Here is a 72,089-nt window from a genome sequence, read left to right on the forward strand (position 1 = left end):
CAATGGTCCACCCGAGAAAACCAGACAGCTACCATATTGGATTATCCAGACAGATATTGTAAAAGCAGACTCTCACTCCTTCAGAGTCCACCAACTGCCAGCAACTGCCTATGTGTTCAGTTCCTCACCTCCTGAAAGCTCTGGAATTTTGGCCCTGTCATTGCCCTGTGTTATCTCTTTGCTTATTGCTTTTTGCAAAGTTAATCCTTTACAACAATACTTATAATGAAAACAGCACTTGAACAGTTATGATTCTGCCTTATAACTTCATTAGTGATTCTGTTGAAGATATTTTGAAGTTCCTTTTTTCTTTGTCTTTTCTAAATACCTAGTAATTGTTTCTATGTTTATTTGGATTTTTAAGAAACTTTAATTTGACAGAGTTGCTTCCCCACAGAAGTGAGGCAGAGAATAATAAGTTAACAGCACTTACTATCTCACTGAACAATTCTACTTGAAGCTTTGAATTATCTGAGGAGATTGGAAAGAGTAAAAGAAAAACTACTGAGCCAGTCATTAATTTTTTTAAATAAAGTTTTATTTTATTTTCATCTAAAAATCTGCCTTCTTTCCTTCTCACTTTCAGTCTTCACTCTCCTAGTCATATTGAAAACAAGAAAAATAAAATTCTTGTTAGAAACCTATATAGTAAAGCAAATTTCTTCATTGGTCATGTCTCAAGAAATATGCCTCAGCTGGATTCTGAATCCTTTGTTTCTCTATCAGCAAGTGAGAAGCATGAGTCTTCTGATAAATTAGTTGGCCATTGTGTTGAACAAAGGACCCAAGCCATATTTGTCTTTGCAAAATTATTGTTATTATACAAATTTTTCTTCTTATTCTGTTTACCTTACTTTGCATATGTTTATATGATTCTTCCAAGATTTCTCTGAAACTCTTCCCTTCATCATTTCTTATATAATCATATTCATATACCATAAATTGTTCATTCATGCTACAAATAATGGGCATCTCATTAGTTTCAAATTTCTCTTGCCACCAGGTAGGACTCCTATAAACATTTTTTTTTGTAAATATGGGTCATTTTCTTATTTCTTTGATCACTTTGATTACCTCAGTAGTGGTGTTGATAGGTCAAAAGGTGTGCACCATTTAATAACTCTAGGAAAAGAGTTCCCAGAAATTCCTCTAAAAACTGACTTCAGATGGAAGAAAAATGATTATTATCATTAAGAACACAGAGATACATTTTGAAACTGTTATTTTAAGCTGCTCCTCTAACATCATTAGAATCCTTGAAACCAAGAAGCTCAACCAAAAAGAAAAGAAAAAAGAATGAATCACCGCAAGGTTCCCATGACAAGATGTCATTATTTATAATGTGACCTGGCTCTTCTAAATCATCCACTAAGACCTTTCCCATAATCTATAAGCAAAATTATTGGTGAATTCTTCATCAATGCTTATTAAAGCCACATATTTGTTTTAGCCCTAATTTATGATATGACTGAATTGGATTTTTTGAGATTATATGTATATTTTATAGTCAGTCCTATTCTCCTATGAGTTGAAGGAAATTGATTTGTCATGCCAAGTGGACATTGGGGTCAAGAGAGCATGAAAATATGAATATAGCAGAGATAAGCCCTGCCTTCAAGGAATTTACAGTTTTATGGAGGAGATCGAACAGGCTCGTAGGGGGAAAATAAACAATTGGTTCAAGGAAAAAATATAATCATAACCTTGTTCCCTCTCCCAGGAATTATCCTGGGCCCATCTCATTTATATTTTAGAAAATCAGTTTTTACCAAATATATATGTCCTCAGGTGATAGAGGCTTAAACTATTCAGGACTGTCTATAGCAACTTGAAGAGAAACTCAGGCTATTATAACAACCAGGACAGGCTGTCAAAAGACTTCCATGCATCACAGCATCGAGAATTCCTCTTGGTGTTGGTGAGGATAATTTGTACCTTTTAGGCTTGTCTAAGGAACAATTGCTAATTGGTAAACTTAGAGAAAGGCAAATGTTCTGGAGATTTTGTTTCACCAGGAATCTCCATTCTTTCTTTTGATTTCTTAATCAATTCTTTTCCCTTTGCACCATTCTCATTACGATGACTGATAACTTTCAGATATAATTCTTCCTTAGGTGAAAGAACTAAATAGAAAACTTCAAGACATGAGGATGGCTGAGAACAGGTGAAATGCATACCCCTACAATGCCAAGAACTGAAAGGAAGCTCCACAACCATCTAGTCTAACTCAGAGCCGAAAAAAAAAAAAAGCTGGATGCTATAAAAGCTAAGGGACTAGACTTGTAATAAGGAAGACCTGTTTAAATCTTATTATAATAAATACTTATTATAAGTACTTAGCTATGCATCTCTGATCAATTCACTTAACTTCTGTCTTCCTCAATTTCTTCATCTGTTAAAGGGGGATAATAACACTTACCTCCAAGGGTTATTATAAAGCTCAAAGGATGTGATATGTGTAAACCCCTTAGAAAACTTCAAAGAGATATATAAATATTGACAGTGATCCCTAATGGACAGTCAGGTAATACAATGAATAGATTACCTGACTTGTAGTCAAATAGACTCAGCTTCCAGAGTTAGAATCTGACAGATACTTTTAATAGCTGTAAGACAATGCATCAGTTTCCTCATCTATAAAACGGACTAGAGAAGGAAATGACAAATCATTCCTCTATGTTTGCCGAGAAAACCCAAATAGGGTCACACTGGTCTGGATATATATTATATAGACACAACAAGCAAATCAAAAGAGTTTAAAACTTTTCACATAAAATGGATAACGATTTCTAGCACCTTTGGAATTGGAAGTATCCCATATGGTTTGAGTGTTACAAATACTTTGGCATGAATGGAAGATTTCCAAAGAGATATTTACAATTATTTTTTTAATTTATGGATCTCAATTAAATTTACAGTATTATATAAAATTATTATTGAAATGACTATCTACTTTTATACACTAATTAGTGATCAAAATGTTGATTTGTTTTGCAGATTTCTCAAAGCCTGATGAATATACTTCTTGATTCAGTGGAAAAGAAAATTAATAAGTCAGGGAAATTCTTTCTAATAATTTCAACTATTTAACGAGCCCTGGAAGATCACCTAAGAAATAGGCACATGTTCAAGTCTAGCTCTTCTTATTTTAATGTGACACTATTTTAGGATATTTTTTAAGCAGGCTATTTAATTCAGGAAAATAACAAATGGACAGTATTTCTTTAGAATTTCTTACTGCTAGAAAAGGAGTGAAAAACTAATTTTCTATGTACACTTCAACAAATGGAGAGAATATTTTTTTGTCATTTTGAAATTTTAAAAATATAGTAAATGTAGAACATTTAGAATATTCTTTCCCTCCCCTTTTTCACCCCATCCCATAGCCTATGCACAATTCCATGAGGTTTTACATTTGTCCTTGAACAAAACTGATTTCTATGTTGTTACTGTTTGCACTAGGATGATCATTTAGAGTCTACATCTCCAATCATATCCCCATCGACCCATGTAATCAAGCAGTTGTTTTTCTTCCATGTTTCTACTCCCACAGTTTTTCTTCTGAACGTGTAGTGTTTTTTTCTCATAAATCCCTTCAAATTGTTCTGGATCACTGCATTGTCACTAATGGAGAAGTCCATTACAGTGGATTGTACCACAGTGTATCAGTCTCTGTGTATAATGTTCTCCTGGTTCTGATCCTCTCACTCTGCATCAATTCCTGGAGTTCATTCCAGTTCACATGGAATTCCTCCAGTTCATTATTCCTTTGAGCACAATAGTATTCCATCACCAACAGATACCAAAATTTGTTCTTCCATTCCCCAATTGTAGGGCATCCCCTCATTTTCCAATTTTTTGCCACCACAAAAAGTGCAGCTATGAATATTCTTGTACAAGTCTTTTTTTTTCCTTTTTCCTTATTATCTCCTTGGGGTAAAAAACCAGCAGTTCTATGGCTGGATCAAAGAGCAGACAATCTTTTAGTGCCCATTGGATATAGTTTCCCTCCAGAATGGTTGGATCAATTCACAACTACACCAGTAAATGCATTAATGTCCCAAGTTTGCCACATCCCCTCCAACATTCAATACTTTCCTTTGCTGTCATATTAACCAATCTGCTAGCCATGAGGTGATACCTCAGAATTGTTTTGATTTGCATTTCTCTTATTATAAGAAATTTAGAACATTTTTTCATGTGCTTATTAATAGTTTTGATTTCTTTACCTGAAAATTGCCCATTCATGTCCCTTGCTCATTTCTCAATTGGGGAATGGCTTGATTTTTTGTACAATTGATTTAGCTCTTTGTAAATTTGAGTAATTAGACTTTTCTCAGAGGTTTTTGTTATGAAGATTTTTTCCCAATTTGTTGCTTCCCTTCTAATTTTAGTTGCATTGGTTTTGTTTTTACAAAAACTTCTTAATTGATGTAATCAAAATTATTCATTTTTCATTTTGTATTTTTTTAACTCTTGCTTGGTCTTAAAATCTTTCCTTTTCCAAAGATCTGGCAACTATACTATTCTGTGTTCACCTAATTTACTTACCGTTTCCTTCTTTATATGCAAGTCATTCCCCATTCTGAGTTTATCTTGGTGTAGGGTGTTATATTTTTATGTAAACCTAATCTCTCCCATACTGTTTTCTAATTTTCCCAGCAGTTTTTGTCAAATAGTGGATTTTTGTCCCCAAAGCTGGGATCTTTGTGTTTATCATAGAAGGTCTTGCTGAGGTTACTTATACCAAGTCTATTCCACTGATCCACATTTCTGTCTCAGTCAGTACCATATTGTTTTGATGACCATTGCTTTATAGAATAGTTTGAGATCTGGTACTACTAGGCCACCTTCCTTCACATTGATTTTCAATATTTCCCTTGATATTCTTGATATTTTGTTCTTCCAAATGAACTTCGTTATAGTTTTTTTCTAGTTCAGTAAAAAAAAAGTTTCTTGGTAGTTTAATGAGTATGGCACTAAAAGAAATAAATTAGTTTGCGTAGGATTGTCATTTTTATTAGTTTACTCATCCCATCCATGATCAATTAAATTTTTTCCAATTATTTAGATCTAGTTTTAATTGTGTGGAGAGTGTTTTGTAGTTGTGTTCAAATAGTTCCTGTGTTGGTCTCAGCAGAAAGATTCCAAAGTATTTCATTTGTCTTGGGTGATTTTAAATGGAATTTCTCTTTCTAATTCTTGCTGCTGAGATGTGTTGGAAATATATAGAAATGCTGATGATTTATGTGAGTTTATTTTGTAACCTGCTACTAAAGTTTTTTATTATTTTCGCTAGCTTTTTGTTGGATTCTCTAGAATTCTTTAAGTAGACCATCATATCATCTGCAAAGAGTGACAGCTTTGTCTCCTCATTACCTATTTTAATACCTTCAATTTCTTTTTCTTCTCTAATTGCTACTGCTGGTGTTTCTAGTACCATGTTAAATAATAGAGGTCTTAATGTACATCTTTGTTTCACTCCTGATCTTATTGGAAATACTTCTAATTTATCCCCATTGCAGATGATAATTGCTGATGGGTTTAGATATATACTGTTTATTACTTTCTAGTGTTTTCAAAAGGAATGAGTGTTGTATTTTGTCAAAGGTTTTTTTCTGCATCTATTGAGATAATCATGTGATTTTAATTGGTTTGCTTATTGATATGGTCAATTATGTCGATGGTTTCCCTAATATTAAACCATCCTAGCATTCCTGGTATAAGTCCCTCCTGATCATAAAGAATGACTTGCATGATCACTTGCTGGAATCTTTTTGTTAGTATTCTATTTAAATTTTTTGCATCTATGTTCATTAAGGAAATTGGTCTGTACTTTTCTTTCTCTGTTTTTGATGTGCCTGGATTTGGAATCAGTACCATAATTGTGTCACAAAAGGAATTTGGTAGAACTCTTTCTTTGCTTATTCTGTCAAATAGTTTGTATTATATTGGGATTAGTTGTTCTTTCAAAGCTTGACAGAATTCACTTGTGAATCCATCAGGCACTAGGGATTTTTTCTTGGGGAGTTCTTTGATGGCTGGTTCAGTTTCTTTTTCTGATATGGGGTTATTAGGTATTCTACTTCTTCATCTGTTAATCTAGTCAATTTATATTTTTGTAAATATTTATCCATATCACCAAGATCGCCCTATTTATTGCTATATAATTGGGCAAAATAGTTTTTAATGATTGTCTTAATTTCTTCTTTATTAGAGGTGAGGTCTCCATTTTCATCTTGCATACTGTTAATTTTGTTTTCTCCTTTCCTTTCTTCATTAGATTCAATGTACCATGTGCTACTGAAAAGAAGGTGTATTCCTTTTTGTCCCTGTTTATTTTTCTACATATATCTATTAATTCTAATTTTTCTAAGATTTCATTCACATGTCTTTCCTCTTTCTTATTTATTTTTTGGTTTGATTTATCTAGATCTGATAGAGGAAGGTTAAGGTCTCCCACTTGTATAGTTTTACTATTTATTTCCTCCTTCAACTCCACTAGTTTCTCCTTTTGAAATCTGGATGCTCTACCATTTCATTCATAAATGTTGATTACTGACATTTCCTCATTGTCTACACAGCCTTTTATCAGGATGTAATTACCTTCCCTATCTCTTTTGATCATATCTGTTTTTTACTTTGGCTTTGTCAGATATCATGATTGCAACTCCGGCCTTCTTTTTCTCAATTGAGGCCCAATAGAACTTGCTCCAGCCTTTGTTCCTTATTCTGTGAGTGTCTACCTGACTCATGTGTGTTTCTTGTAGTCAACATATGGTAGGATTTTGGTTTCTAATACACTCTGTTATTTGCTTTTGTTTTATGGTTGTGTTCATTCCATTCACATTCAAAGTTAGGATAAATAACTCTGTATTCCCCAACATTTTGACATCCTCTCCTAGTTCTGCCCTTTCTTCTTTTGATATATCTTTTTAGACCAGTGGTTTGCTTTTAGTCAGTCCACCTAGTCCCCACCCTTTTTATAGTTCCCTTTCTGTACCCTCCTTTTTAGATCCCTTCTTATTTTTTGTGTATATTAAGTTCCCTCCCATCTTTCCCTCCTTTTTTGTACTTGCTGCCCAACCCCCTCCACCTTAGTTTTTCCCTTCTCATTTTCCCAGTAGGGTGTGATAGAATTCTATACAGCAATGGATCTAGATGCTCTTCCCTCTCAGAACTGATTTCACTGAGAGTAAGTTTTAAGTATTTCCTATTAATAGCCTCTTCCTCTCCTTCTTATAATAGTATTCTTCTCCTCCCCTTCCCATGTGCCTCTTTGGGTGATATTGATTATCCTATTTATCTTATTCCTTCAAGTTTCTCTTGGTGCCATCTTCTATTCCCCTCTCACTTTTTCTTTTTTTTTTTGCATATCATTTTATTCTACTTATTACCTCAATCTTTACTTATGAATGATTCTTCTAATTGCTATAATAGTGAATATAATTTTTGGGTTACAAATAACATTTCTATATATTAATATAAGCAATTTGATCTTATTGAAGCCCTTCAAGAAAAATTTTAAATAAAAAAATCATTTTTCCTCTTTTCCTATTTTTTTATTATTCACCTTTTCATGTTTTTCTTGATCTTTGTGTTTTGATCTCAAACTTTCCACTTAGTTCTGGTCTTTTATTTACAAATACTTGGAAATCTTCTATTTTGTTGAATGCCCATACTTTCCCCAGGAAGCATATAGTCAGTTTTGATGGGTAGGTGATCCTTGGTTGAAGTCCCAATTCTCTTGCCTTTCTAAATATCATATTCCAAGCCTTGTGGTCCTTTAGTGTGGAAGTTGCCAGATCTTGTGTGATCCTGATTGGTGTTCCTTGATATATCTGAATTGTCTCTTTTTGGCTTCTTGTAAATTTTTTTTCCTTAGCTTTCATGCTCTTAAATTTGGCAATTACGTTCCTGGGGATTGTCTTTTGAGGATTTAGTATAGAGCATGTTCTATGACCTCTTTCAATGTGTATTTTGCCTTCTTGTTCAAGAACATCAGAATAGTATTCTTGGATCATTTCTTGTAGTATAATATCAAGGTTTCTGTTTATTTGGGGGTTTTCAGGTAGACCAATGATTCTTAAATTGTCTCTTCTAGACCTGTTTTCTTGGTCAAGCATCTTCTCAGTGAGATATTTCATGTTTCCTACTATTTTGTCAATCTTTTGATTTTGCTTTATTAATTCTTACTGTTTTGTGAGATAATTGGCTTCTGATTGCTCAATTCTGGTCTTTAAAGACTGGTTTTCCACTATAATCATCTGATTTTCCATTACAAGCTGTTGATTTTCCTTTTTGGTTTGTTCTATCCTGCTTTTCATGCCTTCCAGGTATTTAATTTTGGTCTCTAATTTATTTATCATTTCATTTGATTTCTGAGGTTCTTTCTCCCTTTGGGAGGTCCTTTCTTTTAAACTGTTGTTTTCCTTTTGAACTATTTCCCACTTTTCTTGCCAATATTCTTCCATCTTTTTGATAAGCTCTGATTTAAATTATTCATGAGATTGTGACCAATTTCATTTTTTTATGGAAGGTTTGGATGCATTTATTTGTATGTCCTCTTCTGCTATTTCCTCTGTAGTCTGGATTTTTCCTCCATAAAAATTATCCAGGATCAATGCCTTCTTCTTGTTTTTCTTCATATTGGGAAGTTTTTTTTTTTCCCCTGGGCATTTTTTTGACATCATTATGGTGGTTTTTCCTTCCCTTGCCAGTTAGAAGTCTGAGTGAGGAGGGCAGGCTCTCTGTATATAGAGCTCAGGAGTAAGATTTTTGCCTGAGGCCACCTCTTGAGTTTCTGGAGCATTTACTGTTTGCTGCCCTTCTCTGAGCTATATCCTTGTCCAAGGTCTGTGTTCTTCTGCCTATTATGGTCTCCAGTCTAGCTGCTCTCAGGGGTAGGTCTTTGGTGGTCTTAGTCAGCTGCCAAGGACCTAGAGGTGCCTCTCCCTCACTCTGATTCTAGCATGTGCTGGCTCTGATTGTAGTGTACTGTCTCCGTAGGTGGGATGGGGGAAGGTATATCCGCTCACATTTTGGTGGAATCTATTTCACCCCCTTATAGTGTGAAAATACCTAAATCCTATGTGCTATCAGTGTTGTGCCTACTGTGGGGTCCCTTTGTTCATATGAATTCATTTCTTTTTGGCCTTTTGAGGTAGTCTATATCAGTAACACTGAGGATTGTTATGTCCCTGTGTCTAAACTGCAGCCATGTTTACCCGGAAGTCTCTAATAGAAGTTTTAAAAGTGCTTATTGATCAACTGAAATATGTAGACTTAAAAAATGATGCCAAATAGAGTAATTTTAATTGCTTTTCCACAGGAAGTTTTTAAAAATATTTGAAGAATCTAAATTGCTTTTTCTCTTCAATGCTCACTTTCTTAAATTGTATTATATGTAGCTTAATTACTAGTACCTTCCTGAAACTGATTTTTTGACCTAATTATTAGACTTGGGCATTTGTTAATATTTCTTCATATTAGGTCTGACCCAACATTTTAACTTGTTGAGATATTTTTTTAAGCCATTACCTTCCATCTTGGAATCAATATTGTGTATTGATTGGTTCTAAGGCAGAAGAGTGGTAAGGGCTAGGCAATGGGGGTTAATTGACTTGCCCAGGGTCACACAGCTGGGAGGTGTCTAAGGGCAGATTTGAATCTAGGACCTCCAGTCACTAGGACTGGTTCTCAATCCACTGAGCTGCCCCCTTGTTGAGATATTTTTGAGTCTTAACTGACATCTAAAATATTAGTTTCTATATCATCAAAAGAAAACTCTTCCTTCCCCATTGTAGTACATTGTCTTGATGTTGAGAATGCTCCACTAATAATTCATAATATATCAGAGCTGGAAGTGACAGAAGAGATCATTCAGTATAAAACTCATTTTACAGGTAAGGAAACTGAGGCTTCCAGAATTAACTTTTTTGCTCATAATCCTGCAGCTAGTAAATAGCAAAACTGAGACTAGGGCTTTGCCCTTTGGATTTCAATTTTGGTGTTCTTTCACTACACCATACCAGAGCCACAAGTTTTGTATTGGAAACTTTCTGGAGTGCAGATGATTTCTAACCTTAGAGGTACATGCATTCTGGGTCAAGTCCTCAAATGATGAGGACTTTTTTATCTTGTTAAGAGCTGGACATTCTTCCCTATTACTTGTTAGTAAGCTGGAAACAGAACAGTTTACTAGAGAAGGAAACTGAAGCTGGCTACAGCCGTTAGAAAAGTAGGTGGCCAGCCTTTCCTTCAGCCCTCCCCAATATCCCATGAGCAGAAATAATTCTTACCTTCCTTCTACTCCAGCTCATAGGGTACAAAACAAAAAGGTAAGACAACTAACTAGCCCTGGCATCTGGAAACCTGAACTCCAATAACTTTTAGCATTTATTCTAACACTGTGATATTAGGCAAGTCATTTTACTTCTGGTATTTTGCCCATTTATAAAACAGGATTAACCATACATTTTACAACTTGCCTCATAGGAATATTATGAGAAAGAGGATGGTAGAGGGTGACTTTGTAAATAAAGAACTCTAGCAATGTGAGAGATCATCATAGAACCCCTGAGTTTTCCTTAATTCAATTTTTCATTTTTGTTTGGCCTCCAATAGCTGCCATTCTAACTTGTATTTTAGTTATTTATATGCATGTCCTATTCTCCAAACAGAAATTAGAGAATTTGGGGGGATCAGTAGTAGGTCATTTTTTTCTTTGTATCCCTAGTGCCTGAATACTGTACTGTACTACACACAGTAGGAATTAATAAATTTTTGTTGAATTGAGTGAGCAGCTGGGAAGATTGCAGTTGGACCAGATTTTCTAAAAAATGCTCAAGGGGATTTACAATTATTCATCTGAAAGTCACTCGGTTTCTAGAATATAACTTCATTTGACAAGTCGTCATTTTTCTTTAGGGGAAAAAAATCAGGCTTTTATTGAAGTATGCTGAGATTGAGGACAAGACTGTCATATCAGGAAGAGAAAAAAGCAAGATGGGTATTATTTCCTAACTTTTTTTTAAATTTCAGGAGATAGACCTATGGTTATTAATAAAATACAGTATTGTCATTAACTCTTGTGTCACTACCAACAATTTTCCCCATGAATGAGGGAGGCCAAGTTATATAGTAAGAAATGATCTGGAGTAAGAATCAGAATATTGGAGGTCTAGCTCTGACTCTGTCTCTAGGTACCTATATAGCCTTGGATGTGTGTTTCTATCACTCTTAGTTTCAATTTTCTTCATGAAAGTGGGAGAACATGAGTTAAATGATTTCTATATTCCCTTTAGAAAGTTATGGGGGACATAATTTTTACTATATAAATATAATCTAAATTAATCAATATCTTTTAAGGACCTACTATGTGCCAGGAAGTATACAATGCATTGGGGATACAAAAAGAAGCAAAAATTAATCCCTACTCTCAAGGAACTTATAATCTAATGGAGGAGAATACATATAAACAATTATATAAAAATCGAACTATATACAGAATAATATATAATATACTATAGTATATATTAGATATTTATACACACATATTATATATATATATATATATATATATATATATGCACATATACATACATACACACACAGGAAAAGACCTCAGAGGATATCTAATGCAATGCCTTCTGGTGCCCAAAACTACTAAATACCATATCTCTGTTGTGGTTTGATTGGGGTATATTTAAGAACTACTGTGACCTTTTTTAGGCATGGATACCATACTTATCTCACTGTATCCTATGATTTTATATCCTTTCTTGGCAGCCATGGCACATTGTTGATTTATTTTGCACCTTCAGGGCCCTAAAACCCTCAAACAAACTGATTTCTCCCTCCCTCCTTTCCTCTCTCTTTCTCTCTCTCTCTCTCCCCCCCCTTCCTCCCTCTCTCTCCTACTTTTGAAATTGTATTTCCAGACTTTATATTTGGTCCTATCAAATTTGCTTCACTTCTATTATTTAGTCAACTAATGAATTTTGTTCATTTTTGTCTCCATGTTTCTTCACAGCTTTCCTCTTCACTCACATAAGCACCATTGTAGTTTTCAATTCCCTCTTGCCTAGATTCTTTCAGGTATCCCCTAATTGAGCTCACTGCTTTTATTTTCTTCTTTCTCTAATCCATGCTTCCCACAAATTCCAAAAGCACAAGTCTGAAGAATTTCCCTACTCCACAGTCTTAGTAATTCTCTTTTCCCACTAGAACAAAATATAAACTTCTCAGACTTCACATTTAAAGTTCCACAAAAATCAGACTACAGTTCACATTTCCTGGTTTATTTTGGTCTTATTTCTTTAAATGAATTATTTTTCAATTACCTAGAATTTATTTTCTCTTCATCTCATTAGAAAAATAACAAAGAAAGACAAAACTCTTATAACAAATATGTACAGACAAGTAAAACAAATTCCTCCATTGGTCCAGAATAATTCTACACTATTCTCCTTACTATTCTTTTGCAGTCAAACTAGCTAATTCCTGAATTTGATCTTCCCTCTCCTGCCACTGTCATTTTCCACAGATTATTTCAGTCAGTGAGTCAACAAGCAAATATGCACTTACTATATGCCAGCAACTAAGTGCTTGTGATACAAAGAAAGGCAAAAGAGATATCTGAGTCACATGAACAAAAAAAAATGGAAGACTAGATATTTTCTCTAATTCTCTTGTCTTCTCAGACTTCTCAGATCTTCTTTCATCCTCTTTACCTCATCTCCTTTGCCTCATTTTCCAGCTGGTTGATTTTGGCTTTCAAGACACTATTTTCTTGTTTTAGTTCAAGTGCCTCTGTTTCCAGATGACTTATCTTAATTTTTAAGTTCTTTTCCCAATTGTCTTCAGCCTCTCTTAGTTGTGTTTTGAGTTCTTCCACAGCCTGTATCCAATTCACTGGGATTTCTGGTTTATCGTTTGCTGATCTCGCCCCCTCTGTTCCATTTGCTGAGTAGCAGCTGTCTATTGTAATTTCTTTCTTCTTTTTCTATTGTTTGCTCAAATTCACCCCTTCTTTACTCCCCGTATTTGTGCTCTTGTTCTTCTCATTTTTGGAGGGGGGACTTCTATCAGTCTTCCCTCTTGGAGCTTTAACAGAAGATCTCTTGGTGTAGTCTCTGGGGGAGGATTGTTGGGGGTTTGAGCTTCACTCTCCTCTGGAGACTTTTGATTGGCTTAAAGTCCAGCAGTCAATGAGGATGGGTGGGGAGCCTGGGCTTCCCTGCATTCTGGAGACTTTTGATGGGATTAAGTTCAGCTTGGTTGGGCTGGGTTTACTCTGAGTTTTAAACTTCCTGGGTGGCTTGAGTAAATATGGAGGATCTCCAAAGCTCTGGCCAGGCTGCCAGGTCTATGCTCCTTCTAGGCTGCCATCTTAACTCCACCTCTAGGTTTCTGTTTTTTCAGAAGACACTGCTCTCTAAGGGGGGAGGGGTTGTGGCCTCCCTGGGCTCTGAGGGCTCCTGATGGGATTAGGTTCACCTGGTTTGGACTGAATGAGCCCTGAAGCAAAAAACCTCCTCCTCCACACTCTGTGTTGAATGTCTGGAGACTGGCCCAGGTTGTTTTCAAGGTAAGCCCTTTGCTGGCCCTGAGGTTTTTGTTCTTTCAGAAGCTCTGAGGGCTCCTGATGGGATTAGGTTCAGCTGGTGTGGGCCAAATGAGCCCTGAACCCCCAAAAAAAGAACAACCTTCTCCTCCACAATCTGTGTTGAATGCCCAGGGACTGGCCCAGGTTACTTTCAAGGTAAGGTCTTCAGAGCAACCCCTTTGCTGGCCCTAAGATTTCACTCCTTTCAGTAGCTCTTAGGGCTCCTGATGGAATTGGGTTCAGCTGATGCCCTAAAGCTGGGACCTCCCTTGAGACTCAGATGGAAGGACCCAGCCAGGGGGCTACAGACTTCCCCCTTCTCTCTATGTTTTCCCGCCATCTGTGTTGGGCACCTAGGAGACTGGCTCAGGTTGTTTTCAAGGTGAGTCCTCAGAGCCCTGAGGTTCCCGCTGCTGCCTTGGGCTCAGCACTCTGGGATGGGGAGAATGGGTCCTGGGACCTTCCTTCTGCCTACCCCTTAGATCCGAGTGATCTAGGGTTCTGGCTTTTGGGGGGCTGTACCTATTGATCCAGGTCCAGGAGGAGGGTTCCCCAGGTCTATCCTGTTGTTCAGCTTGAATTTCGGTGTCCTAGGAGCACTCGGTTTGAGATCAATAAGGAAGGGTTTCCAGGGTCTGAACTTTTGCTGCCTCTAAGCCTCCATCTTGACTGAAAGTCTGATTGATGAACCTCTAAGCCAATATGAAAGGACTTGAACCTAGTGTGAGACTCGAGGTTGTGATGCTTAACATATGTTAAGATGTAGGACATCTTGTATCACACTCTTTGTGAAATATTCACAGACAAGTACTGGAATTTGGCTATTATCCTGGCTCCCCCTAACCCTGAGAGAGAAGGTAAAATCAGACCAAGGAATGACACTTTCCTATCACAAAAAAATAAAAAATAAAAATTAAATACATATATATATATATACACACACACACACATATATATATATATATATATATATATATATATATATATATATATATAGTCCTTTTATTTCTATTATAGTATGGCAACTTCTTGTAGTCTTGGCTACAAATGGGTAAGTGAAATATTATTGCATTTGTCCTACAGACTTGTGGGATGGAAATTACTTTAGTTGGGTCCTGATTCAAAGACCTGTTATAGGTATATTTTCTTTTACTTAGAATTTTTACACATAAGACTTTGATAGTCTATATTTCACCAACAAATTATTTTCTCTTTTATTTGGATTTTTTTATGTTTATATTTCTCTTGCCAATTGATTCATATACCTCATAACTCAGCTATTCATTCTGTATAATTGAAAATCTATTACCCTAAAAACAACTGTATTTCCCAGGAGCCCACTGACTCCTGTCATTATGTACTTCCTATAGATAGGGGATATTAGGCAGGGACATGGAAGGTCTCAGGTCTTTAATTCCCCTCCTGAGTTTGGTGGTGGTAAGGCAGGTGTTTGAACTGACTGATCAGCCATGGGCACGTGTTCTTTATTGTGTATCTTCTTTATTCCTTTATTTCTAATGATCATTAATAAACCTCTTAAAATATATTTTTATTAGAGATTAAATTTTTACAGTTGGCAACTACAAAAGCATGAGAAACTCTCTCAATTTTTTTAAATATATTTTATTTGATCATTTCCAAGCATTATTCGTTAAAGACATAGATCATTTTCTTTTCCTCCCCCCCCCCACCCCCCATAGCCGACGCGTAAGTCCACTGGGCATTAGATGTTTTCTTGATTTGAACCCATTGCTTTGTTGATAGTATTTGCATTAGAGTGTTCATTTAGAGTCTATCCTCTGTCATGTCCCCTCAACCTCTGTATTCAGGCAGTTGCTTTTTTCTCGGTGTTTCCACTCCCATAGTTTATCCTTTGCTTATGAATGGTGTTTTTTTCTCCTCGGTCCCTGCAAGTTGTTCAGGGACATTACACCACCACCAATGGAGAAGTCCATTACGTTCGATGATACCACAGTGTGTTTGTCTCTGTGTACAATGTTCTCCTGGTTCTGCTCCTCTAGCTCTGCATCACTTCCTAGAGGTTGTTCCAGTCTCCATGGAACTTCTCCACTTTATTATTCCTTTTAGCACAATAGTACTCCATCACCAACATATACCACAGTTTGTTCAGCCATTCCCCAATTGCTGGGCATCCCCTCATTTTCCAGTTTTGGGCCACCACAAAGAGCGCAGCTATGAATATTTTTGTACAAGTCTTTGTGTCCATTATCTCTTTGGGGTACAGACCCAGCAGTGCTATGGCTGGGTCAAAGGGTAGATATTCTTTTAGCACCCTTTGGGCATAGTTCCAAATTGCCCTCCAGAATGGTTGGATCAGTTCACAGCTCCACCAGCAATGAATTAATGTCCCTATTTTGCCACATCCCCTCCAGCATTCATTACTTTCCTTTGCTGTTATGTTAGCCAATCTGCTAGGTGTGAGGTGATACCTCAGAGTTGTTTTGATTTGCATCTCTCTGATTATAAGAGATGTAGAACACTTCTTCATGTGCTTGTTAATAGTTTTGATTTCTTTATCTGAGAACTGCCTATCCATTTCCCTTGCCCATTTATCAATTGGAGAATGGCTTGATTTTTTGTACAATTGATTTAGTTCTTTATAAATATGAGTAATTAAACCTTTGTCAGAGGTTTCTATGAAGATTTTTTCCCAATTTGTTGTTTCCCTTCTGATTTTAATTATATTGGTTTTGTTTGTACAAAAGCTTTTTAGTTTGATGTAGTCAAAATTATTTATTTTACATTTTGTGATTCTTTCTATATCTTTCTTGGTTTTAAAGCCTTTCCCCTCCCAAAGGTCTGACATGTATACTATTCTGTGTTTACCCAATTTACTTATGGTTTCCTTCTTTATGTTTAAGTCACTCACCCATTTTGAATTTATCTTGGTGTAGGGTGTGAGGTGTTGATCTATTCCTAGTCTCTCCCACACTGTCTTCCAATTTTCCCAGCAGTTTTTATCGAATAGTGGATTTTTGTCCCAAAAGCTGGGATCTTTGGGTTTATCGTATACTGTCTTGCTGAGGTCGCTTTCCCCCAGTCTATTCCACTGATCTTCCTTTCTGTTTCTTAGCCAGTACCAAATTGTTTTGATGACTGCTGCTTTGTAATATAGTTTTAGGTCAGGGACTGCAAGGCCCCCATCATATGTGTTTTTTTTCATTATTTCCCTGGATATCCTTGATCTTTTGTTCTTCCAAATGAACTTTGTTATGGTTTTTTCTAAATCAGTGAAGAAGTATTTTGGTAGTTCAATGGGTATGGCACTAAATAGATAAATAAGTTTGGGTAGGATGGTCATATTTATTATATTGGCTCGTCCTATCCATGAGCAGTTAATGTTTTTCCATTTGTTCAAGTCTAGTTTTAGTTGTGTGGCGAGTGTTTTGTAGTTGTGTTCATATAGTTCCTGTGTTTGTCTTGGGAGGTAGATTCCTAGGTATTTTATTTTGTCTAAGGTGATTTTGAATGGGATTTCTCTTTCTAGTTCTTGCTGCTGAGCTGTGTTGGAGATATATAGAAAAGCTGATGATTTATGTGGGTTTATTTTGTATCCTGCAACTTTGCTAAAGTTGTTGATTATTTCAATTAGCTTTTTGGTTGAATCTCTAGGATTCTTTAAGTAGACCATCATGTCATCCGCAAAGAGTGATAACTTGGTCTCCTCCTTGCCTATTTTGATGCCTTCAATTCCTTTATCTTCTCTAATTGCTACTGCTAGTGTTTCTAGTACAATGTCAAATAGTAGAGGTGATAATGGGCATCCTTGTTTCACTCCTGATCTTATTGGGAATGCATCTAGTTTATCCCCATTGCAGATGATATTAGCTGTTGGTTTTAGATATATACTGTTTATTATTTTTAGGAATGACCCTTCTATTCCTATGCTTTCTAGTGTTTTTAATAGGAATGGGTGTTGTATTTTATCAAAGGCTTTTTCTGCATCTATTGAAATAATCATGTGATTCTTGCTAGTTTGCTTGTTGATGTGGTCAATTATGTGGATGGTTTTCCTAATGTTGAACCAGCCCTGCATCCCTGGTATGAATCCTACTTGATCATGGTGAATGATCCTTCTGATCACTTGCTGGAGTCTTTTTGCTAGTATCCTATTTAAGATTTTTGCATCTATATTCATTAGGGAGATTGGCCTATAGTTTTCTTTCTCTGTTTTTGACCTGCCTGGTTTTGGAATCAGTACCATGTTTGTGTCGTAAAAGGAGTTTGGTAGAACTCCCTCTTTGCTTATTATGTCAAATAGTTTGTATAGTATTGGGATTAACTGTTCTCTGAATGTTTGATAGAATTCACAGGTGAATCCATCAGGCCCTGGGGACTTTTTCTTAGGAAGTTCTTTGATGGCTTGTTGGATTTCAATTTCTGATATGGGATTATTTAGGAATTCTATTTCCTCTTCTGTTAGTCTAGGCAGTTTGTATTTTTGTATATATTCATCCATTTCTCCTAAATTGGTGTATTTATTGCCATATAATTGGGCAAAGTAATTTCTAATGATTGCCTTAATTTCCTCCTCATTGGAGGTGCTGTCCCCCTTTTCATCTTTAATGCTGTGAATTTGCTTTTCTTCCTTCCTTTTTTTAACTAGATTGACCAGTACCTTGTCTATTTTGTTTGTTTTTTTCAAAGTACCAGCTTCTTGTCTTATTTATTAAATCAATAGTTCTATCACTTTCGATTTTATTAATTTCTCCCTTAATTTTTAGGATTTCTAATTTGGTTTTCTGCTGGGGGTTTTTAATTTGATCGCTTTCCAGTTTTTTCATTTGCATTTCCAATTGATTGATCTCTGCTCTCCCTTGTTTGTTAATATAAGCATTCAGGGATATGAATTTACCTCTGATTACCGCTTTGGCTGCATCCCAAAAGGTTTGAAAGGATGTTTCGCCATTTTCATTTTCCTTGATGAAATTATTAATTGTTTCTATGATTTCTTCTTTAACTAAACGGTTTTGGAGTATCATATTGTTTAATTTCCAATTGGTTTTAGATTTGGTTTTCCATGTACCATTACTAATCATTATTTTTATTGCCTTGTGATCTGAGAAGGCTGCATTCATTATTTCTGCTTTTCTGCATTTGTGTGCTATGTTTCTGTGACCTAATGTATGGTCAATTTTTGTGAATGTGCCATGTGGTGCTGAGAAGAAGGTGTATTCCTTTTTATCCCTATTTATTTTTCTCCATATGTCTATTAATTCTAATTTTTCTAAGATTTCATTCACTTCTTTTACCTCTTTCTTATTTATTTTTTGATTTGATTTATCTAAATTTGATAATGGTTGGTTTAAGTCTCCCACTAGTATGGTTTTATTGTCTATTTCTTCCTTCAATTCTCCTAGTTTCTCCATTAGAAATTTGGGTGCTATATTATTTGGTGCATACATGTTGATTAATGATATTTCCTCATTGTCTAGAGTCCCTTTTAACAAAATATAATTACCTTCCCTATCCCTTTTGATCAGGTCTATTTTTGCATTGGCTTTATCAGATATCATGATTACCACTCCTGCCTTCTTTCTATCAGTTGAAGCCCAGAAGGTCTTACTCCATCCTTTAATTCTGACCTTGTGGGTGTCAACCCGCCTCATGTGTGTTTCTTGAAGACAACATATGGTAGGGTTTTGGATTCTAATCCATTCTGCTATTCGTCTACGTTTTATGGGTGAGTTCATCCCATTCACGTTCAAAGTTATGATTGTCATTTGTGGACTCCCTGGCATTTTGATTGCCTTCCCTAATTCTAACCTTTTCTTCTTCGGCTCTACCTTTTAGTCCAGTGATTTACTTTGAAACAGTCCCCCTTGTCCCCTCCCTTGATGTTTCCCTTTTTAGTCCCTCCCTTTTTGTTCCCTCCCCCTCCCCCCTCTCTTTCCCTCCCTTTTTGTTCTCCCTCTCCCCCTCCCCCCCTTGGTTTCCCCTTCTCCTTACCCTTGTTGGGTAAGATAGAATTCAAGATCCCAATGGATCTGGATGTTTTTCCCTCTCAGAGCTGATTTCCCTGAGATTGAGGTTTAAGTAACCCCCCCCCTCTCTTCCTCTCCTTCTTATAGGAGTTTTCTTCCCCTCCCCTTCCCATGTGAATCTTTGTGTGAGAATGATTATTCTATTTGGTCTTTCTTTACCCCCTATTTATACATTACATTTTCCCCACATGTTAGTATACATAGGTTGATATAAATGTAGTCCTTATAGAAGAGAGTTTGAGTTAAAGAAGAAGATAACATTTTCCCCTTTCCTTAATATTTACCTTTTCAGGTATTCCTTGCTCTTTGATTTTCGGTATCAAACTTTCCACAGAGCTCTGGTCTTTTCTTTGCAAAAAGTTGGAAGTCTTCTATTTTGTTGAATGCCCATACTTTTCCTTGGAAGTATATAGTCAGTTTTGCTGGGTAGCTGATTCTTGGTTGGAGACCCAGCTCTCTTGCCTTTCTGAAGATCATGTTCCATGCCTTACGATCATTCAGAGTAGAACTTGCAAGGTCTTGTGTGACCCTGATTGGTATTCCTTTATATCTAAATTGTCTTTTTCTGGCTTCCTGTAGGATTTTTTCTTTTGTTTGATAGCTTTGGAATTTGACAATTACATTCCTGGGAGTTGTCTTTTGGGGGTTTAGTGTAGAAGGTGTTCTGTGAGCTCTGTCAGTGGCTGTATTGCCCCCTTGTTCTAGAATCTCTGGGCAATTTTCTTTGATTATATCTTGTATCACCATGTCCAGTTTGGTGTTTATTTCTGGCTTTTCTGGGAGTCCAATTATTCTTAAATTATCCCTTCTCCCCCTATTTTCCAGATCTATCACCTTGTCAGTGAGATATTTTATGTTCTCTTCTAATTTCTTGGTGTTTTGGCTTTGCTTTATTAGTTCTTGCTTTAAAGCCTGGTTTTCTTTTACAGTTTGGTCAAACTGGTTTTGTAGATGCATGAATTTCTTTTGCATTATTTCCCACTTTTCCTCCCAGAGGGCTTCCATCTTTTTGGTCATTTCTGATTCAAATTCTTCATGGGTTTGTGGAGAGTTTCTATTTCCTTTGGAAGATTTTGGAGAATTTTCTTGTATATCTTCTTCTATCTGCTCTGTATTTTGTATTTTGGCTCCATAGAATGTTTCCAAAGTCGCCCCTTTCTTCTTATTTTTCTTGGTATTTTGGGGCTTCTGTGCTTCTGTGGAGTTTGTCATCTCTGAATGTGGAGGATTAGCTTTTCTTATCTCTGTCTTGTGATCAGAGGCTTTAGTCCTGGGCAGATGTTGGTTCTATGAGCTTTCCCTGGGTTAAACTGAATATGCCTCACTGGAACTGGAATGGAAGGGTCGGACCATGAGGCCACACTCTCCCCCTGGCTCGCTTTCCGGAAGTTGCCTTCAGAATTGCTGGCCGTGAGGCTGTTTCGTCGGCCTGCGGGGGGGATGGGCTGCAGCTTTCCCAAGCTCCGAGGGCAAGGACTTTCACTGAGACTTGGATAGCAGGATCCAGCCCGTGAGGCTGTCTTGCCCGCCCTGAGGGTTGCTGTTGTTTAGACCAGCTCTCTGCAGCGGAAGCCCCAGGCAGTAACTTTCACCGGGACTCCGGTAGAAGGCCCTGAGGGTTCTGCTCTCTGAGCCCGGCCGGGCTGCGGCTTCCGGGAGCCTTGGACTCTGTGCTCCTACCCCTGAGGTCCGAGTGATCTCGGGTTCTGGCTTTTGAGGGGAGCCGTACCTTTTGAACGGGGTCCAGGTCCAGGAGGAGGGTTCCCAGGGTCTGTGCTGTTGATCGTTTTGAATTTCGGCGCCTTAGGAGCTTATAGTTTGAGATCGGTCGGGAAGGGTTTTCCGGAGATCTGAGCTTTAGCTTTCTCTAAGCCGCCATCTTAACCCTCCAACTCTTTTTTGCCACAAAGAAAGCCGCTATAAATATTTTTGTACATATAGCTCCTTTCCCCAATTTTTGATGTCTTTGAGTTACAGACCCAGTAATGGTATTGGTGGGTCAAAGAATATGCACGTTTTTTTAAATTTCCTTTTGGACTTAGTTACAAATTGCTCTCCAAAATGGTTGGGTCACTTCACAAACCCCACCAACAGTACATAAATATCCCAATTTTTCCATATCTCCTCCAACATTTGCCATTTTCCTTTTCTGTCATGTTGGCCAATGAGATTGTTGTGAGTTGGTACCCCAGAGTTGCTTTGGTTTCTATTTCTCTAATTAAGAGTGATATAGAACATTTTTTATGACTGTAGATACTTTTGAATTCTTTTTCTGAGAACTGCCTGTTCATATCCTTTGACTATTATCAGTTGGGGAATCATTTGTATTCTTATAAATTTGACCAAGTTCTCTATTTGAGAAATGAATCTTTTTTTTTTTTTAACAAAGGAACTTATTGTAAATGTACCTTCATCACATCTCCACCCCCTAGTTTTCTGCTTCATTTATAATCTTAACTACCTTGCTTTTGTTTTTGCAAAAACTTTTCCACCATCTCTTTTATCAGTGCCATCCCATGCTTGGCCTTCTTCCCTGTAGGGTAAGAAAGATTATTACATCCATCTGACAGTATATGCCAGTGAAGGGCAACCTTTTGAGCTTGGTGTGTCAAAATTCACCAAAAAACCAAGCATCATTCAGGTGGTGTGTCACTTTGAGGAAAAAAAAAACACCATAATTTCATGATATTTATAGTTTAAATAGCAAAAATGTATAATTGTAATATATAACTGTATTTAATAAATCAAAACCTAATTATTTAACTTACCTGCTTAGTCACTTCTTTGTTCATCTGTCAGTCGGTTTCTTTAGTTGGTCTTGATATTATTAAACTTGTGTGGGGTGCTGTGAACTAAGATAAGTGAGGGGGAGGGGGAATTCTTTAACCTTCCTATTAGTGACTTTTTGTTGCTGAATTTCATTGGCTAAATCTTCAAATGAAGGTTGGTATTTTGTATATTTCAAGCCCAAGGAAGTGCTACTAACTTCATCTGTAAATCTGTTTCTTTTGTTGGTTTTGATATTGTTTAACTGCCTGCAGGCATGCATGGTCCTCCTCCCTGTCCCTGTGGGAACCCCACATGCCCCAGCTGCCTGGGGCCTGCCACTGGTGGCTCATACCCTGCCCCCGGGAAGCAAGTGGAGCAGTGGCCCCCTACCCATGCCTGGCCGGGAAGCAGCTCCTGGGCCACGAGGTGCACTGAGCTCATATGAGGCCATGTGTTATCAAAAATTTCTGACATGCATGTCATAGGTTCTCCATCACGGGTATATGCCATTCCCTTTTTGAGTCACTTTTGATGAAAGTCGAGTTCAAATATTGCCCCACCATTTCTCCTTTACTGTAAAAGCTCTTTTGCACCTCTTTTGTGAGAGATAATTTATCCTTTTCTAACTCTCCCTTCCCCCTTCTCCCAGTGAGTCCATCTTTCTCAATCCATAATTTTATTTTGTTGGCTATCATTCCATAATAGGGTACTCACACTTGTGCCCTCTGCCTATGGATACTCCTACTAATTGACCTAATAATTATACAGTTCTTAGTATTCACAAGTATCATTTTCCCATGTAGGTATATAAGAAGTTTAACCTTATTGATTCACTTATAATTTCTGTTTCATGTTTACCATTTTATGCTTCTTTGAGTCTTGTATTTGAAAGTAAAATTTTCTATTCAGATATGGTATTTTCATCAGGAATGCTAAAAACTCTTCTATTTTATTTTATTTATTATTTTATTATTTGTTTTTATTAAATATTGACCCTCCCATCCCCTTAGGATTATTTTCAGTTTTTCTGGGTAGATTACTCTTGGTTGTAATCTTATCTTTTTTTCCCCCTCCAGAAGATTACATTCTAAGCTCTCCAGTCCTTTAAAGGAGAAGCTTCTAAATCTTGTGTTATCTTGATTGTGTCTCTATGATTAACTGTTTTTCTCTGTTTGCTTGTAATATTTTTTCCTTGACCTGGAAACTCTGGAAATTAACTATATTGTTACTGAGAGTATCATTTTGGGACCTCTTTCAGGGGGTTATTGGTAGATTCTTTCAACTTCTATTTTATCCTCTCATTCTGTGATATCAGGACAGTTTTCCTTGCTAATTTCTTGGAGATGATGTCTAGGCTCTTTCTTTGATCATTGTTTTCAGGTAGTTCAATAATTCTTAAATTATCTCTCCTGGCATTAACTTCCAATTCTGTTGTTTTTTAAATGATATACTTCCCATTTTGTTCTAATTTTTCATTCTTTTGATTTTGTTTGCTTCTTGATATATATTATGGAGTTATTAACTTTCACATATCCATTTATAATTATTAAGGATTTATTTTCTTCACAATGAGTTATTTTATTTTATTTTTCCATTATAGAGTTTTTTCTTCAGTGAATTTTTGGATTTTTGTGTCTCTTTTGCTAACAAGCCTATTGTTTTTTAAAGTGCTAATTTTGAAAGTAATTTTCTTGCATTTCCTTTTCCAAGCTATTGATTCTCCCCCTCCCATAATTTCATCCTACCATTCTAATTTCTTTCTCCAATTTTTCCTCTCCCTTTGTCTCCTTGTCGGTGAGATATTTTATGTTCTCTTCTAATTTCTTGGTATTTTGGCTTTGCTTTATTGATTCTTGCTCTTTTACACGATCGTTGTCTTCCAGCTGCCTGATTCTGGCCTTTAAAGCCTGGTTTTCTTTTACAGTTTGGTCAAACTGGTTTTGTAGATGCGTGAATTTCTTTTGCATTATTTCCAACTTTTCCTCCCAGAAGGCTTCCATCTTTTTGGTCATTTCTGATTCAAATTCTTCATAGGTTTGTGGAGAGTTTCCATTTCCTTTGGAAGGTTTTGGAGCATTTTCTTTTATATTATCTTCTGTCTGCTCTGTATTTTGTATTTTGGCTCCATAGAATGTGTCCAAAGTCGCCCCTTTCTTCTTATTTTTCTTGGTATTTTGGGGCTTCTGTGGTTCTGTGGAGTTTGCCATTTCTGAATGTGGAGGATTAGTTTTTCTTGCCTCTGTCTGGTGTTCAGAGGCAGTCCTGGGCAGATGGTTCTATGAGCTTTCCCTGGGTTAAACTGAATATGCCTCACTGGAACTGGAATGGAAGGGTCGGACCACGAGGCCACACTCTCCCCCGGCTCGCTTTCCGGAAGTTGCCTTCAGAATCGCTGGCCGTGAGGCTGTTTCGTCAGCCTGCGGGGGGATGGGCTGCAGCTAGCCCAAGCTCCGAGGGCAAGGACTTTCACTGAGACTTGGATAGCAGGATCCAGCCTGTGAGGCTGTCTTGCCCGCCCTGAGGGTTGCTGTTGTTTCGACCAGCTCTCTGCAGCGGAAGCCCCAGGCAGTAACTTTCACCGGGACTGTAGAAGGCCCTGAGGGTTCTGCTCTCTGAGCCTGGCCGGGTTGGGGCTTCCGGGAGCCTTGGACTCTGCGCTCCTACCCCTGAGGTCCGAGTGATCTCGGGTTCTGGCTTTTAAGGGGAGCCGTACCTTTTGAACCGGGTCCAGGTCCAGGAGGAGGGTTCCCAGGGTCTGTGCTGTTGATCGTTTTGAGTTTCGGCGCCTTAGGAGCTTATCGTTTGAGATCGGTCGGGAAGGGTTTTCCGGAGATCTGAGCTTTAGCTTTCTCTAAGCCGCCATCTTAACCGGAAGTCTCTCTCAATTTTTTTAAAGATAGCCTAGATAATTTATTTTAAGCCATGTTTCTCCTGCCAGGGCTTTTGCCCACTTTACCCACCTTTGCACACTCCAACTCTCCTTGGAGATGCTGCATTTTTCTTTTCCTGCTTTTTGCCTAGTTACTTGTTTTCCCTATTCGCCGGGCTATTTTTAGCCAGGGGACTCTCTATGAAGAAGAGATAAACTTCTTCTCTCACCAAACTATTTAAGTCCTCAATCCTCATTCCTTTCTTTGTTCCTCATTCCTCCAGTATTCCTCATTCCTTGCTGCTGACTCTAGCATTGCTAATACTGCTTTCTCCAGATCCTGACCCCAATCACTCATCTGGCCCTGCCCCAGCCCCAGGCCTCCCGAAATCCTCCTCCTGATCTCCAGTTCAGCTTCTAAATTGGCCTCCTCCCATACACTGACCACTCTTGCTGTCCCTGCTGGACTGATTATTGCCACCAAGAAGCTAGGAGTCCTTGGAGTCGCTCCCCAGGGTAGATGGTTAAAAAAAACAAAACAAGGTGTCTTTTTTCTTAGGCAATAATTAGCCTCCTAACTCCCTCTGGGGAAACTAGCATTTTACCTCAAGGGGGATGGAGAGAAGGAAGAGACTTTTCCAAAGAAGAAGTTGATTACCAGCATGGCTTATTCTATGAAAGAGCAGTGCATTTCCTATTTCAAACAGTTTCCAGCTTTAGGATGTTTTTTTTTTCTTTCTACCACTGATGCTTTCACTTATCTTGCCTGAGATTCAGGGGAGAAATCCATCTCCCTACAACTCTTTGCCATTTGAGCCTGCCCAGTTTGAGATTCCTTAAAACCCATGATCTCCCTCTCTATAGGAAATCCCGCAGTGCTGGCAATAGGGATCTGAATTGTAGTAAGTGGAACATTAAAGGATCGGGAGGCAAAATTTTTGAGCCTTTTTTATACTCCAATGTTTTAAAAAAGCCTCTGTATTTTATTGTATTTTGGTAGATTGTTTTGTTTAAGATTTAATTTTGTTATTTTAAGTTTATATATTTATGCATTTGATACTGTTCTGTTACACTGAATCATTGTTATCTACTGTGTTTTAATTATTAGATATATTCTGTTACCTTTCTCCTATGGCAAAATATTGTAAAAGCCCATAAATAGTTTTTTTTTTCCATTTTTTCATTTGCAAATTGTCACATAGATGATCAATTGACTTAACCTGGCTAATAACCTTTAAAGAATTTAATAAGCTAATAATTTAATGGTGATTCTAAGAGGTCTTCAGAAATAATTTATATTAACTAGTGGTTTCTAAATGGATGATTTAAAAATATGTATACTTTAAATAATGTTGTATTAAAGATAGAGGACCAAAAATATGTTCATACCAAGGTGTTTCTATGAAGCAGGAAGCCGAAAAAGAGTTCCTACAAAACTCTTCAGTTTAACTTACTTCCAACAGAACAATCTAGATTTCTTGGTGATATTCTAGGCCCAAATAAGTTTTACTTTGTTTTAAATATATTTGCCAAGGTTGAAAGATTTGCTATGTCTGTAAAAATTGTGACAAATATCCATCAGTTCATAGGTTTTGTCATAGAGCATCTTATATTAAATATGATGGTGGGTTTGTTTGCTATTGTAATTAACTGAGCTATTGTGAATTTTGGGGACCTAGGTACTCCTTTGAATGTGCATTATCTACTCATTACTGTTTTATTCTGAAAATCATTTGTACCAACACAGTGGTTAAGTTAAAAAGGAAAAGTATCTTGTTATTTTGGTAAGAATATTTTTCTTTAACTTTTTTTTTATTTTGCAGTAATAGAAGTTTAAAATACATTTGCTATAATGTCAATGCATACCCAAAAAGCATTAGACTATAAAAATGATGTCATTGATTGTTTAAAAAATTATGGGTCTTTACTTAATTATTCTGACTCCAGGTCAAGAGATTACAAAAAGAGCCATTGCACAATGCCAAAGAACCACAAAGTTAAACTGCATAGTGCCAACTGACCACAAGGTCAAAGATACCAATCAATCCCAATGGGATTGATGAAAATTTTGAGCCAAGAAAAGAGGACTTTAACTTGTTTGGGGTTCAAGGTTGTGACTATTTAACATGTGTTAAAGACTGGTCTTCCTTGTCCCACATTCTACCAAGTATCTCAGATTTGACTCCTACCTGGCTCCCATAATCTAATCCCTTTTCTGTCTTTCATAGTGTGGCAAACTTTCTATAGTCCTGGCTACTGATTGGGTAAATGCATAATTGTTTGAATCATTTCAATTGGGCCCTGATTCAAAGACCTGTTATAGATTTATTTTCCCCTTACTTAGACTTTTTACACAGAAGAGTTTGATGGCCTAAATTTCATCCAGAAATTATCTTTTTTTATTTGGATTTTATTTTGATATTTTTTATTTCTCTTGCCAATTGATTCATATTCCTCATAACTCAGCCATGCATTCCCAAGTGATCCCTGGGTTTTTCAACACCCTCTTCATGGGGGAAATGTATAATTATCATTATTCTAAATTGCATAGTTTAGATTTTTTTCAGAGTAATTTTAGGATAAGAAACATCCTAAATCTCTGAATCCAGAAAGTGAACTGTTTGGAGAAGGTACCATTAAGATGCAGTCCTGCACAGACTACACACTGCACCAGAAGATCCAGAGTGAATTTTGGGATGTGGTGATTTGGATTGTGTGGGGTTGAATGCATTTGTTTTGTATTTATATTCTTATGCTGAAGGGACTGTCCACTTACTGGTTTTTTGTCAATGAGGCTAGCAATCATTGGTTTTGTTCTCTTTTCCTTTTATCCCCAATTATTGTAATTTCAAAATTGGTTTACAAGATCCATTGGAGAGACCAGTCTTCCATGGATCTCAGGTGGGGAATGTATAATTGAAAATCTATTACCCTAAAAAAGAACTATATTTCCCAGGAGCCCACTGACTTCCTGTCATTATGTACTTCCTGTAGATAGGGGATATTAGGAGGGGACATGGAAGGTCCCATGTTTTTACTTCCGGTTCTTAGCTTGGTAGTGGCAAGAAGAGCATTTGAACTGGCTGATCAGCCATGGGCACATGGTCTTTATTTTGTATCCTCTTTATTCCTTGATTTCTAGTGATCATTTAATATATCTCTAAATTATAATATTTTTATTATTGAGATTTAATTTTAACTTTTTCAAAGGTATGAACTTTGTTCTGTAGACACAATAAAACACTGAAGATATTTGAGTATGGAAGTAACATGATAAGAGTTGCTTTTTAGGAAAATTAAATTGGCAACAGTGTATGGGATAGAGGCAAGATGGCCCCTTAGGAAATCATTGCAACAGTTCAGGCATTGGTAATTACTGCCCTGAGAAGAGCACAACTTCCCTGAAATATGTTTTGTCAACTCTGCCAGAAAATAATAAATAATTAAATTCTGGGAATCATTTGCTAGATTATTTTTACCTTTCTGTGAATTTAGCATTTTCCTTTTTTGACTAGAGTCAGCCATTAGACAAATATTTGCCTCTCCTACCACAATATGCTGATCTCCCTTTCCTTTAAATTATTTATGGTAGTCTTTTTCATTCCTTCAATATGAGTGTCTTTGTCATCACATTGACACATTAAGAAACAAAGGGCTCTGCTCTTTGGCAAAGGCTCTCACAGGCTAGAAGTGTTCTACCTCCCTCCTCCCTATCTTTTCTCATAAGTAGAGAATCCATTAAGCTTTTAAATCCACTCATACCATTTGGGGCCAATTTATTTTCTGCAAGTTGATGATAGTGGTCAGTGATTACATGGTCCTTCAGTGGAATACCTTGATGTAAAATCTTTTTTCCCCACACAAGCAATCTGTATTTTGAGCTTTTGTGCATGTATTTGTCCATGTAATTTTTTGTGTGATTTTTAGAATAAAAATAATGTATTCAAGGGTATGAAGCCCATCTTATATAATTAAATGCCTGTGAAATTTGGGCAGAGATAACTACAAGGCTCTGTATATTCTAGAGTATTTGGAGAATACACAGATATTTTATTCTTTAGGCACAAATACATACATTTCTGAAACTTGGGATTGTGGGAAGGACAGAGGAGGACATTATAACACTTTAACAAGGCATTGGCCAAGAAAAAAGATCAACTATAAATATTATTTAGCATTCATTTTAGAAGTAAGGAAGTCCAGCATCAGGATGTGCAACAAACAGGAAGCCAGGATTAATAGGATCTTGTATTTGCTTATTTCTTTAGATAAGTCATTTTATTTCCTTGTGGCTCAGTTTTTCCATCAGTAAAATGGAAGCAATAATAGATTATCATATCTTTAAGCTTGAAGGAACTTTGGAGTTAATCTTTTCCAGTCTATTCCTTTTATCGGTCAGGAAAATGAAGACTGGAGATATTGTTTCAAAGCAAAGATCTCATGACAATTCAATAGCTTAATTGTCCTTTTCCTGCCAAACTCATAGGAATGCTGATAAAATATTTATACAATAACAATAATTATTGTTATATATTGCCTTTAAGTACAAAAAGAAATTTGAAGTAATAGAAAATTTACCACCTTTGAAAGTCAGAGTTGTTAGGTTTGAACCAATGCTTTTCTATTTACATAGAAGTAGTGGATTGAGTGCTAGGCCTAAAGTGAGGAAACATGAGTTCACATCATACATACATACATACATACATACATACATACATACATACATACAAACATAAACAGATCTACAAATCTCAGTTTCTTCCTTTGTAAAATGTGTTTGATAACAATACCTGTAATATCTGGCTCTCAAGATTACTTTAAGACTCAACTGAAAAAATACTTTTAATATAAAAATGCTATTTTCAGGTGGATCAACATGGTCAAGCCCACCTTCCTGTGCTAAATTTACAAAACATTTCCTAGTGACTATTTTGTGAGAAGACAAGCATTATCATTTCATTGTTAATTAATTCTAATAAGTTAATGTCACATGAATAAATAAATTTTATTATTATAGTAAATTTTTACAGATGGGAAAACTGAGACTCAAGGAAATTGTCCATAAAAAGTTTTTAATTGTGGAAGCTGGAACTCAAATTCAGGTATTTTATCTATAAGATCAGTGAATGCTCTTTCCACTGTACCATATTGCCACTGAAATAATATCTATTAAGAACATTAAGGGATACAATAGGTGCTTACTGAATGCTTGTCCTTCTTTCTCTTCTCTTTTTAGCCTAATTAGAGCTACAAGTCCTTACCTTCTGTCTTAGATTCTATATTAAGTATCAGTTTCAAGGCTGAAGAGCAGTTAATGGCTAGGCAATTAGGATCAAGTGACTTGCCCAGGGTCATATAGCTTAAGAAGTGTCTAAGGCCGGATCTGAACCCAGGACCTCTAACTTCCAGCCTAACTATCAATCCATTAAGCCATCTATCTGCCCTTAGAAGATATCATTGTTGTTGTTCAATCATGTCTGACTCCTCATGACCCTATTTGGGATTTTCTTGGCAAAGATAATGGAATGGTTTGCCATTTCCTTCTTCAGTTCATTTTAAAAATTAGGAAATGGAGGCAAACAGGATTAAATGATTTTCCCAGAGCCATGCAACTAAAAAGTGCCTGAAGTTAGATTTTAATTCATGAAGGTGAATCTTCTTGACTCCAGGTCCAACCCACAGTTCCTCATAGCTCTCTGGAAGATATCTTAGAGATCAAACAATCCAATCCTCATTCTACATATTAGGAAATGGATTCAGCTGTTATGTTTGGGATTTATATGTCTCCTTCCTCCCAGACCTGGTGGTCTTATCCTGTTCAGAAGGAGAATACTACCAAACTCCACTAATGTTACTGAATCTGGAAAACACTGAGATAATTTTAAATAGAGCATTGCCCCTATTTCATTTCTCCTCAATCAACTCTACTTAAAATGAAGTTGAAGCTACTCTATGACACTTCTGTTCTGGCAAACTATTCCCTAATGTCTTTACGATGTTTCAGTCTGAATGAATGTGTTGTTGAAGTAAGTCCAGGCTGGGTGTAAGAAATGACTGTGTAATTTAATTATTTTAATGACATTAAAAATGTTAGTCATTGGAACTCTTCCTTCTGTGCCAGAGCACATCAAAGAGGTTTGTTTATAATTAAAAGAAGAAAAAGTCTCTTTCCATTTGCCTTTCTAAAGAGATACTCTAGAGAAACCCATAAAATTTCTGTTTGGCAATGTTTGACAATCATGTAGAAATTCTCATCCCTAAAATGATGAGTTTGGAAAAGTTGAATTCAAATTCTGCCTTTGATACAAGTTAGCTGCATCAAGGCTTTCCTCTCTCTCTTTTCTACTTTGGGTTTAGAGGGCTGTGTGACCTTGAATGTGGACTCAAAACCTAGGTACTATACTCAGCTGTGCCCCTAATTAGCTATGTGACTCTGGGCAGTTGATAGCATTTCTCTGTGCCTCAATTAACACCTCTAACATGAGGGCAAGATGATCTTTAAGGTTCTTTGCAATTCTGACATTCTGTTACTTGTCCATGCCTTATAGACTACAACAAATGGAAAGAAGATGATCATTGTAAAGAGAACCCAATGACATCAACCTTCTTTTGATGTCATTTAGTGAAATCAGCCCTCATTAAGGCTCTCTTCCAATAGGATGTCTCCTGTAAATATTATCATTTTGTATCTAATTCTATGATTGATATAATCACAGGGTGACTTTTTCTTTTATTTACTTAAAAATAGTTTTTTTTTAAACTCTAATCTGTCTTCAAAGCAATACTGAGTACTAGTTCCAAGGCAGAAGAGTGATAAAGGCTAAGCAATTGGAGCTAAGTGACTTGCCCAGGGTCACATAGCTAGGAAGTATCTGAAACCATATTTGAACCCAGGACCTCTTGACTCCAGGCCCAGAACTCTGTCTATTGAGGCATCTAGCTGCATCAAATAACTTTTTTCAGTGACCTGCTGACTTTTTACTTCAAATGAGGTATTATGAAACCGGGAAGATATTCACACCAAAGGTCCTAAGTGGGGTCTGAATAGTAAAAAAAAAAAGATTTGTTGGGTAGCAATGGTATTGAAAGATTCTCCAGATGTTTGTGTTTTATGTCATTGATTGCATCATCTTAAGATTCTGGGATCATAGATTTAGAGATGAAAGGGATTAGAAAGATCACTGGATGCAACCCTCTCTTTGTGTAGATGAGGAAGAGACACTGAGAAGTTAAGTGGTAGGTGAAGGTGGTAAATATCCAAGGCAAGATTTCAACTCCAGCCTTTCTAACTACATCTAGAGCTCTATCCACAATACTTCTAGCTGCCTTCAAGGTTTCTTCAATAGTTCACTAAGATCCATTGTCTTTCAAAAGGATCAGCCTTATAATGTATGTAGTAAAAGGGATGAAGGTGAGACTTCTAGTTTCCTTGCTATAAAGCGTTGTTGGTGAGGATCTTTCTCTACTAGTAGCAGGCCTGCACCTTCTCTACAAAATTTGGTCTTAGAGAGTTGTCTAGAGTCCTGAGAAATCAAGGCCATGTGGCCAGTATATATCAGAGACAGCAATTGAATCCAGGGCACCCTTTCTCTGAGGTCCATTCTCTATGAGATCCGTTCTCTATCCACTCTCTATCCAAGCTGACACTACACATAGGAAACCTAGAATGGATAAAAAATGAATACTGCCCTGCCAGGGACCATCAAGTCCATGCTGTCTGACATCATCACAGGTGGAAACCAGGGACTGCACAGTGGCCCCCAGGAAAGATGGAAATATCCATTCAGACCTCTCGTGTGACCTCTCTCTTACTAACACCCCCTTATTATTGGAATTGTTATGACTATTATTCTTACCCAGCCCCAGGAAAACAGATGAGAGCCAAATGCCTGCAGGGTTGAAATAGATGTCCCACTCTATCCCTCTAGAATATTGCCAAAAGATTCTACTTACAAAATTAAACCTAAGGATTCCTATGTACCCATTTAGATAAGGGATCATAGATGGGACCCCTCTTTTCTAGGTATAAAATCCCCTAACAAAATGGTATTTAGATTCTCCACCCCTCAACCCATGACAAGCCTCCCTGATCCAGTATATTAATTGCCTTTCATGGAGAAGGCTGGTATGTTCCACCTCAATAAATTGTGTTGTTAACTCTGTAGGCAAGGTTATATGCCTTGGATACCTTAGAAAAACATTAGAAAATGAAAGCCTGATATTGGAAAAATACTTAAAACTAGGTTATGTTTATTGCCCTCTGATCCCATTGACTTGGCAACAATGTTGTGTTGATTATCTCCTTAGAAGTCTGATTGATTATTTATTTGATTAGTGTAACAAATAATCACTCTTGGCTTAAATGCATGTCTAAGCACCTCACAGGTTAATGAGGAACTGACCTCTAGTTGTGCTACCCCTGTGATTAGAAAACATCCATCTTCTATTAAGCTTCACGTTTGTTGTTAGAATCCATGGAATCAAAGTATGTAGGATAATTATAGAATGTTAATCAAACAATTTGTTAAAAGTTAATGTATGACATTTCATTACATGTAAGGAAGCATGTATGTTGAAAAATGAAACTGTGTGCCAAGTATGTATGTAACCACTGAAGGTATAAAAATAAAGATCCATCCGGGCCAAAGGCAGAGCAGTTCTTGTGCCACCTGGCTGCAGGTGAAAACTTAACTGCTTCCCATCTTCTTCATTACACCAATGCCGTCACACCAGCCACAGACCCCAGACACTGCAGGAGGGCTGGTCCAACCCACAGTACTGCCCCTTTAATGGCATGCATTTAGCTATATAAGACCTGACTTCAACTCCTGTCTCTGATCCACACCAACTGTGTGACTCTGGCTAAGTTACTTAACCTTTACTTGTTCTGGGCAAGTATTTAAGATTCTAAGTTGCAGAGAAGGTGAAAAATCCATTGACAGAAAGGATTTTCTTATCTGAGATTTTCCTATGCCAACAAATCACAGATCTCGGACCTGTGATTTATATATCTATAAATATACAAATAATTTAGTTATCCATCAGTAAATGGATCTTGGATAGTGTGGCACTATAGACCCTAAAATGAAGGTCCCAGAATTGAATTAGGGATCAGTCTGGAACACATCTAAGAAAGTGAAAAACCCATTTAATAATCCCAAGTCACATGCACCCACAAAGCCCATATTTCTTAGAGCAATATTCTCATGGTTATGCTATGTGACTATGAGTCATGGAACATCATGCTCTCAGAAGAATCCCACCTGCACACGACACAAAGGGTATGGAAAGACACATGGTGTGTATAAATAAGCCATAGAACACTATTAGTGATGACTTACATGCAAGAAGTGGTATAAAATACATCATCAAAGACATGCATGCCTGAATAACACATGGCTCAAAGCCTATGTAGCTAAAACTCCTAGTTTTTGGAGATTTATTACTAAATGTTCCATACCTGTGTGGGGGACACAGTTGAGAAGAACTTGAGAGAGGAGAGTTCCCAGTCTTCTTGCTTCCAGCACTGAGAATGAAAACCTGGGATACCCAATTCTCTTTGGGTCTCTGAAGTCAGAGGAAGACTCTCAGAAGAAACTGATATAGAGGACCCAGCACCTTGATCATATTCCTATCCTCCCTATATACTAAAGACTTTTGGGAATTTTCTCTCAGGTGAAATCCAGAACTCTCTAGGTTGAGCAAAGAAATATCATTTTGAATGAGAAAGCTCATTTACTGTATAGACTCGCTAGTATATTCTCATATGCATACTTTCTCTGCTTTCTGTTTACCATTGTTTTTGATACATGGTTTTATTTTCTAATTGCTATATATATTTTTTGTGGAACTAGAATTTGGTAAGGAAGGAGTGTAGTCTTTGATACACAATTTAAGGCACTCCCTCCCATTAAGGGATATTGCCCAGGAACTCAACTGAAAACTGAACTTTATTTCACCAACCAGGTGGTGGTACAGTGGATATAGTGCCTGACTAGGAGTCAGGAAGACTCATCTTTTTGCATTCAAATCTGGCTGCAGACACTTATTAACTGGGTGGCCCTGGGCAAGTCACTTAACCTATTTGCTTTAGTTTTTCTTCTGTAAAATGAGCTGCAGAATGAAATGGCAAACCATTCCAGGACCTGTGCCAAGAAAACCCCAAATGTGATCATGAAGACCCAGACATGACAGAAAAGATTAAACGACATATTAACAATGTCTGAAGGTGGGAGAAGATAAACAAAATACTAGACTGGTAACTTTCATCTAAGAAAAGAGTGGGCCAACTTTTCACAATAACTTTCTGTTTCCTCTCTTAGTAAAAATTAAAGACTCACTTGGAAAATGATTAGCAGAGGAAACTCTAGTTATACCTGTAACAGTTAAATTAGTTTCTCTACTAAAAGTATTATATTTTTAGAGGTTTATTAAAGATTATTAGAAATCAAGGAAATAAGAAAATACAAAATAAGAAAAGCACATGTCTAAGGCTGAATAGCCCATTCACAGCCACTTATTCTACATCTTTAGAGATATGTGTGCTTAGAAGCGAAAGGAGAGAGACCAAGTCGGCAGTACAGTCAGTTTAAATACAAATTTTGTTCTTGGCCCACGTGGGGATTCAGGTGAGATTACAGGGAATTCTGGGAACTGCCAAGGACTTCTGGGGATTGAAGTCTGGGGTTCAAATCTCTATTTTTACATACCTATTCATTTTTCCCAGCAAGTCATGTCTAGACAAACCCATGTGGACATGCATAACATACATGGGCAACACACATCCCTCCCCCCCCCATACATGTAAAAGGATGTGGGCCAATAGTCAAAAAAAACTGAGAAGTAAATGATGGAAAGCCCAAGTGTTGCCTTTGTTTTTATGAAATATTTAAAAAATAAATAACAAGGGCCTTCAGAGCATTGGGTAGCTTTTCATAGAAGATTTATGGCAAGACACAGACAAGACTCATACACGATGAGAAAGCATGAATAGATTGTGATTTTCATTAGGCCAGAGTGCTCCTACAAATGAAAGCTCAATCAATTAAAGTCTTCAAATATTAATTAGACACACTGTGCTAGATTCTATGGAAGAGAAGAATGTAAACAAGATATTTCCTAGCCTTTAGGAGTTTACAGTTGAAGTTTGGAGATGACAGGAGCTCTCTTAAAAACAAGTATCAAGAAAAGACATGAGAATTAGCAGTTCAAGGCAGCCATAGAAACTATATTTGAAGGGAGTGTATGAGGCATCAGAGGAATATTCTAGGAATTCAAAGGAGGGAGTTTAAAGTGCTAGAGAACTCTTTAAGGACTAGGATATTTGACCTTAGAGATGAAGGACCCTAAGAGTTAGAGAATTTAAGTGATTTATTCTCTATCACCTAGCTAGTGCGTGACAGATTAAGGATTACAATCAAAGTCTCCTACGTTCTAGGTCCATGGTTCCCCCCAAACCTCCCTGTCTCCCTTTCCCAACCCCATCACTCTCATTTCTGCCCTCTGCCTAGCTTGTATTCACAAATAATTGCATCAAGCTCTACAGTTGTCTTAGTTGTATTCTTCGGATATGCAAATGACCGTATGGGTAAGATTTCAGTTGCTTATTTCAAGATTGTTTTTGACAATTTGATGCCTTAAAGGCATCAGTTTAATTTTGCTGAAAGTATTTAGTCCTTCTGCAACAAAAAAGTGTAACATCAAATTAGAGTACTGGAAAATAGAGAGAAAAAAAACTGCTTGCAAATGAGCCGTGACTGCAGTTTGGCAAGGCAGATATATAGGAGCCAAATTTTGGGTTTCCACACTTTGCAGCCAGACCCCCCAGCTCCCTTCTGAAAGTCCCACCCAGAGAGTCCTGACTTGGCCACATAACCACGTTTAGCAAAAAAAAAAAAAATGGATAAGGGGAAAGAGAGGGGGAATAAGGTTTTATTCAGCTGGGGACTTGCACTCAACTACTACATATTGAAAGTCAGTGTTGGGGTCATGTATGCGGCTCAGCTATTGAGAGTCAGACTGAGAGTTGGGAGGTCCTGGATTCAAAATTGGAAGAAAGAAAGAAAGAAAGAAAGAAAGAAAGAAAGAAAGAAAGAAAGAAAGAAAGAAAGAAAGAAAGAAAGAAAGAAAGAAAGAAAGAAAGAAAGAAAGAAAGAAAGAAAGAAAGAAAGAAAGAAAGAAAGAAAGAAAGAAAGAAAGAAAGAAAGAAAGAAAGAAAGAAAGAAAGAAAGAAAGAAAAAGAAAGAGAAAGGAAGAAAGAAAGTCACTGTTCTGGGAGTCAATCAGAAGGCTTAAGTTTGTATTTCAGTACTGGTTCTGTTATTGGTGGGTAAATTACTTTTTGAGACTCAGTTCTTTCATTTGCAAATTGGAGTTAATAATGCAGGGTCTGTGTGAGTAAAAGAGCAAAATGCTACAAATATTCCAGTACTCCAAATGATGTATGATTTAATCGATATGGGCATTTCCTCTGACAATGTAGATTACAACTGGCCCATACCAACCCATCCTGTGCAATTATTTTTTTCTTTTCCTCCCATAACTTTGTCATAGTTAAATCTATCCTATAAGCCAAAGACCTTTCTCACAAGTCTTTAACATTTTGTGGATGCCAAGGGCATATAGCTTTATTCAACAGTACCCTCCCTTTATTATTCAACAGTACCCTGATAAGTTTATGCTCTTTTTCACAAAGGCATTTCTTTGATGACACCCTTTGCTTATCTTTATCATAATTCCCCACTTGAATTTTTATGAATGTGATCATTTTGATAGGTTTATTTCTGTCCTTTCCCACCCCTTTGTTTTTTTTTAAACCTGTACCTTCCATTGTCTACATTCTCTACATTGTCTTCATAGACCTGACGAAGGTGTTTGACACAGTAAACAGGGACACATTGTGGGTGATCCTCAGCAAGCTCGGTTGCCCAGCAAAATTCGTCAAACTGATCCAACTCTTTCATGTCGACATGATAGGGGAAGTCCTATCTGGTAGAGAGACTTCCGATCGCTTCAACATCTCCAATGGCATGAAACAAGGCTGCGTCCTTGCTCCGGTGCTATTCAACCTATTCTTGACCCAAGAATTACAACATGCTGTGATGGATCTAGACCTGGGCATCTACATCAAATACTGACTGGATGGCTCACTATTCAACCTTCACCCTCTTCGCAGATGACTGTGGTCTCATGGCCCACCAAGAAAATCATCTTCAAACCATTGTGGACAGGTTCTCTACAGCAACAAAACTGTTTGGCCTGACTATCAGCCTCAGCAAAACAGAGGTGCTGCTCCAACCCACACCAGGGAGGCCAACGAACCAGCCGTGCATTACAATGGACAGCACGCAGCTTTCTAACATCAACACCTTCAAGTACCTAGGCAGCACCATCGCCAACGACAGGTCCCTAGACCATGAGATTAATGCCAGGATCCAAAAGGCCAGCCAGGCACTCGGGCGGCTGAGCTCCAAAGTCCTCCAACACAGTAGTGTAAGCACTGCGACGAAGCTCACAGTGTACAACGCAGTGGTCCTCAGCTCGCTCCTGTACGGTTGTGAGACATGGACACTGTACCGGAAGCACATGAAACAGCTGGAGCAATTCCACCAACGCTCCCTCCGGTCAATCATGAGGATCCGATGGTAGGAAGGAATCACCAATCAAAAAGTCCTCGACAGAGCCAACTCCACCAGCATCGAAGTCCTGGTCCTCAAAACCCAGCTACGATGGTCTGGACACGTCATCCTCATGGACCAACAGCGAATACCAAGACAGGTATTCTATGGTGAACTGTCAGCTGGACTCAGGAAACAAGGCCGACCAAAGAGAAGATTCAAGGATCAGCTAAAGTCCAACTTGAAGTGGGCTGGCATTACACCAAAGCAACTAGAACTCGCTGCCTCTGTCAGAATCAGCTGGCGAACCCACGTTCACCATGCCGCCACCACCTTTGAAGATGAGCAACGTGGACGTCTTGCCGCTGTGCGTGAACACCGACACCAGGCCACGACTGCACCTCCCGTAACAACTGGCGTCCCATGACCCATGTGCCACAAACTCTGCGCCTCAGCCTTTGGACTCCAAAGCCACATGAGGGTACATCAATAGATGATAATGCACAAAGACAATAGTCATTCTCAGCTTCCGAGAGACTACTACTACTACCTTCCATTATGGAGTCAATACTGTGTTTTGGCTCCAAGGCAGAAGAGCAGTGAGGGCTAGACAATGGGGGTTAAGTGACTTGCCCAGGGCCATACAGCTGGAAAGTGTCTGAGGCCAGATTTAAACCTAGGACCTCCCATCTCTAGGTCTGGCTATCAATCCACTGAGTCACCCAGCTTTGCCCTCCCACCCCTTTGTTGGCCTTCATCCTTCCATTTCCTACTTCAAGCCAGCAAGATCTCCCTCTATAGAAATATCCATTGCTCTTCCTAGATCATAACCATATTACTGAACAAATTCTCCCAATCTTGGAGGGTTTTTTCTTCTTCCTCTTCTTCTTCTTCTTTTTTTTTTTTTTTTGATAAACACAGGGTTTACTGATTGGTGCCTTGGGTTGTTTTTCTGGCTTGGTTTCATAGACATATAGGCATTTCCAAGTTGGAAGTATCCCTGAATTCTATTGCCTTCTGTGTAGGTTGGATTGTCAGTTGAAATTTAGGGCAGATTTAAATCCTTCAATTCTCCCTCCTCACCCCGTATCACTTATGGAGAATAGAGGAAGAACTGGGCTGTAAGAGAAGCAAGAGTGGCCAGGGCCCTGCTTAGTTGGGTAGGGCAACCTAAATGAAGGGCGAGGGCAATGGTAAGCCAGACTTAGCACACACTTGAGAGAACACAGCTCCTGGAAATAAATAGGAAAATAGAGCAGGAAGGCGCCTGAGAACCATTTGTATGGTGCCCAGGGGAAATGATTACTATCTTTTAGAAAACTGATCCCTAAATATTCAGACAATTCTCTCAAAATCAATTATTTCTTCTCCACAAGCACTTTAACCTATTTAGAATAGGAGAGTCTATCTTGAGTGCATATAGTACCTGCTATTTTCTGATTAACAACAGTAGGAAAAAAGGAAAAACCTCCAAAACCCATCCCCTGACCTTCCTAAGTTAATTTCAACATCTTTGTCAGTGAGGGTGTGCAGCAACAGCAGCAGCTCCCATTGCCATGGCAACAAGAGCCCCTGAACTCTCTTCCTGTGTGTGCTGTTCTCCTCAGAGGAACTTCTGAGGGCACTGTTCTCCCTCTTTTCCCCTGCCCTCTCCTGTCTGTGGATTTCACAGTTTTCCCTTGGTCCTTCTCTTTTCCTTCAAAGGTCAATAGGGAAAAGCCAATAGGAATTGGTGAAGGCTTTTATGGCACACTTACTTGGAAAAAAAATAATGTGGTTTTGCTGTTTTCAAATATACCAAAGTAACTTGATGCATGGCTAAGCCATGGGCTCAGTCAATCTGCCTTAATGGGGTTCAAGTGCATGCAAGTGCATGAAATTGTATCTGCACAAACCTTTTTTCTTTGAGGGGCAAGAAGGGGCAAGGAAGAGTAAATTGCTTGAGTAGAAAGCTGGTGGCTTCATGAAGGCTATTGCACATACCAGTCATAGAAAACCATTATCTCCTGTCAGAGAAGCTAAGCAAGTTGGTGGATGAGAGAGGTCAGTGTGGGAAGGAAAAAAAAAAATCCAAAGATTACATGAGCAAAATGGATCACTGGCAGTTACTGTGAATCCTACTCACCCTTTTCATCTGCTGTATTTGGCTAGCCAAGCTCATGAAAAGAAAATTCTTGCTAGCTCCAAGTTATTTTCTGCTTATTGGTACTTCTTTCTTCTCCTTCTCCATCCTCAGCCCCAGTTTCTTCTTATGACTACAAATGGATCTCTCTAATCCCTATGAAATTATTAATTTTTCTCAGACTTCTAAAATTGCTCAATATATCTATGGGCTTTGGCTATCTTTATGAGAGGCTAAAACAACTTATATATTCAGACAATAGCCATCAGTTTAGTGGAAGGAAACTGGGAAGTTTTTTTCTTAATTAATTGGCTGGGCGTTTCATTGAAATGATGAGTTAAGTCAATCAAAGTTGCTTGAGTGGCAGCTCTTTAGAGATGCTATAAACATCCAGTATGGAAAATAATCTTGCTAACATAACAGTCTCAGGAAGCTACTTGACAGATCTAGTCTAGAACAAAGGAGGCAAGGCAGACTCAGACTGTACCATGCCAGCATGGCAGAGTGGATGTTTCTCAGTACTTCTTTATCACTTGTTTGCAGGATTTGATACTATATTTACTATTTTTCCTCCTAGACAATCTTTTCATTCTTGGTTTTCAGGACATTTTCTTCTCCAGTTATCACCTTCTTTTGCTAGATTGTATTCTCTCCTCTCAGTATGGGTCCACTTGGAATCTATTCTGGATATCTTTCTCTTGTCTCTTTATGCCACCTCTTTTCATCAGTTTAAAGGATTAAATAATTATCCCTAAGCAGAAAACTCCTAGATCTATATGTCAAATCTCAATTTCTCTCTCATGAACTACACTCCCACACCACTAACTATTGCCATTCTCCAACTAGATGTTCTTTAAACATCTCAAACTAACATGTCCAAACCAGGAATCATCATTTTCCCCCAAATCCTTCCTTTTCCTTATCTTTCTTTTTCCAGAAAAGGATGTTACTATCCTTCCAGCCATCAAGGTTTACTATCCAAAACAATTTTCAACTTATTCTCTTTCACTCCCAAATCCATTTGGTTGCCAAGTCTGGTCTATTCTTTTACCTGGTCTTTTTTTCTTCAATCATGGCTACACTACCAATTTAGATGCTCAAAAATTCTCCTGTACTGTTAGGACTATTCTCCTAATTGATCTATGTTTTCTGCTATATCTTTCACACAACTGCTAAACTGATAACCCTAAAGTCCAGGCATGATAATGATATTCTCCTTTTAATTTAATTCCAATGCCTCTTTACCTCCAAAACAAAATGCGATGTTTAGCTTTAAAAACCCTCCACAAAGGGATGAGAGGAAAATAGGTACACTGATGCACTGTTCACTGAGTAGTGAACTGGTCCAACCATTAGGGGAAAAAAATTAGAACTAGGTCCAAAATGCTATAAAACTGTGTATTACCCTTGGACCTAGCAAAACCTCTACTAGGTCCGCAGTCCAAAGAGATGAAAGAAAGAGGGAAAGGACTTATATGTACAAAAATATTTATAGAAGCTCCTTTTGTAGTGAAAAAGAATTGGAAATTGAGGGGATTATTCATCATTCAGGGAATGGCTGATGGAGATGTAGAATATAATTGTGATGGAGTACTGTGCTATAGGGAATGATAAATAAGGTGTTTTCAGAAAAACATGGCAATGCTTTTATGAACTGATGCAAAGTGAATTACGAAAAACCTGAAGATCATTGTGCATACTAACAGCAGCATTGTAATGATGATCAACTGTGAAAGACTTGGCTACTCTAATCAATATAATTATTCAAGACAATTCTAAAGTATTGACTGAAAAAATGTCCTTGGAATCACAAAGCCCTAATTTCAAATCCTGCCTCTGACACAAGCTGTTTGATGTTGGGCTTATATGTATTTAAACTATCCGAACCTCAGTTTTCTCATCCATAAGCAATGGTGTTGGACTTAATGGTCTTTAAGATCCTTTCTAGTTCTAAATCTATGATCATATAACCAGTACTCTTCCAGTGATACAATATGGCTACAAGTAATGGAATAGCATGACTTCTGAAGAATCACAATTTCATATAATCTGAAAGGCAATAGAAAGAAATATGCCAGTTGTAAGAAGGCTATTGAATATTATCAGTGATGATTTGCACATGAGAAATGGCATATGTCTGGAGTATGAGCAGAAAAAAGGGGTGGTTCATTAATGAAGTAAGAGTGACTACGAAAAGGCATCCCAAATGATGTACTGGTATCCATGAAATAGCAAAACAACCAGGATTTATGGAAAGATGTGGATATGAATTACATAGGATTAGAAAGTATGGTAGGATTATGATCTACTTGCCTTGGAAGATGGATTAATCATACTGAGAATATCATATATATATATATATTGAAATAGAATTTGTTCCATATTCCCTCATTATATATTATTTAAATAATAGCAACTTTTTTCTATGAATGGCTCCCCTTCTTCCCCCTTCTCTCCCTATTTATTATCTTGGTAATATCCTGGTAGTTTGGGCCTACTTTAAAGATGAGGAAAGTGGGGAACGAAAAACAAAAACAAAAGATCTAACATTCTGCATGATGTCACATAGCAAGTTAACTGACAGTACAAGATTAGAACTTAGTTCTGGTTTTTTTTTTTTTTTCACCAAACCTAATAGTATTTTCATTAGACTATGCTGATCCAATTTTTTTGGAATAAGACTGGGCAATAGGGAAAAACACCCTTATAGCTTTGTTATTGGGGTATTCTAAACTTTGAGTGCATTAAATGCTTTCTTCAAAGTCTTCTAAGACTTTGCATTTAGGCAAATATCCATTTATATTATTTATCTGTGTAGAATTCAAGATTGTGAGGGTTCATTTAATTGCTCATCTCTCCTTAAATAGAAGTATCAGTCAAGTTAGACTAAAAATAAACATGGAATGCTTTTTTTTTTTAATTTTATGATACACACATCCAGAAAATCATCTTGCAAGAATGTTTCTGCCAAGCATGATGATCATTAATCAAATCAAGGAAGAACAGCATTAAAAACCAACTTGAGTAAACAATGTATACTGCTTACTACTCTTCATTTCACCCAAGTATCTAGGGACCATTTCTATTACCATTAAATGTTCCTGCATTTTAAAATTACCATTTCAGAATGTATCATAGACTCCAACACATAAACTTTTTTTTTTTTAATATATTTTATTTGATCATTTCCAAGCATTATTCGTTAAAGACATAGATCATTTTCTTTTCCTCCTCCCCACCCCCCATAGCCGACGCGTAAGTCCACTGGGCATTAGATGTTTTCTTGATTTGAACCCATTGCTTTGTTGATAGTATTTGCACTAGAGTGTTCATTTAAAGTCTATCCTCTGTCATGTCCCCTCAACCTCTGTCTTCAGGCAGTTGCTTTTTCTCGGTGTTTCCACTCCCATAGTTTATCCTTTGCTTATGAATGGTGTTTTTTTTCTCCTGGATCCCTGAAAGTTGTTCAGGGACATTACACCGCCCCTAATGGAGAAGTCCATTACGTTCGATGATACCACAGTGTATTAGTCTCTGTGTACAATGTTCTCCTGGTTCTGCTCCTCTCGCTCTGCATCACTTCCTGGAGGTTGTTCCAGTCTCCATGGAACTTCTCCACTTTATTATTCCTTTGAGCACAATATTATTCCATCACCAACATATACCACAGTTTGTTCAGCCATTCCCCAATTGATGGGCATCCCCTCGTTTTCCAGTTTTGGGCCACCACAAAGAGCGCAGCTATGAATATTTTTGTACAAGTCTTTGTGTCCATTATCTCTTTGGGGTACAGACCCAGCAGTGTTATGGCTGGGTCAAAGGGTAGATATTCTTTTGTCGCCCTTTGGGCATAGTTCCAAATTGCCCTCCAGAATGGTTGGATCAGTTCACAGCTCCACCAGCAATGAATTAATGTCCCTACTTTGCCACATCCCCTCCAGCATTCATTACTTTCCTTTGCTGTTATGTTAGCCAATCTGCTAGGTGTGAGGTGATACCTCAGAGTTGTTTTGATTTGCATCTCTCTGATTATAAGAGATGTAGAACACTTCTTCATGTGCTTGTTAATAGTTTTGATTTCTTTATCTGAGAACTGCCTATCCATTTCCCTTGCCCATTTATCAATTGGAGAATGGCTTGATTTTTTGTACAATTGATTTAGCTCATTATAAATATGAGTAATTAAACCTTTGTCAGAGGTTTCTATGAAGATTTTTTCCCAATTTGTTGTTTCCCTTCTGATTTTAGTTATATTGGTTTTGTTTGTACAAAAGCTTTTTAGTTTGATGTAGTCAAAATTATTTATTTTACATTTTGTGATTCTTTCTATATCTTGCTTGGTTTTAAAGCCTTTCCCCTCCCAAAGGTCTGACATGTATACTATTCTGTGTTTACCCAATTTACTTATGGTTTCCTTCTTTATGTTTAAGTCACTCACCCATTTTGAATTTATCTTGGTGTAGGGTGTGAGGTGTTGATCTATTCCTAGTCTCTCCCACACTGTCTTCCAATTTTCCCAGCAGTTTTTATCGAATAGTGGATTTTTGTCCCAAAAGCTGGGATCTTTGGGTTTATCGTATACTGTCTTGCTGAGGTCGTTTTCCCCCAGTCTATTCCACTGATCTTCCTTTCTGTTTCTTAGCCAGTACCAAATTGTTTTGATGACTGCTGCTTTGTAATATAGTTTGAGGTCTGGGACTGCAAGGCCCCCATCATATGTGTTTTTTTTCATTATTTCCCTGGATATCCTTGATCTTTTGTTCTTCCAAATGAACTTTGTTATGGTTTTTTCTAAATCAGTGAAGAAGTATTTTGGTAGTTCAATGGGTATGGCACTAAATAGATAAATAAGTTTGGGTAGGATGGTCATTTTTATTATATTGGCTCGTCCTATCCATGAGCAGTTAATGTTTTTCCAATTGTTCAAGTCTAGTTTTAGTTGTGTGGCGAGTGTTTTGTAGTTGTGTTCATATAGTTCCTGTGTTTGTCTTGGGAGATAGATTCCTAGGTATTTTATTTTGTCTAAGGTGATTTTGAATGGGATTTCTCTTTCTAGTTCTTGCTGCTGAGCTGTGTTGGAGATATATAGAAAAGCTGATGATTTATGTGGGTTTATTTTGTATCCTGCAACTTTGCTAAAGTTGTTGATTATTTCAATTAGCTTTTTGGTTGAATCTCTAGGATTCTTTAAGTAGACCATCATGTCATCCGCAAAGAGTGATAACTTGGTCTCCTCCTTGCCTATTCTGATACCTTCAATTTCTTTATCTTCTCTAATTGCTACTGCTAGTGTTTCTAGTACAATGTCAAATAGTAGAGGTGATAATGGGCATCCTTGTTTCACTCCTGATCTTATTGGGAATGCATCTAGTTTATCCCCATTGCAGATGATATTAGCTGTTGGTTTTAGATATATACTGTTTATTATTTTTAGGAATGACCCTTCTATTCCTATGCTTTCTAGTGTTTTTAATAGGAATGGGTGTTGTATTTTATCAAAGGCTTTTTCTGCATCTAATGAGATAATCATGTGGTTCTTGCTAGTTTGCTTGTTGATGTGGTCAATTATGTGGATGGTTTTCCTAATGTTGAACCAGCCCTGCATCCCTGGTATGAATCCTACTTGATCATGGTGAATGATCCTTCTGATCACTTGCTGGAGTCTTTTTGCTAGTATCCTATTTAAAATTTTTGCATCTATATTCATTAGGGAGATTGGTCTATAGTTTTCTTTCTCTGTTTTTGACCTGCCTGGTTTTGGAATCAGTACCATGTTTGTGTCGTAAAAGGAGTTTGGTAGAACTCCCTCTTTGCTTATTATGTCAAATAGTTTGTATAGTATTGGGGTTAACTGTTCTCTGAATGTTTGATAGAATTCACAGGTGAATCCATCAGGCCCTGGGGATTTTTTCTTAGGAAGTTCTTTGATGGCTTGATGGATTTCAATTTCTGATATGGGATTATTTAAGAATTCTATTTCCTCTTCTGTTAGTCTAGGCAGTTTGTATTTTTGTATATATTCATCCATTTCTCCTAAATTGGTGTATTTATTGCCATATAATTGGGCAAAGTAATTTCTAATGATTGCCTTAATTTCCTCCTCATTGGAGGTGCTGTCCCCCTTTTCATCTTTAATGCTGTGAATTTGCTTTTCTTCCTTCCTTTTTTTAATTAGATTGACCAGTACTTTGTCTATTTTGTTTGTTTTTTCAAAGTACCAGCTTCTTGTCTTATTTATTAAATCAATAGTTCTATCACTTTCGATTTTATTAATTTCTCCCTTAATTTTTAGGATTTCTAATTTGGTTTTCTGCTGGGGGGTTTTAATTTGATCGCTTTCGAGTTTTTTCAATTGCATTTCCAATTGATTGATCTCTGCTCTCCCTTGTTTGTTAATATGAGCTTTCAGGGATATGAATTTGCCTCTGATTACCGCTTTGGCTGCATCCCAAAAGGTTTGAAAGGATGTTTCGCCATTGTCATTTTCCTTGATGAAATTATTAATTGTTTCTATGATTTCTTCTTTAGCTAAACGGTTTTGGAGTATCATATTGTTTAATTTCCAATTGGTTTTAGATTTGGTTTTCCTTGTACCATTACTAATCATTATTTTTATTGCCTTGTGATCTGAGAAGGCTGCATTCATTATTTCTGCTTTTTTGCATTTGTGTGCTATGTTTCTGTGACCTAATGTATGGTCAATTTTTGTGAATGTGCCATGTGGTGCTGAGAAGAAGGTGTATTCCTTTTTATCCCTATTTATTTTTCTCCATATGTCTATTAATTCTAATTTTTCTAAGATTTCATTCACTTCTTTTACCTCTTTCTTATTTATTTTTTGATTCGATTTATCTAAATTTGATAATGGTTGGTTTAAGTCTCCCACTAGTATGGTTTTATTGTCTATTTCTTCCTTCAATTCTCCTAGTTTCTCCATTAGAAATTTGGGTGCTATATTATTTGGTGCATACATGTTGATTAATGATATTTCCTCATTGTCTAGAGTCCCTTTTAACAAAATATAATTACCTTCCCTATCCCTTTTGATCAGGTCTATTTTTGCATTGGCTTTATCAGATATCATGATTACCACTCCTGCCTTCTTTCTATCAGTTGAAGCCCAGAAGGTCTTACTCCATCCTTTAATTCTGACCTTGTGGGTGTCAACCCGCCTCATGTGTGTTTCTTGAAGACAACATATGGTAGGGTTTTGGATTCTAATCCATTCAGCTATCCGTCTACGTTTTATGGGTGAGTTCATCCCATTCACGTTCAAAGTTATGATTGTCATTTGTGGACTCCCTGGCATTTTGATTGCCTTCCCTAATTCTAACCTTTTCTTCTTCGGCTCTACCTTTTAGTCCAGTGATTTACTTTGAATCAGTCCCCCTTGTCCCCTCCCTTGATGTTTCCCTTTTTAGTCCCTCCCTTTTTGTTCCCTCCCCCTCCCCCCTCTCTTTCCCTCCCTTTTTGTTCTCCTTCTCCCCCTCCCCCCCTTGGTTTTCCCTTCTCCTTACCCTTGTTGGGTAAGATAGAATTCAAGATCCCAATGGATCTGGATGTTTTTCCCTCTCAGAGTTGATTTCCCTGAGATTGAGGTTTAAGTAAACCCCCCCCCCCCTCTCTTCCTCTCCTTCTTATAGGAGTTTTCTTCCCCTCCCCTTCCCCTGTGAATCTTTGTGTGAGAACCATTATTCTATTTGGTCTTTCTTTACCCCCTATTTATACATTACATTTTCCCCACATATTAGTATACATAGGTTGATATAAATGTAGTCCTTATAGAAGAGAGTTTGAGTAAAAGAAGATAACATTTTTCCCCTTTCCTTAATATTTACCTTTTCAGGTATTCCTTGCTCTTTGATTTTCGGTATCAAACTTTCCACAGAGCTCTGGTCTTTTCTTTGCAAAAAGTTGGAAGTCTTCTATTTTGTTGAATGCCCATACTTTCCCTTGGAAGTATATAGTCAGTTTTGCTGGGTAGCTGATTCTTGGTTGGAGACCCAGCTCTCTTGCCTTTCTGAAGATCATGTTCCATGCCTTACGATCATTCAGCGTAGAACTTGCAAGGTCTTGTGTGACCCTGATTGGCATTCCTTTATATCTAAATTGTCTTTTTCTGGCTTCCTGTAGGATTTTTTCTTTTGTTTGATAGCTTTGGAATTTGGCAATTACATTCCTGGGAGTTGTCTTTTGGGGGTTTAGTGTAGAAGGTGTTCTGTGAGCTCTGTCAGTGGCTGTATTGCCCCCTTGTTCTAGAATCTCTGGGCAATTTTCTTTGATTATATCTTGTATCACCATGTCCAGTTTGGTGTTTATTTCTGGCTTTTCTGGGAGTCCAATTATTCTTAAATTTTCTCTTCTCCCCCTGTTTTCCAGATCTATCACCTTGTCGGTGAGATATTTTATGTTCTCTTCTAATTTCTTGGTGTTTTGGCTTTGCTTTATTAGTTCTTGCTTTAAAGCCTGGTTTTCTTTTACAGTTTGGTCAAACTGGTTTTGTAGATGCGTGAATTTCTTTTGCATCATTTCCCACTTTTCCTCCCAGAGGGCTTCCATCTTTTTGGTCCTTTCTGATTCAAATTCTTCATGGGTTTGTGGAGAGTTTCTATTTCCTTTGGAGGATTTTGGAGAATTTTCTTGTATATCTTCTTCTATCTGCTCTGTATTTTGTATTTTGGCTCCATAGAATGTGTCCAGAGTCGCCCCTTTCTTCTTATTTTTCTTGGTATTTTGGGGCTTCTGTGCTTCTGTGGAGTTTGTCATCTCTGAACGTGGAGGATTGGCTTTTCTTGTCTTTGTCTGGTGATCAGAGGCTTTAGTCCTGGGCAGATGGTTCTATGACTTTCCCTGGGTTAAACTGAATATGCCTCACTGGAACTGGAATGGAAGGGTCGGACCACGAGGCCACACTCTCCCCCTGGCTCGATTTCCGGAAGTTGCCTTCAGAATCGCTGGCCGTGAGGCTGTTTCGTCGGCCTGCGGGGGGATGGGCTGCCGCTTCCCCAAGCTCCGAGAGCACAGACTTTTACTGAGACTTGGATAGCAGGATCCAGCCCGTGAGGCTGTCTTGCCTGCCCTGAGGGTTGCTGTTGTTTTGACCAGCTCTCTGCAGCGGAGGCCCCAGGCAGTAACTTTCACCCGGACCTACCGGCTCTCTGCAGCGGAAGCCCCAGGCAGTAACTTTCACCCGGACTGGGACTTGGGTAGAAGACCCTGAGGGTTGTTGTTCCTCAGACCCTGCTCTCTGAGCCCGGCGCGGCTGCCGCTTCCGGGAGCCTTGGACTCTGCGCTCCTACCCCTGAGGTCCGAGGGATCTCGGGTTCTGGCTTTTAAGGGGAGCCGTACCTTTTGAACCGGGTCCAGGTCCAGGAGGAGGGTTCCCAGGGTCTGTGCTGTTGATCGTTTTGAATTTCGGCGCCTTAGGAGCTTCTAGTTTGAGATCGGTCGGGAAGGGTTTTCCGGAGATCTGAACTTCAGCTTTCTCTAAGCCGCCATCTTAACCGGAAGTCCATAAACTTTTTTTGATAGAGGATAACTAGCTTTGCCCTCTTTCTAAGGATGATATTTTTAAGCTAAGGCCATAGAGATAGGCAATTTTGTGAATAGTAGGTAGCCAAAGAGAGATCATTCTGTTTTGTTGATTAGCACTATGTACAACATAGCTGGAGAAAGAGGTATTCTGTTCAAGTTCCAGCTCTTCTATGGCCTATACATGTGACCTCGGGCAAGTCATTTAGTTTTCTTAGTTATAAAATAAAGAAATTTGAATAAATGCCTTTTAGTTTCTTTTAATCTATAATCTTGGATACTGTCATAAGTAGGAACTGGTAATCCTAATAGTTGTAATATAGTGGACAGTACACAGGACACAAGTCAAGAGATCCACATGATCTCATACAAATAACTTAACCTCTTTGGGATTCAGTTTCTGATAGGGTTGAATAGGATTGGTGTTTCCTTATCCAAAATATGCATCATAGTGACAAAACACTTAAGCTGTCCTTTGAAAACTGTTCTATCTTCTGTAGCTTTAGATCCACATCACTTAGGTTGGCAATAGGGAGCAAAAAGAACAAAAAGAGCAAATAGAAGGAGGCAGTTATAGGGAGGAAGAGTAAAATAGATATTTAACATTAACAACATTAATAAAATATATATGTTATATGTAAATGTTAATATCTCTTATATATGTGTATATGTATATATATAAGTAAATAAAGACCTTCAGTATTATCAATTTTGTTAACAAGTGCCTAGCTTTAGTACCAGGACTTGGGCACCATTGGATATATTGATCACTTGGGGCCTTTCCAGTTTTATCATTCTATACAGACAAAAATAAATTAGCAAACCAAATTTAAAAGGAATTTTAAAAAATTAACTCCATCTAGCTAAAATGATGAAACTGCTATGTTTATGTAGATATAGGCTCACATTAATTTCCCATTTTGAAAACTTCAGAAGGTTATAGTTGCAAAAGAAAGAGACAATAGTAAAATCTGGATAATGAAATGGCCTAAGGACCAGTGATATATGTATGTATATATATATATACACATATTTGCTTTTCTTATCTAAAATCACTGACCCTTATAAATATTCAAGGGGTTTTAATTTGTTTTATCTTTTAAAGTAAGTGATGAATGTTGAGGCTTCTTAAGTGCATAGTGTAGGAAAAAGGAATCAAATATTAAAAAAAAAAAAAAGCTTGAACTTAAAAGCTCAGGCTCAATGGCCTTGTTCATTCTGACTCTTTGAGACTGACTTCAAAGGTTAATTTCCATTTTGACAATTAATAAGATCAGAGCTCTGCCTGTCATAAAACCTAACTAGGTCATAAAATCTCCTTCTATTTGTTTGCTCCTAGAATTGAATATCTGGATGCATGACTACTCAATTTGCAAATTTGGAGACATCTTATGATTTATAACTCGTGAAGCTATCTACATTACCAGATGCTGAGAGTAGCAATGAAGAAGAAAACATTGGTCAAAATTTCAGAAGGCAAGAGTAATGATTTATCTTCAATTGGAAAAGTTTACTCCATATCTGCTTCTGATTATGTTCTAAAATTCAATTCAATTCCACAAGTATTTATTGAGTGTCTACTATGTGCCTAACTGGAGCCAGGATTGGCAAAACTGTGAAGTCAGAAGAATCTCTTTGGCACACTTCTTGCCTTTCCTTTTGTAAAAAATACAAAAACAAACCAAAAAAATTACTTCTTATATTGTATGGGCCTTTAATGATTTTTAAAGTACTTTCTTATAAATTATCTCACAACAGCTTACTATACCCATTTTACAAAGAAGAAAATTGAAGCTCAGAGAAGGAACAATCCGCCAAATGTCAGAGGTTGGCTTGATATTTCTAAGTGCAAGGTTTATTTTTTTAATTATTACTTTGCCATTTCTTTAAGCACATCAAGCCACTACCCTTACTTGTCCTCCTCCTTTTGACATACTCTTGTTCCTCAGTGACTGACAATGTTTTACTCATTAAAAGTATGTCCTCCTACCAAGGGTTTCTGTAAGGATCCCAGTAAGGAGCAATGAAAAGTCTTAAGACCCACATCAATTAATATTGAATGATGACTATCAGGTACTATTTTTGATGGTTGGTCCATATAAAAGGATAGGCAGACTCCCCAGTGCTCCTTACTCTAGAATTTGGATAAAGTATTATTTTGTTTATTTAGAAGAGACAAACTTCTTTGTCTAGCAGTATATGAGGCAAAGTAGAAAATGCAACAAATTTTGTTCAACAATCTAAGTCTTTGAGGAAGGGGGAATGAAACAATGTTTTCTTATAGTTATTATATTTAACTACCTAAAGTTTATTGAAAGATGTTTGACAAGAAGTTTTCTTTTTTTTTTAATTTATTTTCCCTTTGAGTCATGTTTTAGACATCCAAAATTTCTTATGAACCTCGACATTCCTGCCTGGTTTTAAATTTAAAAGATTTAAAACTATTTCATGAAAAGTAAACTAGAAGCACATACATTCATGCTCTTACACATACACACACAAAAGTTGGAATGTGGCATCAGCCAAGCATTGACTTATACCCATAAGATAGACAAAAATATTGTAACACTGTATTAGGAAAAGAATATACATATATATGATTCATGCAATTGTTAATTCATAAGAGTATAAAATGTGTACATTTCTATTTTTGAAAATATTATTACTTAATTACCTTATTTACCCCATAATTGTCACCTTTGCAGGGAATGTGTTCTTATTAAAAATCTTTTGAACAGTAACATGAACTGCAATATGAATATAACCTTAGCACAAGTCTTGTTTTCATGCCCAGTAGAATTTCTGCCAGTATATCAGAGAATATATATATATATATATATATATATATATATATATATATATATATATATATGCAATTCCCATAGGTATTTCCCTTGTAGCCAGAACTGTGGTAGACTAAAGAGGACAATAATTTGCCACATCACAGGGAGAAGCAGAAAGGCAAAATAGATAGAGTCTTGAGCTTGTTCTGTTCAAATCTAAAATCTACCATTTATTAGGTATGTGATTCCAGGCAAGTCACTGAAAACGGTTTTTGAGTTCCAGTTTTTTCTACTCACTAGAAAGATAAACTCACTAGAGAGATCATGTCTCGCCTCCCCTCTATGGGCGTCAGTTTTCTTATCTGTAAAATGGAGAGGGATGAACTAGATCTAAAATTCTTTCTAGTCCTAAAATTTTCTATATTTGATTTCATAAACATTAATTAAGCTTAATATATGAAGATACTATATTCTTATTGGGGATTTTTGGGTCATTTTTCAGTGGTATCCTTCACGCATTTGGGGTTTTCTTGGCAAAGATACTGGACTGATTTGCTTTTTGCTTCTCCAACTCATTTTCTAGTTGAGGCAACAGAATCAAACCAGGTTAAGTAACTTGCCCAGAGTTACACAGATAGTAAGTGTCTGATACTAAATTTGGACTCAATTTTTCCTGACTTTAGGCACAGTACTCTATCCATTGTGTCACATAACTGTCCTACTATTGGAGACATAAAGACACACACACACACACACACACACACACACACAAACACACAGAAATGCCCCTGCCCTCAGGGAACTTAGTTTTACAGATAAGTAAATACAAGATAATTTTAGAAAGTTATAAGAAAAGAAAAAGTGTCCAGTACAAAGCCTTGGGGAACACTCACAGTCAGTTAGGACACAGACAACAATGATCTAAATAAGGAATGAGAGAAAAGAGTCAGTCTGGAAGAAAAGCAGGAGAAAGTAGGGTCTTAGAAACTAAGGAAGAAGGCACAATGGAGAAGGTGGAATGACTAATGGCCAAAAACCACAGAGAGGTATAAAAGGAAGAGAGATGAGGAATGGCCATAGGATTTAGCACTTCAGGGATAACTCTGGAGACAATAGTTTCAATTCAAATGGTCGAAATCTATATTGAAAAGGTCTGAGAAGCGAGGGTAAGAAAATGGAGAAAAAGAGAAGAGGCATCTATTTCTATCATGTTAGTTATGAATGGAAAAAAACAGATACACAATGATAGCTTGAGAGAATGTAAGGTCAAGTGAGGGTTTATTAAAGATGAGGAAACCTGAGCATGCTCACTGAATGCAAGGAATATACCCATAAAAGAGAAGTAGAGAATGGGAGGCTTTGAAAACTCCCTGGAGACAGCCCAGCCACCATGATCAGGCACCAAGACTGAACTGAAGATAATGAAAGTGGCACGTGCTTCATGAAGGAAGACTTTCAGTTCCAAACAAGGCTTTAATGCTTAGAGCCAAAGGGAAAGAAATAGACAATTAAGTGGACAATTTTGAGAAAGGAGAGCCTGGAGAAGTCATTATCAAAGGTCAAGCTCTTATAAGAGACAAGAGAAACGGGATCAAAGGCACAAGCTAAGATGCTGGTCTCAGTAAGGAGAAACATCACCTATTTATCATGGGCTAGAGCAAAACAGGAGAGAACATGGGACAACATAGCTCATGTATTTTGGGTACAATACATGATATTTTATATGACAAATATTGACTAATTAACATGTATATTCAAGTATTTATAAACTATTAGTCAGTGCCAGCTTTAGACTAGGAAAAAAATCATTTGGGACCAAAAGCAAATTCAAAATATATTGAATTAAAATAAACTCAGTTAATAAAAGTAGCTTACTTTTTCAGTTCAAGGGAAAGTTTTTTTGAATAACGATGTTGTTTTTACAACTTGAAACAAAATTCCCACTTCATTTGGGCAGGCACTATCTAATAATTAACAGATGGTCTAAATAATCTACAAATGAATCAACTTGTATTCATGGGCCTTGACTATTTTTTTCTGTGGTATTTTGTATTGTTGTTATGTTGTGAGATATTATGTTATATATAACAGCTTCTCTGGATAAAATGGATACATAAGTGCTCTGCCCTTGAAGTAAGATGCAGCTAAGATTCTGAGAATGAATCATACAAATAGTAGAACAGAGGTCCTTAACTGTTGTTTTCACAGCCTCTTTTGGTCATCTGGTAAAAACTATAAAGCTCTTCTCTAAATGATATTTCTAAATTGACAAAGTAAAATACATACCTACAAAGGAATTTTGAACATTCAAATACAGCTATCACAATATATTTTAAAATGTGGCCAACTCATTCCTCAATTGATAAATGGGCAAGGGACATGAATAGGCAATTTTCAGACAAAGAAATCAAAACTATTAATAAGCACATGAAAAAATGTTCTAAATCTTTTATAATCAGAGAAATGCAAATCAAAACAACTCTGAGGTATCACCTCACACCTAGCAGATTGTCTAACATGGCAGCAAAGGAAAGTAATGAATGTTGGAGGAGATGTGGCAAAATTGGGACATTAATGCATTGCTGGTGAAGTTGTGAATTGATCCAACTATTCTGGAGGGCAATTCGGAAATATGCCCAAAGGGCGCTAAAAAACTGCCTGCTTTTTGATCTAGCCATACCACTGCTGGGTTTGTATCCTATAAAGATCATAGGGGAAAAGACTCTTACAAAAATATTTATAGCCACATTCTTTGTGGTGGCAAAAAACTGGAAAATGAGGGGATGCCCTTCAATTGGAGAATGGCTGAACAAATTGTGGTATATATAGGTGATAGAATACTATTGTGCTATAAGGAATTATGAACTGGAGGGATTCCATGTGGACTGGAATGACCTCCAGGAAGTGATGCAGAGTGAAAGGGGCAGAACCAAGAGAACATTGTACACAGATACACTATGGTACACTGATACACTATGGTATAATTGATTGTAATGGACTTCTCTACTATCAGTAATTCAATTATCCAGGACAATTCTGAAGGACTTATGAGAATGAACAAACAGTATCCACATTCAGAGAAAGAACTGTGGGAGTAGAAACACAGAAGAAAAACAACTGCTAGATGACAAGGGTCGATGGGGATATGATTGGGCATGTAGACTCTAAAGGATCACCCTAGTGCAAATATCAATAATATAGAAATAGGTCTTGATCTATGACACATGTAAAACCCAGTGGAATTATGTGTTGGCTTTGGGAGGGGGTTAGAGGAGGTGAAGGAAAGAATGTGAATCATGTAATCATGGAAACATTTTCTTAATAAATCAAATAAAATTTAAAAATGAAACTGTTTGTAGGGGAATGATGGAGGACCTCACTTAAAAAAATGTGGGCAACTAAGTGGCTCAATGAATAGAGAACCAGTCCTAAAGATGAGGTCTTGGGTTCAAATCTGTCATCAGATACTTCCTAGCTATATGACTCTGGGAAAGTCACTAATTGCCTAGTCCTTAACTGTTCTGCCTTGCAACCAATACTTAGTATCAATTATAAGCCAAAAAGTAAAGATTATTACAAGACATATATATGTAATATATATATATATATATATAATATATATTTAAAAATAAATTCACCCACCCTATGTTGAAAGATCTGTGAAGTCCTATTGCTACTTCTTTTGTTATAGTCAGTTCCCATGCCATAACCTTTTATTTTTTTAATTTGGTCAATTTCAAACATTATTCCTTGGTTACAAAAATAATATTCTATTCCTCCCCCCTACCTCCACCCCTCCTGTAGCCAACGTGCAATTCCACTGGGTATTATATGTGTCCTTCACCAGAACCTATTTCGATGTTGTTGTGGATGTTCATTTAAAGTCTACATCCCCAACCATATCTCTTCTACCCATGTATCGCAGCAGTTGTTTTTCTTCTGTGTTTCTACTCCCATAGTTTTTCCTCTGAATGTGGATAGTGTTCTTTCTTATAGATCCCTCCAGGTTGTTCAGGATCACTGCAGTGCCACTAATGGAGAAGTCCATTACATATGATTGTACCACAGTGTATCAGTCTCTGTGTACAATGTTCTCCTGGTTCTGCTCCTTTCGCTCTGCATCACTTCCTGGAGGTCATTCCAGTTCCCACAGAATTCTTCCACTTTATTATTCCTTTGAGCACAATAGTATTCCATCACCAACATCTACCACAATTTGTTCAGCCATTCTCCAATTGAAGGGCATCCCCTCATTTTCCAATTTTTTGCCACAACAAAGAGCACAACTATGAATATTCTTGTACATGTATTTTTCCTTATTATCTCTTTGGGGTACAAACCTAGCAGTGCTATGGCTGGATCAAAGGGCAGACAATATTTTAGTGCCTATTGCTATGGCATACCTTTTAATGCCTTCCTGTAATACACAAGTATGGATCCAACTTGTAATGAATGCATACACCATTGTGGAATAGAGTTGGTGGGGAAATGAGATGATTCTCACAGGCATCTTTGACGTTTGGCTCTGGAACCTGGTCCAAGGACAATTCAGCCTGTTCTCTTGAATGAATATTTTTTAATAAGAGTATCAAATAAATTGTAGAAATATTAAAAATATGACTGAAGGTGAATAATACTTTCTTTTATAATTTCAGCAAATCATGCCAATTGAATGTAAATGTGTTCTATTAGACTCTAAAAATAGTTATGATTTAAACAGCTTATTCTAATCTCAATATAATTGGTAATTATATTAGTGAATCATTTTGACTGCAGGCACAGGTATTAATACCATACTGTCATTTCTCAGTAAACATTTCATATTTATTTAACTGTCCTAGGAAATGTATGAGTTTGGAAATGTAGGCAAGACTATGTACATACATAGACTCATCTACTCTTCTGAGTTACTTTCTACTTTAATTTAGTAGAGGGTAATATGCTCTAGATTAGTGATGATAACTTATCCCATTCCTCTCAGACAGTCAGGAATTTCATCAGGAGGAGGAGGCAGAAGCTGTTGATTTTGGCTTTATGGAATACATATATGTATATGATATATGTGGCATTGTAATACCACTGTGCACTTCTACTGGTGTCCTCCTTTCTGCCATTTTAGAATTGACTTTCATTAATAAAGCATGGTGTGGTTTATAACCCAGTTTCTCTGTTTGCTCTAGGAAAAAGTGATGTTAAAATAGTTTGATTTCTGGGCAATTGGAAGCAGATTTTTCTATGTATATTCCTTATCTCTGGAATGGCTCCTAACTCTGATGGTGCCCTTATTTGTGGGACTTCAGGAAATATTAGGGAAAGCAAAACTGTTGAGTTTTTGGCATTCTGTGATGGTGAATTTATAGTTTCTCTCTTATGGGGGGAATTTTAGTGGCTAGATTTAATTTAAATTTCATTCTTCTAAGTCACAAACATGCCTAGAAGCTCTAAAGCAATTTGGTATATTTGAAATACTGAATAACATAAAAGGCTTGGGGAAAAATTTGGCAGGATACAACTGGAAAATGTACATATTCAGGGAGAGAACATTACATTTATTGGGGTACAACAACTACTCTGTCTAGATTATAGCTGAGAAGAACCTTGATATTCATCCTGTCCACTCATTTTTCTAAGCCTGAAAAAACTGAAACCCAGAATAGGCAAACTATTTGTGAAGGGTTATTTATGAAGGTCATGGCTAAGACAAGATTTGAACCCCAAACTTCTGAATTCAAACCTTCCAATCATACCCATGTAAAGAATGGCAAAAGTAAAAAATAATTATACTTGTTCCATGTTGAATTTGACTGTTGTCCTAAATTATAAGACTGACATGTTTAATGTTGCTGGTATAGTAGAAAACTTTGCTACTTACTACGTGATCTTGGCCAATTTGCTTAATCTCACTCAGCCGTCCTTTCCTAATATATAAAATAGTGGCTCTATTTTTCTTCTTAGCTCACAGGGATGTTATGGGGATTAAATGTGCTAACCACACTGAAAAAGATGTGCTATTAAAAGAGAGAATTGTTAATGAAAAATGCATTTAGTTATACTATAAGCATAAATACTCAAGTCATCAAATAGTACCTGCAGTTGCTGATGCACCTTATATTTTCAATATATGTTTGTTTATCCTATATTATCTGCATGGCACTGTTAGGAATACAAAGGAATATAAGACAGTTTCTTCCTAAGAGAATGTTAGAATTTAATCAGGAATAAAAACAATAAAAGAATTCAAAGAAGAAGGAAGAATGAATTATATTTGGAGAAACACAGGGGAAGATAAGATTTGGATAGATGGGAAAGATATGTTGAGAAAGGATGGGGACAGATTGTGGAGAGCCTTAAATAATCGACTAAAGAATTTTATCCTGTGGGAAATAGGTAGCCATTAAAGTTTTTGAGATAGAAAGCTACAATTATTCAATTTGTGAGTTATAAAGATTAATCTCTCGGGGACAGGTTAAAGGCAAAGTTGAGAAATTGAAAATACATAGACCATCTAAGAATCAACTGGAATAATCCATATACAATATGGTATGACTAGTCTGAGAGTGATGAAAATGATAATGGAAACTAACTAGACTGAATATAAAGGGTTAAATGAAGTCATGATGAGAAAAGAATGTCACAATTAAAATTCTCTTGATAAGTTAATTTCAGGATAGTAATATAAATTTGTTGATTACATAAGGTTTATTGCTTAGTCCAGCAGTGTAACTGATAAAGTGACATAGGTCTCCAAGGCTTTAACTTGACCAGGAATGATCCAAGCTACATCATGCAAAGCTCATTATTCATCCCAAGACATCTGTAATTGGTAATAGTTCATTAAAACATGATTCATCAATTTATTCACTCCACCCCATCCCCAAAGTTGGGACATTTATCATTTAGGCCAGAAAAATATACTTCTCCCCTTCATTTATTAGACAAATTAATTAAAAAAAACATTCCTTGGAATTTCTAAGGACAAAGAAAATGCAAATCGATAGATTTAATGGCTCCAGCTCCAAGACCTGGTTCAGGAATTCTCCATAAGATGTAAATAACATAGTATATAAAAATAAATTTTCACAAGGAGCTAAATAAAATTATATCATGAAATAAAGGATATGGTTTAATAAATAATTGAGGGGAAGATAATTAAGGAGTCAGAAATAAAGCCCAATTATTTGAGCTTATGTGACTGGGAGAATAATATCATAATTGACATGACTAGAGAAGTAAGGAAGGATTTGGGGGGTATGATAACTTGTTTTGGAGATGAAGCACAGGTAGACTGTTCAAGTAAAGTCTCTTTGTCCACTGCTACTTTCTACCTTGTATTATAAATTGTAAGAGGACCAGAATTATATTTTCTTAATCTTTTCTGTATAGTAACCAGAATTAGTTAATTTATACATTTGATGTTGTCACCAAATGACTATTAATATATTTTTCAATTATCCATCATTTGTTTTTCTCCCTTCCAACTTTCTTCTCCCCCACTAAAAGAAATGCAAAAGCCTTTGATCATGTAAGCACAGTAAAAAATGACAAATTCCAACATTGATTATATCCTAAACTCTTTTAAAGTCTGCATTTAGTGAATCATTTCTCTGTCAATGAATATATAAAGTTCTTCTTTATCAGTTCTCTTGAATCATGGTACAATTTTCAGAGCTCTTAAGTCATTCAGAATGATGGAATTGTTTTTTCTGATTACTCAATTCCACATCAATTCATACAAGTCTTCTCAGGTTTCCTACTTCATCATTTCTTACAACACAATAGTATTACATTATACCTATTTCCCATAATTGTTTCAGCTATTATTCAATTGATAGATACTTCTTTAATTTTCAGTTCTATAATACTACAAATAAAGCTACTATAATTTTTATTTTATATATATATGTATATATATATAACTTTCTTTTATCTCTTTGGGGGTATGTTTCTAGTAGCAGTAAAACATCAACTCATATTTAAAGTAAAAGATAGGCATGTATAAAGGACCACGGGAAGCAGTTGTTGTCCTTCATATTCAAAAAGGATCAAAATGACATCACTGAATCAAGGTCAGTGTATATAGTGTATCCAGCTGTGGCTGAACTAGGAAGATTCTTACTACAGGTCATGTATAAATACCTTATATGAACATTTGGGATGGAGATGTCTCTAAATTTGTGAATGTCATGTTTCTTCTTAGCTACTGAAATTCTGCTTTGCTCATAGAGCATAGTGCCTTCTTTGATGAGCCTAGGTCATTCTAGATGGTTTTGTGACAGTGTATTCCATGTCTCACAATTAATACCAAAGATCTATAGAGAGACTTTGAGAGTATTCTTGTATTGCTTCTTCTGATCTCTGTGTGAGTGCTTTCTTTGTGTGAGTACTCTATCAAATAGTCTTCTAAGCATTTGAACATGGCCAGAGCATTGGAGTTGTGCTCTTTGCAGTAGAGTTGGAATGTTTGGCAGTTCAGCTACAGAAAGGTCCTCAAGGTGTCATATCTTATCTTGCCAGATGTAAGAATTAAAATTTAAGTTTTTATGCTAATATGAAAGTTTTAAAGTAATATTGTGGTCTCGAATTTAAAAACAGTACAGCTTAAGTCAAAATTACTTTTAGCAGCTTTATTTACATAGAGGTGGAAAAAGTAAAAGTGGGGAAATGTAGATAGAGACAGAAAGTACTGTCTACCTACAAAGACCCTAAATTTAATCCTAATGTCTCCAGACCACAAATGTGAAACCAAAAGCAAATCTCACCAGAATCCAAAGTCCTAATTAGGAAGCCAAAATCCAAAGAGCCAGGAGACACTGAAGAATCCTCTGCAAACCATCAGTACACATGAGGCTAAGACCGCCAAGAATCTCACCAGAACTCATGCTAAAGGGAATGTCCCACGAAAGTGCCCATGAGCAGAGAGGGTCTCCTCACCAAATAACCAAGGAAGGAATCATTCCACTCATCACCACAAGCCTACGCAGCATCCAGGGAAAAGATCTCCTTCAAGCCAGGAAAGGAATCTCCAGAACCAATCTCTCCAAATGTCAGGAAGGGAATAAATCTCTGGACACAATCTCTCCAGAAGCCAGGAAAGGAAATGACCATGCTGGTCTCTTCCTTTTATGCTCCTAAACTTCCTGTCATTCCCCCTTCTTCACAGAAAACAATGGCAGTCTTTCAATTTGCCTAGCACTGTCCAAGGTGGCTGGAGAATGGGGGGTGGGACAGTAGCCTTTAGAGGTGTAAGCTTACTCTAGTAAGTGATGCATGAATTCTCTTTATTAGTGTTAAGCAGGGGTACTTTAAGTTCTTGATTTGTTTAGCTAAATATAGACAAGGGGATAGTTAATCCTATGTTCATAAAGTTGAACTTCATATTTCTAAGACAATTAAAATAAAAGTTATCTGTTTTCCTGGGATGGCACTGGTATTCTATCTATGTTTCACAGACATACAGCAATGAGGTCAGGACAATGACTCTGTAAACCTTCAGTTTTGTATGTAGTCTAAAACATCATCTCTCCAACAGTTATCTTTGGAGTCTCCCAAACACTAAACTAGCTCTGGCAGTGTGTGTGGTCAGCCTCCATTAGAGTTTAAGGATCATCAATATTTAAAGGGTCTCCAATAATAGGAGCCTCCATTATGTAAAATCTTAAAATTATAGAATTTAGAGTTGGAAAGAATACATCAGTTAATTTTGCTCTCTTTCTAAAGGTGTTATTTCTATTTTGCAAAGGAGACAACTAACATCCAGAGAAGCTAAGTAACTTGCCCAAGGTCATACAACCAAGTTTCAAACCCTTACTTGGTTCCAAACTTTCTCACTCTAAATCTACAGTCCTTTCCACTATTCTATATTCTTCTAATTTTTCCTAATGGGATTAAATCTGAGACAGAAACTCAAGTTAAACTGTAAGCACAAGTCAAAGACATGTTTAGCTAAGGAAATCAAATGACGGGCAACATATATCACCTTTGAAGTCAGGAGGTTAAGATTGCCAATTGTATTGATGATTTGCTCAATACCTGTCTTTCTACTATTGATAAGTGCAAAGACCAGATATGAAATATATTTGTATAAATTATGTGTATGTGTTAAATTCTTCACTACTTTATGTTTCCAAATTTGTCTTTTCATAGAAAATATAGCTAAGATTGATTATGAACCAAGACAGGTTAATTTAACAAAAATTATAAATGTGTAGGAATTGACAGAAATGACACATATTCTAGTCAGACAAACACATTTTATTGACTGAAATTTTTCTCTAGTAAAACTATTTTTTCCAGGCTAAAGATATGCCTGGCAAACCATGCTTAATTAGGATCTTTCAAGTGTTTTAAAAATTAATTGGTTTGACTCCAACTTTTCCTCCTTTGAGCTATAAGACTCACTCTGCACTCTGAGATTTAATATGACAATGACAAGCAATAAATGATTTTTTTGTAAATTAAGAATTTGAATTATGTTTGGGTGGCATTCTTTGAGAACTTAAATGATACTTTTCAGAATGAAATTAAAAGGAGGGTCTTATTCTATAGCACTGCCATTGAATATAACTTTAAGATGTATGTGAATGTGTATTTGTGTGTGTGTGTGTGTGTGTGTGAGTATGCATTGCTACAGTTGACATGACAGAATTAAAGATAGCATCATAAAGACATGGTAGGCAAAGGTGAATACATTGAAGACTGTGTCATAACAACAAAAACAATAATAATAAAGAATAACTCTGTGGATTGTTAAATGCTTAACAAAATAGTTTCCTTACAACAGTCCTATAAGGCAATGATCACTAATTCTTCCATTTCTGATAATGAAGTGGTCTTTCTCCTTGCCAAATTTAACTCCTCTAAAGTACTCTTGATCCTATCCCTCCTGCTTTCTCCTGCAGTTTGTCCCTTTATTCTTCCTCCTTCTAATTTCCAATTTCTCCATTTCTACTTGTTTCAGAAATATATAAGTATCCTCCATCCTTCAAAAAAATTCTTCATTAGACAGTACCATCTCCTAAAACTATTGTTCCATGTCTCTCCTTCCATTCTCAGACTTCTAAAAATGCAGGATATATTCATTGTCTTTATTTTCCCACCTCTCACTCCTCAGTGAGAGAAGCACCTTATCTTCCAACCTCATCTCTCAGCTAGGAGAGACTTAGAGATTATCTAGAGCAAATCTTTGGTTTTCTATATGAGTCAGTAAAGTGACTTCCCTAGGATCATAGATGTATTGATAATTCCTCTGCTTTTCCACTTTTCCAATTCCTCCTCACACTTTAGGGTCCTTTAAAGCCTAGATCAAGTCCCAAACCATGAATTCTTCTTGGCCACTCTAGCCTTCATTGAACTCTTTAGTGTCTTACACATAACAAGCATTTAGTAAATACTTTTGTTATTGAATTGAATTACTATTGGTTCCTATCATTTGGAAGGTAACCAACAATACATGTTCCTATGCCGTTTGTTCACAGCATATATCTTCTCTCTCCCACTAGGTTTTAAATTTCACACAGGTAAGAATTCCATCTTAAACTGTGTATCCCCCATTAACACCAAGCACAGTGTCTGTCTATAGAAGATACTTAGTAAATGCTTGTTAATTGATTAAACAGTAGAAACAAATGACTGTCCTAATTGTGATTTATTTCCGTCTTCTTCCTTCTTCAAAGCTTCTGTTCAAATTTACAACCTGAAGTCTATGGTGAAGTGATGAAAGTGACTGGAGGCATCCCTTGCCTCATTTTCTAATTTTCCCAATTAAGTCAATTCCCTAGGTGAGTCACCTTGGCATTGAACTTTAGTAAATAGTTTGGAAGTAAATATTCTAATCTCGTAACCACTTTACTAGAGGATTAAGTATAATGTGTCATGGGGCTATGTAATTAAAAAAGAAAAAACTATATTTGATCATTTCAGCTAGTTTCCAGCAAGTGCTAGAGAAGAAGGCTAAGGAGGCCACTTCAGTGAAAACATTTCAACTCCTCAAAGTTAATGAGACACAACACTTGTGAATGTACTTCTGTAGTCATCTAGAAATCATTAGATGGTTAGCTTTTTCTCATTATTAAGACTATATAAAGATATGAACCTTTCGAGTTGCTCATGATTCAAATGTAGAATTCCAGATATATTTCTAAAAAAGAAATTCATACCAAATAATTTTCAGGATTGAAAAGAATTCATATAATTGGTTCTAATGATTACTTCCACAAATTAAGGTTTCCTTACTTCACAATCAACATGGAACCATTCTGTGCTGTTTTTATATTACCAATTGAGACTATTGAGATCTGATTGGTGAATGGATGTTACAAACCAGAAGTTTATTAGTTACATTAAATTTGTGATAACTAAGTTCTAAATACTGAGAGAAAGCAAAGATGAATATGCCATTGTACTTGTCTTCAGAGTTGCATAATAATAATTATTATTATTAGCATTTATATCTCACCTACTGAAAGCCAGACAATGTGCTTTTAAGTATTTTAGAAATATTATCTCATTTGATTCTCACAATAATTCCAAGGAGTTAGGTACTATTATTACATCCATTAAACAAAGGTTGAGTGACTTGTGTAAGGTCATAAGTAGTTAATATCTGAGACTGGATTTTTATCTCAGATCTTCCTGACTCCAGGTCCAGTGCTTTATCAACTATGCTACCTACCTGCCCTCAGTTAATAATCTGGAAAAAAATATATATATAGTAGTAGTAGTAGTAGTAGTAGTAGTAGTAGTAGTAGTAGTAGTAGTAGTAGTAGTCTCTCTGTAACCGAGGATGACGATTGTCTTTGTGTGCTTTCATCTGTGAGGTAGATGAGTGTGCACAAAAACACTTGTGCGTGAAGGAGATTTAAGTGGAAAAGTCGATGCACAGAGACAGTCCTACTCTCTCGGCGTTGGAAGCCTGGGTCCAGTGGCATGAAAAATTGTTACACCTGGAGACTTCCTCAGCAGCATTGGATGGCCGTGTTGTCTTTTGTGCTGCAACACATGCTAAGCACTCCACAGTGCTTTGCTGTGTCGCCCTCTCAGCCATTGAACCTTCTTATTGGTTTATTCTGTCTGTTCAGCTGAAGCAGTCTTCACATGCTGGGTGAGCAAAGCCCTGGTTCACCAGGGGTCTACTACCCAATGGCTACCCTCACAAGGTTTAGCCGGCTTGTCGAAGCCTTTGCCCGGGATGTGGCCACTGCCACATGCTAGCAGCTACTGGGAGCCACAAGTGAGAGCTGGGTGTCAGGTGGGGGTCAGAGGCTGGAGATCTGCCCTAGGAGAGCATGACAAGCCCTCCATACCAGAGCTACTACTCCTCCATGAGCACCCCATAGACCCCAAATATATATATATATATGTATATATATATACATATATATATAAACATACATGTATACAAATAATAGTGATACCAAGTAGAATATGATAAGTGTAAAAAGGGAAGTGTGAAAATTAGATTTAGCTCTCCCCTGATTGTAACAATGTAACAATGAACTTAGCTCTTCCTTTATTGTGAAGATTAAATTGTAACCCCCTTGTCTATTTTTAGATTTTAATCCTTAAAGAGTAAACCCAGTACTTAAAGTAGATCTACCCATTTTAACCACAAAAAGGTATGAACTAACTACAAAAAAAATGTGAACTAACCACAAAAGGTCTGAACACCCATTTCATACATTGAGTGGGAGGTCTGTGACCCATGTGTGAAAGAGTGGGCAGTCCTGGAGAGGAGCGTCTGCTGTGATTGGTAGATGTAAAAATTAGAGGAGGTGACACAAGAGAAAAAGGTCTTTAACTAGTGGAAATAAAGACACATAGGGAAGATTCAGCAGCCCCTTGGAGTTGGACTAGAGGAGAGTCACTCAGCGTGATACTGAAAGCCTGTATAGAGGGATGTCCAAAGGTATCTCAAATGGTGAGAGGTGTAGGCTTCCTCTAGGCCTGCTTCTAAGATAAAATAGGGCCAGAGGGAGAATTTCAGGCCATTTTAAATGGGTCTCAGTACATAATATTTCCAATTATTTTAAGTTCTCTGTTCATTCTTTCAACTTGGCCTGAGCTCTGGGGATGATATGGTACATGAAATTTGGGAGGTATCCCCAAGCAAGAATATATTTGAATTAGGACAGAATCAGTAACATGACTTCCTCTATCTGAATCACTACATGCTGACAGGCCAAAGCGAGGAATAATCTCTTTTAAAAGCACCTTAGCAGTAAAAGCCACTGTGGCTTGGGTTGCAGGAAATGCTTCTGGCCATCTGGTTAGTTGATCTACTATGCCTAGACAAAATTTATAAAGTCCGGCCTTTGGCATTGTTACAAAATCTATCTGTAGGTGCTCAAAAGGTGTGTAAGCCAGAGGACGCCCACCAAAACTTTGCCATGAAAGACGTATTGGTTATATGCTTGGAAGGTAGAGCAGGTTGTACATTCTTTAGAGGCTATAGTAGTTATACCAGGGGCTATCCATACTCTCTTAACAGAGTCCATGATGCCCTGGTTACCAAAATGAACATTTTTATGAATAGATTGGCAAATTTGGTGATAAAAACTTCTAGGGAGCAGGGGTTTTCCTTCAGAGTACACCCATACTCCATTAATCTATTTTGCTTTGAATTTTTGCTTCCATTTTTTCACTTCCTTTTCATTATAGGTAAGTGATAAATTTAAGTCATCAGTGGTTGTTAATGTTAAAGTTAATTCAGGCCAGTCTATGGCTGCTAGATTTGCAGTGGTATCTACTTGGTCATTTCTCCTAGAGACAAGGTCAGTGCCACCTGTATGGGCAGAGCAATGAACTAAAGCTAGGGCTTCAGGCAGCTGGAGAACAGAAAGAACATCACTAATAATTTCTGCATTAGCTATAGATTTTCTAGCTGAGGTTAAAAATCCTCTCTCTAACCATAGCATCCCGACTGAGTGACAAATGCCAAAAGCATATCTAGAATCCATTTAAATTATTGCCTTTTTATCCTTGGCAATTATACAGGCATGTTTCAGAGTCATGAGTTCTGCACCTTGAGCACTAATATTAGAGGGCAGTGAAGCTGACCACTCAGTGTCAAGTTCTGTGACTACAGTAGCTCCAGTGTAGCATATGCCATCCCTCATAAAAGAGGAACCATCAGTAAATAAGATCATATCTTGATTGTCTAAGGGAGTGTCCAAGAGATTATCTCGAGGCTTTTCTGCCATGGACACTAGTGTTTCACAACTGTGTAATGGTTCTCCTGAAGTTGTTAAATCTGGAAGCAAGGTGGCAGGGTTAAGGGTTGTACAGCATTTCAAGGTAATGTTTTCGCTGTTTAACAAGGTTATTTCATACCTTGTAATTCGCTGATTTGAGAATGCCTGTGTTCTATGCCTTAGCAATAATACTTCTACCTCATGTGGGAACATAATTGTTAATGGGCTTCCCAATACTAGATCAACAGTTTTTGTCACTAGTAAGGCTGTAGCAGCCATGCCTCTAAGACATGATGGTGCTCCTGATGCTACTGGGTCCAACTGGGAAGGATAATAAGCAATTGGGCACTGAGAAGGTCCCAAAGTCTGAGTTAAAACACCTGAAGCTACCCCTCTTCTCTCATGTACATACAAAGTAAATGGCTTGTTGTAATCTGGGATGCCTAAAGAAGGGGCAGACAGGATAGCCTGTTTTAGATCTGATAGAGCTGACAGGTGTTCTGGCTCTAATTGAGGGTTTCAGGGACCGAATCCCTTGTTAGTGCTATAAGGGCTTTAGTAATTTCCCCAGAGCAAGGAATCCATTGTCTACAAAACCCTGTTGCTCCCATAACTGCTCTCAACTGTTTCTTAGTGGTGGGAGCACTTAAATTTTGAATATTTTCAATCCATTTGGAAGAAATAGAGAGGGCACCCACAGTCAGGATGAACCCCAAAAAAATTTAGAGAGAAACCACTGAAACTTATTCTTCGAGATTTGTGTTTAGTATCTTCCCGACATGTTTCTGCATCTGTTGAAGCCAAGAATAGATCATCTAAATATTTGATTAATTTGCTATTTTTAAATGTTACATTATCTGTGTCTTGGCTCAAAATCTGTGCAAATAAACTCAGGCTGTCCACAAACCCTTGTGACAGCTGATTCCATATATACTTTGAGCCCTTTCAGGTGAAAGCAAAGATATGCCTGGAGTTCTCATGTATGGGCATGGAAAAAAAGGCTGTGCAGAAGTCCACTACTGTAAAGTATGTAGCTGTGCTAGGAATAGAAGAAATAATAGTATTTATGTTGGAAACTACAGTGTTTTTTTATAACATGATTGTTCACAGCCCTCAAATCCTATATAAATCTTTAGAGGAGCTTGCCATCGGGCCCTATTTTTTGGTTTTCTAATGGGTAAAATGGGCATGTTGTATTCAGATTTGCAAGGGATTATTACTCCTTGGTCAATTAATGAGTTTATTACTGGGGTAATACCCTCAATTGACTTTTTTTGAGAGAGGATACTGAAGAATGGAAGGAGGTGGGCTAGATTTAGTTTTAATCTGCATAGGAACAGTTGATTTAAGTAGGCCTACATCGGAAGAAGTTGTGGCCCAAAGAGACTCTGGTATATCTGTAGGTATTTCAAAGGTGGGAGGCTTTTTTGCCTCCTGGCTCTCTGAGAGAAGTACAGGGAGTAATTTTAAAGATTCCTCAGATACTTCCGAGGACATAGATCCATTTAGGGCACAAATTATTGTGACTTGTAGTTTGCATAGTAAACCCCTCCCCAGCAAGTTTGTATGTTAAAAGGCATTAAAAGAAAAAAATGTTCAACAGTTAGGGGTCCCATGCATACCATGCAAGGAGAAAGTTTTGGGACCTTTAAAGGTTTTCCTGATACACCTACTACATTTAGAGAGCCAATAGAGTCACATTTTGCATCTGGTTTGCTTACCAAAACTGGCCTAGACACCCCAGTGTCCAAAAGACAATCATAGTATGAATTTCCCACCTTTAAAGTGACATAAGGTTCCTTACTATGTGGGGGAGAGGGTCATGTATAGGGATTACTGGCATTAAAATATCAGGGTCTGAAAAATCAAAGGTTTCACTCTTTGATTCCAAGGCCTTCATACCACTCCCCTCTCCCCCTTCACACTTTCATAAAGATGATTCGGCAGTTTTCTGGAATCCCCCATGCTGATGGGGATTCACATCCAGATTATAGTGTGGACAAGCTCCATTTTTTTATATATTGTCATTGTGCATTGTGTTGAGTATTATCTTTTTCCTCATTTGGAGCACTGTCATTATTTTGATTGGCATTACAATTCCTATAGTTATTATTTCTAAGGTTGTTATTATTTCTTTTTTCTTGTAGCCAACGCATACAGACCATCATTACATGGCCTCTCTTCCCACAGTAAAGGCATATTAATGATTTATCTGTGGATTCCTGCAAAGGGTCTATGGTATCTCCCTGATTTTTCCGTTGTCTTTTTAACATTTCAATTTCTTTCTTTAAGTCTTCCACTGATGTATTGTGTTCCTCATGTCTTTCTGCATGACCCTTATAAACATAGGCTGCTACTCTCCTCAATTCTTCAAGGTCCATAGAGTCCCAATTAAGACAGCTAGTTTTAAAGTAGTCTTTTACCATTGAACAATTCTCAAAATATTTCCCATATATTTGCCTAATGTCCCTTTCTCTGGACAAATCAAGGCTCATATATGTATTTCCTATGTCAATAAGTCTTTCCATAAACTGGGAGGGGGGTCTTATCAATTTATTGTTGGGTTCTTTCAAATTTTGACCATTTTTCAGATCTATCAGAGCAAGCTCTCATGGCTGTCAATAATGCTTCTCTGGCCTGGTTTAGTTTTGTGTAATCTGTTTCAACATTGGGGTTCCAATGTGATTCTTCAGTTGGCCAATAATATCTTCTCTTACGTCACTTTTGATTAGCCAGAGAGATGACATTATTTTTCTCTCTCTTTGTCAGAATTTTTTCTAAAATTTCAACATCCATCCAAGTGGGATCAAAAGTTCTGCATATGTTCTCCAATTTTTTATAATTAATAGTGATTCTTCCTCAAATGATGGAAGATCTTCCTTGCACTTATTTAAATCTTCAAGGTTAAAAGGTGTATGGTGTCTTATAGATTCCAAGTTCCCATTTTTATTGAAAGTTGGAACTTCCCTTAAAGGAAATAAACTATCTGGATTTTCTCGTGTTTCTGTTTCTAGGCTTCTTGCTACATTCTCAATGGGGTAGGTATGAGAAAGGGAAGGCTTGGGCACACTGAGGCTGAGGGTTTGTTGTTGTTCCTTCATGATCGCCAGACTGTAAGGATAATTTTAGGGTTGTGACTAATCTAAATTAATTTGTGGTTGTCAGGGAATATCGTAAATGAAATACCCATGTCAGCTGGAAATTTATGTGATTTTAATTAATATAGAGGAAAGAAATTAAGGAGAAAGGAGAGGGAAAAGGTGTAGGATTTCTCCTGCCTGGCCTATGCCAGGGGGAAGATTAAAGTCCTCCTCCGCGACGAGGTCCCTGAAGAAGATTAGTGGCTTTTTAAGAGGATAGTGTTTGAAAGGTAAAGGAGAAAGAATAAGCCTAAACTCCAAGAGAGTTCAGCTAAGATGCCTGAACCTGAACTAGCTACTCAGCTTCTCCCAGAATAGTATCAAGGAAAACTCACTGCCAAATGGGCAATAGCTTCAGCCATGCCAAGATGCTGGAATGCTTAGCATACTGCCAGCCAGAGCCACCTCTCCAGGGAAAGACCCAGAGAGAGGAAGTGATACAAAATATATAGACAGT

This window comes from Monodelphis domestica, chromosome 1 (assembly GCF_027887165.1).
Source record: "Monodelphis domestica isolate mMonDom1 chromosome 1, mMonDom1.pri, whole genome shotgun sequence".
Classification (NCBI taxonomy): Eukaryota; Metazoa; Chordata; class Mammalia; order Didelphimorphia; family Didelphidae; genus Monodelphis; species Monodelphis domestica.